The sequence below is a fragment of the Coptis chinensis genome, chromosome 7, assembly GCF_015680905.1.
Source record: "Coptis chinensis isolate HL-2020 chromosome 7, ASM1568090v1, whole genome shotgun sequence".
Lineage (NCBI taxonomy): Eukaryota > Viridiplantae > Streptophyta > Magnoliopsida > Ranunculales > Ranunculaceae > Coptis > Coptis chinensis.
Window position 1 is genome coordinate 89,744,199 of NC_141462.1, and position 55,878 is coordinate 89,800,076.

Consider the following 55,878-nt stretch of genomic DNA (forward strand, 5'->3'; position numbering starts at 1 on the left):
ATTCTTTTAGAGTGTCATCCTTTGCGACTAGATCTACTTTGGAGCAAATTTGCATCGAAAGTATACGCGATGATCTTGGAATCGGCCGAACAAAGCACGACATCCCGTGATCCAACCGATAAGCAAATAAATGTGATTACGGCTTATATCTGGTGGAACAAATCCTTTTAGAATATGGGAAGACATTGGAAAATTTCCCGCCCATGCCAAAGCAAAAAGAGGATTGGAGCAAAATTATTGGCAATAGGCTTATTTGGGAGCAACGCCAACTTTAGCATGAAGGCATAGGACAAGAGGCTGCAGTTGATGTGAGTCGCCTTAATGATTTAACAACTTCATGCTTACAACTGGCCGCGGATCGATTCAGTATTTGGTGACAAAGGCAAACTTTTCTTTTTGAATGGAACAACTGGTACAGTGAAAACTTTTTTGTATAATACAATTGCAAAGGCCTGCCGCAGCATGGGTCTTATTGTCATCATGGTGGCATCATCGGAAATTGCATTTTTGTTATTGTCTGGTGGACGCACCACTCATTCTACATTTAAGATTCCAATTGATGTGATGGATACCACTTTTTGCGGCTTCGCTAAACATTCGGACCTTGCTGACCTATTTAAAGAAACAAAACTAATTGTTTGGGATGAGGTGCCCATGCAACATAGATACTGTGTTGAGGCTGTGGATAGAACACTTCAAGATATTTTGCGGAAACAAGAAGATATTTGGTGGTATTACTACACGTTCTTGGTGGTGATTTTCGACAAACACTACCGCTATACCGTTAGCCGAGAGCAATTTGTTGGTGCATCACTACGGCGCTCTTTCCTTTGGAGTTATTTAGAAGTTTTGCACTTGGTACAGAACATGTGGCTTGAAATGGTGGAGTCCGAGAATGTCGAATTTGCCGATTTTTTGTTGGAGGTGTGCTATTAATGCCTTCTAATTATAATGTTTTTTCTTTATTAGTTCTATATATAAACGAACTATTTTAGAAACTAATGAATTTATTTTTTGCTTTGATTCATTTAGATTGGTTCGAATCCCAAAGAATGCGTACAATTGCCGAATGGAATACGCAAGTGTACCAATATCCAAGAACTCATCTTCTCTGTCTATCCCCAATTGGATGTTATGGACACACCGTCTCCAAATTTCTTAACTGATCGTACTATTCTTGCTGCCCGTAATGATGATGTGAGTGCAATTAATGAGATTGCACTGAATTTGTTCCTTGGTGAAGCGCTTGAGTATTTGGTTGCGAGATAAAATCATCGAAGATGATATTGATAATCCAAGTGGGGCTCACTATCCCACCGAAGTTTCTGAACTCCCTCAACCCTTCTAGCTTACCACCTTTCAATCTCAAGTTAAAACACGGATGCCCTATAATGTTGCTCGGGAACATAGCACCTAAAGATGGCCTTTGCAATGGGACACCGAATTTATGGTGCTTCAAATGCGCAGTAAAGTCCTTTAAGCCAAAATTTTGACCGAGAGAAAATTTTGGAAATCCGGTACTCATCCCAAGAATATCTCCGGCTCCCTCAAATTCAGAGTTGCCTTTCAAACTATCAAGACGACAATTCCCTGTTCAACTAGCTTATGCCATGACAATTAATAAGTCGCAAGGCCAGTCAGTGAAATATGTTGGCATTGATTTGAGGACACCGGTTTTTAGTCATGGGCAACTCTATGTGGCCATGTCCAGATGTACTTTTTCAAAAAGAATATCCGTTTTTCTTCCACCTAATGAGAGAAATTGTACTACAAATGTCGTATACCCATAAGTTCTTCTCTAAGGACATCGATACCAATGAGAAAAGGCAAGTGAGAAATTAAAGAATGTTACTTTTATTGGTTTAGAAATTAAATAATATGTTGTATCCATATATATGATATGTAAGTTTTTATGATAGTTTTTTTTTTTTATGATAGCGTGGATACTTAAAAATAAGAATAGAGATTATTTTATTTTGAGAACCATCACTTTTGTAAACAATATGCTAAATGTATCAAGTCTAAAAAAATCATATGTATGTGGTTTGTTTGCAGGTACCAAGTTAAATTGCCATAATTTTTCAGCGACATTACATGATTGTAGTCTTTGCTCCATGGCGATTTATCCATATGGTGCTTGAGAATGAATGGTGTGAACAAGTATGCATAAAGGGGAGAATGAGAGAAATTAGGAACTTCGATGGAGTGGGAGTGGAGTATTTATTTTATTTTATTTTTCCCTTTCGTTACTAGAATTAGCCTAGGTGTGAAAAATTATGTAAAGTCTTCTTTAATGTTTAATGAGTTGTCTTTTAGTTTTAGAAGTAATTTGTGTTATGTATAAATATGAAGTTATATATTTTGGTATGGTTGATCTATGAGAATTGTATTGTTTGATTTTCAAGTTATGGACGGGATTTAGGTTTTTGAAATGTTGAAAATACAAAGGAAACTCTATTTGGATTTTTTTTTTTTTTAAAAAAAAAAAAATGATGATGCTCTTAATTGAAGACTCTCTCCCTTTATTTTCATCATTCTCATTCTGATATGTATTGAATTAATGAATGTGTAAGGGTATGTGTAATGAGTTGGTTTGTGAGAAATGAAATGCATAGAATTGCAATAATTAAGCTCACTTGAGTATGTGTATGAAATGATTATGAAGTATAAAACTGTTGGAAATGGTTATATCATCGATCCAATGCTACTATAGAGATGGTCTCTCTTGGGGTGTTGTTCAAAAGCAATGTGTCTAGAGTGCCGACTGGCACAGGCATTCACTAGTCTATCTAATAAGATAGGGTTTTTTTTCTCACTAAAAGACAAAATAATACACAAAGGACGGTCCAGATCTGTTTGAGAGAAATCAAACGGCTGTTGAGTTTGAAGCCAAAAAACAAGTTTCAATTTTTTTTACCAGCAAAAAACTTCTCTCTTCATCGTCGCTGGGTTTACCCATCTTCTCACCTCATCGTCGAGCACTTGAACTCCCCTTATCTACTAGATTCCAAAATCCCCAAATCCCTAATTTCTACAAAGTTTATCAATTCTCACCATTGAGAGCAAATCAATTCTCACCATTTGAGCAAAAAAAATTATCATTAGTGGTAGAGGGTTTTGATTTTATCGGTCACATATTCTTAGGTCGAGCAAAAAAGGCAACAAAGAAGGCTTGAGCTGTCTTGATTCTCTCAGTATACAGGTAATTCTCTGTCCTATGATTTATAGTGTGAATTTTTTATTTGTAGATCTTTATTTGAGTGATGGGCTAATGTTTTTTTCCCGTGTTGTGTTAGTAAGTTTTCTTTGTTTGTATTTAGGCCTTAAAGAAACTTAGACAGAATTTGTAGATAGAAAAACTTTAGTAAATTGAATCCAAAATCTTATAAGATATTCATCTTATAAATGCATTAGGAATTAAACAAGCACTTATATATCGCTCTATGTTTAGTTAAGAATGTCTTGGGAACAAGCTTAATGTACTTCAAGTATCATGTGGGCTGGCTAACTCTACATGAGTCATCCAAAGCAAATGGAAATTTTATTAACTCCTTTGCATATGATAGATGTGTTGACCGTTCAAATTCTATGCTCCCTCACCCCTATCGAGGTTTCAAAACTTGAAAAGGAAAATCTAGGAAGTGTATGGAATTATGGATAGGGAATCTTGGTAGAAATTTGAGCATATGTCTACCTGTAATAGATATGTGAATATGTATTGGGTATTTGACAGCAAAAGTGTTACACCCATATTTTGCAAGCGTTTTGTGAAGTAATGCTTTTGGTCCAAGTTGTTTCCTCTATATCTAAATCTCTATTTTGTTTATACACTTTTAGTTTTCGTATTCCTGTTTCTTTTTTTTTTCCTTTGTTTTTCTCCCCTCATATAGGTTAAGGACCTGAAAGAGGAAAGGAGTCAACAGATTCTTTTGTGATTCCTCAAATAGTGAATTGTTGGCAAATTTTTTAGACTTTCTTTGTGTCTTTTTTCCTAGATCCAGTGTTTTTGGTGTTGGAGTCTGGGACTGCTACTGGCACCTAAAGGAGATTGCAGATTGTCCATGAACAAGTTTTCTCAGTTTTTATTTGTTTTTGTGTTGGTATCTTTTTGTGTTTAATGTTTTCTACATCTTTTTTTTTTGTTCCCATGTGTGTTTTATTTCACCTATAACCGATCGATCTATTTAAAAAAACAAAAAAAATTATTTGCTTTCTCTTTGTTTTCAGTCATGAGCTTGTTTTTGCTTTCTTCGCTATTTCATCATAGTTTAAGACGGGGTATAAAACAACTTGTCAAAATAAAACCTTTCCCTCTCACAATATATTTATCTGCTCTTTTGGATGAATTTGAACAACCCCATTAATCTTCAACTCCACCCCCATTATTCTCCAACCCAGATAACTAGCAACTCCACTTATTGTCATTATTATAAGCATTAAAAGAAATTTGCTTTTGACAAGCTTTACCCCTTGGCAATATCAGGCTCCAAAAGAAAACTGAAAAAGAAGAAAAGGAATTAAGAAATTCTTATTACTCTTTCAGCCATGGTATCACAGATTTTCCGTCAACCCCACGTCCAAGGCCCAAGATCTAAACAGTAATCTTCAAAGTGGGAACTTGAGATTTTTAGCTTTCTTGAAAAATAAGTTTCTCAGAAGTGTATTCTTGTATTATTGGATCTAGACCTTGAGCCCGAGTTAAATACTAATCGGTCTGGGCTTGAACACAGGCCCATTTTTTTTGAAGTTAGAGGGTTAAGCTGACCCAACCTGTATTAATTAAGTTCTTTTGTAAATACATCCACTTGAATCCTCATGAACAATTACAAAGAGTTTTTCCTCTAAAGGCCCTATACTACATAATGCACCTATATCACTCTCATTTGCATTTTTTACTACAAAGTCAGCAGCTCTATTCCCCACTTTATAGATATGTTCCACCAGGAAGGTAGTCATCTGTTGTCGATGAGCCTTTACAGCTTGAAGAAGATTCAAGTAGTGTCAAGGAGGTGTTTCAGTGCCATTCACAATGTTCACTGCCCTTACAGAATCAGAGTTGACCATCAGATGCTTGTACCCCATTTTAACTGCAATGCTCAGTCCAACCTCAATGCCTTGTAACTCTAGGAACAAAATGGATTTGCTCTTAGAGGCACCACAGTATAAGAGCAAGACTCTTCCATCTGCATCCCTGAACAGGCCTCCATACCCAGCTTTGTGCATTTGTAGCATGCCGTCAGTGTTAAGCATAATTATATTTGCAATTGCTTTCTTCCACTGCACTAGCTTTTGTTCTTTTTCATTGAATTGAGCCTGTATTCCAAGCCTCTCCAATATTTGTCTTGTTGCTCCTGTGTTTTCTACTTCTTTGATGGCCTGTTGCAAATATAGTTGCATCTTCTTCATAATATCGTTTAAAACTTGAGAAGAAGAGTGAACTTTATTCTTGAACCTTCGACTATATATTCCTTTCATTCCACACTGCATAAATCACAGCACAAGATGGCCATTGCCCTTATGATCTCAGATTCAGTGGTACTCTTCCTAGAAATCCTGAAGATACTATACCATTCATAGTTAGATTGCAGCACGTTGTTAGTCAATCCCATTCTACTCTTTACTCCCTTCCACACCACCTTTGTATATGGACAATCAAAGAACAGATGATATGAATTTTCCCTCGCATTCGTGCAGAATACACACTCAGAGTGGTTTAGAATTCTTTTTGATCAACCTATCTTTTGTTGATAAGGTGCCACTAAAGAGCTGCCCCGCAATAAAGAAATGTTTGGGCACACAGAGTTTTCCCCAAATTAGCTTGTACCAGCCTACCAGGTGAGAAACGAAGGAAACTTTGCGAAACTGCCTTATTTAATTTGAGTTATAATTTTCAGACTGCAACATTTTCCTCGATCTACACCGGCCGACTGATTTGGATTGTGTTCTTAATGATATCTTAATGATAGGATATGGAACAACAATATACTATATTAACGGTGCCGTTCCACTAGTTGAAGAAAAGTTTGTTAGTGCAGTCTATTTGGAAGGGACCTTTTATTTTGTACGCCTGCTAATTCAAGAATATTAGGGGATTACAGTATTGCTAAACAAAACTGGAGATTATTTGAGAGACTAGAACAAGTGGATATATAATTCCGGCATATGGCTCTTCACCAGAAAATAAAAATGGCTTAGTCATAGTCTCATAGTCTTGTGGTCGTTACCATGAGAACATGTCCTCGAGGTGCCGAGATATTGGTTTGGCAGAGGCAATTCATTAGCAATGCAAATCCTCTTGGCACCCCGAGAAGGTGATGCTCATCATGATCTCCAAACCAAGTCCTACAGTCCTACCTATGGTGGTTTGTTAGGTAGCTAAAGTCAAGTTTCATTTCCTTATGCCAATCTCTTAACTAACCAAGTCATCTAATTAAGAAAGTTGAGTGGCATACTGCTGAGGAAGAAGCCCTTCTTATAGTATGGGATGGTTGATGAAGTTGTGTATTTGTGTCCAAATTCTATAGCTCTTGTTTCTTGTTTGAGCTTTACATGATCTCTGACCTGAATCAAATAATCATCATACATGTTTTGTGAAAACAAACTAAAATGAGATCCCAAACTCTGGACTTAAGCCAAGGAAAGAACCATAATAAAAGTCAGAGCGAAAACCAATCAATAGTGGTTCAAACCTTTGGCGGCCATATGCGCAAATTAACGATTACTTTGTGAGTTTAATATTAATTTGTATTATAAAATTTTAACAATAACATAAGACAGATATAGGCTGGTAGAGTCCTACACACTTCAACTTCTTCTGTCGGATTGTTAATTATTTTTGTAATATCCATTTTGAGATACCAAAATTTCTCAGCCAAAGTACAATACAATTGCTTTGATTCATCAAATTCTTGCAAATAGATTGAATATTGACTGATTTTCACCTTCTATCACACAATGCCACAATTCTTGCAAACTCTGGTCATTTAATAAATCGTTTCTATTTTGTCCTAAGAAGTTAATATTGAGATAAGGTTTCTTTTTAATTTTTTTGATGATGTCCAATGATGATTATGAATCACGCATTTGAGTTCTTTTTAATCAAGGAATTGAAGCAGCTATTGCCAATAATTCATTTGTGTTTGCAGTGGCTTCCTTTCAAAATGATAAGTCAGTGTATTTTTTTTTATTATTGGGTAGTCTGTTTTAAATGAGAACTCTTGATGTGGCGGGGTTTGAGCCCAAGACCTCTGATATGATCAGACACCTAAAGGTTTTACCGATTTTGCTAGTCAGCACCTGTTTAAGTCAGTGTACTTGCTAGAGATGGAGCCCATTTTGGCTGCAATTTTGGTATAAGCAATGAGTGCTGTATTAGGCGCCACTGAAATTAGATTGGGCAGCCTCCAGCCCAAGTCCAAACAACAAAGCCCAACTAAAGGCCCAGTACACCCCCCACCAAATCGCCGAAACCGGAAAAACCTCTTCAACCGGTCATCTCTATCGTGCAAAATCCTTCGCGAAACCCTAACAAAAAATACCCAAAATCAATTTCGTGAAGCAATCTAATCCATAAACAATCGCGAAATTACAACCTTACAACATAAACAATCAAACAATCTATTGTTTATTATAAGAACTTGAGCAGGTTAGTTCGAAATTTGATGGATTTCAAAATTTGATGGATTGAAGAACTTGAGCAGGTTGGTTCTTCGCGATTGAACTGATTTAGTTCTTCTCACTGCCCAATCTCTCGAAATTTGATGGATTGAATCCCAGCAACAGGTTAGTTCTTCGCGAATGGTCTTCAAAAATCAGCTATTTCGAAATTGAAGCAAAACATAACACCCACGACTATTTGAAATCGGCTTCTTATCCACACTCCGACTATTTGAAAAAGTCACTCCAACTTCAACTTCAAAATCTTTGCCGATTGTTACTCTAACTTCAAACCGGCGTCGTCAGGACTCAGGCATCAATCAATTGAGACAAATTTAAAAGTCATCAATCACTGTGGAAAGATATAGGTAAGTTCCTTAACAGTACTTTAAGTTTCTAATGTCAGTCAAAGTTCTTGTTAAAATATCGCATTATAATTGGTACACCATTCTATATTTCCAAGTTCGCTCGCTCTCTCTCAACGAACGAGCGAACTCGGTCTATACGGAACATTCATTAAAGATGTCAAGCGTGTCGTCGTTAAGGTTCATTTTTGTCGTTGATTTTATTTTTAGGAAACTATAATTATTGAACTATAATCATTTTTGTCGTTGTAATTGAGATTGAACAGTTGTCTTTATTATTGTAACAATTCAACATTGTGTAGAGTAGATTGTTAGTTTTTTTTTCCAAGTAGTGACAAAGTTTGACAACCAATGCCAAAGTTTGATGATCAAATTTCTTGCTAAATTTGCCTTTTGACTGTTACCGGTGAGAACTCAAGTCAAGATCTCTTTATTGTTCTTATAAGATGTATTTTACTTGATTTGTTTTATATTTATATTTCAACTTTGTGGCTAAGTTTAGGTCGGTTATATGAAGAGACGATTACTAAGCTAGATTGGCTGAGTAGACAAATATTGTATGGGCTCTTCTTGTGCCATTGGCTCGACGGGAAGCTTCGAGGCACACTAACTAAAACTTATTGATTAACCGAGCTTGTTGTTGTACATATTGAAGTTCAGTTTGGCTCGAATCGAAGTCTTGACAGTTGATACTTGATACTAGCCTTAGTCTAGGTTGGGGCCAAAGGTTATTGCATCCGTTTGTTGGTGCAAGATGAAAGAATAAAGTAGCTCCAGTAGCTCCATTAGTTAAAAAAATCTCGGGACACATTATTCTTTATTTAATTATATATAAGATAAAGAAATCATATTGCCTTGAGTCATGATAAAAAGCACCCAGTTGAATTTTAATGACGAGGAAGAGTAATGCTATTCTAAGCTGTTAAGTTAGCAATTAAGTTATACAAGCTAGTTTTCGATTACCCTAGGTTTTGAGTAGTGTTATTTGTATAGTGGTTATTTAATTATAGTTTGTTTTTTTCGACCAATAGAAATGATATCAGTGTGTATATTATTATCTTTTTTATACATTTTGATGGTAATAAGTAATAACGATGATGGTATAGTAGAGTTTTTGTTTAGTTTAGCACCATTCACTGTTATGATGATAAATGGTATCATTAATTTCCCTTTAGTTGCATTTAATCGAAAATCATTTGTTTTACCAATTTAAAGAATTTCGTGTATTTGGGATTTGGTATAATGTATGAGGCGATTATGATAAGGATGACTATAGAGTAAATAAGGATTAGGAGGTATATCACCTTGTTTATCAATTGGTTTGAGTGTCTCCCTCACATTTTCAACAGTGTGAGTTTAAAAGGATTGAAGGAATTGTGAATATGTCGTAGTCTTGATTGCATTATTGAGTGGCGTTAGAATCCTTTAGAGTTGTAGCTGATAGCTCCTGTACTTGATTTGCATAGGAGTTTCACCAGATAGCCATCCAGCTTACATCTTCTCACAATCCAATCGTCTCACAATCCAGGTATGGCGCACTAGATATAACTGTTATTTTCCTCTCACATTGCACTCGAAGTATGTCTTCTACTCACATTTTCTGTAATGTTTCTATTCTTGTCTTTGGGTTCACCAATTTTTTTGGTGTAGAAACTGAGAATCTCTTATTAGCTTCTACAAGATATTTTATTTGCTTTGAAAGATTAGTTTTTTATGTGTGAGTGGTAACGTGAAATTAAGAAATGGGTTGTTCACCATTTTTTTTTTGTTTTTGTAGTTTTATAAGTGTGTGTTAGTAATTGAGTTTGTTTGAGAAGTAGAATATTTGTTCTGAAGCTCAAATGAATTTGCAGTTTATACAAGTGACCCAACCATGTACTATAAAGCATTACATTATACATTGCATATGCCAATTAAACTAAAGAAAGCTATTGTTTTGTTTTTTCGAATGTTGATGGAATAATGACAATTGCAATTTGGCACATGCCATTGTGTTCTAAATAGTATTGTTGTGGGTGAGCGGTTATATTTGAACTAGATGCTTAATCAGCCCACGCCCATTCCGTGTGGGTTATATTGAAACAAATTTACAAATGGTAGACCGGAGGAAGTAGGCTTAAAAGGAGTCCAACAAACCCACACCCACGTTCTCATGAGTTAGGACACAATGAGGTTTTCAAAGCTTTAAGACCTATAGACCATCCAACATGCTCGACCTTTAACCCTCTCAAAAAGCAATCGCTTTCCAAGCTTTGAAGCCTTAGTTAAGTAAAAGCTATATTCTCGTGATTTTTTTTAGAAGGTAACTACTAACTAAACTAATAATTGAAACTGAATGTTTTAAATTATGAGGCTCATTATTTGAATTCTGACCAATGGACTTCACTCACTTTGTATATTTATCTCTTTATTGTGTTTATGAATTCTTTAGCATGCGTTTTAAAATGTAATGGTTTGTGTTTCACATATAGGATTTAAAATGTACATATATTTAGCTAAGATTGATCTATACTTGGGTGTCTAAGAGTAGTTGGCTTCTCTTTAAGGAGAAGTTAAGTAGCAAAAGCCGAGCTTGAGATATTATAAACACTTACCTGTTTTACTACCTCTGCCGGAATGTAGAACCTAAAAGCACATATGACAAACATTAGGCTTTGATTCTATCCAAATTGATGTTAGCAATGCCATATAACTAGACCCAAAAGCCGAGTGTGTTATCCGGGGCATTGTGGTGTTTTTTTGATTTGTTTGCCCTTCCTTCAAACTTCTTGAATGTATGTTATCAAGGTGGTTTCCCTATGCTTGACGGGGGACGAGTCAAGTTCATTTTATTCTTGAGAGAGAGTCAGTTATTTTGTTGTAATACTTGATGTACATAAATGGCCGGTTCATACAAAAACAGTCTTGTATATATATACATTTTCTTTGTCGTGTAAAAGTTAGGTTATATGTACATATGGTTGTTGGAAGGATGTCATTATTGATTTCGAGGTTATGACAGGTTTAAGTATCTGAAACGTTGACCAAACAAAGGAAACTCCCAAAATTGATAGAATTTGGATAAGTAACGCCTCATTCTATTTCTTCATATATACTTGGAGTTATCATAGCAAGCTTATAAGTCTATTAGTTTTAATTTGGGATGATCTCTTTTTCTAGTGTTTTTCTTTGTACATTGTTTCTTTAAATATGGTTTACTAATACTTGTTTTATTTTTCTTTGTAGCGATGGGTCCTCGATCAAAGAATGTGAAGAATGTAGCGAAAACTACATTCAAAGGGTGTTAAGAAATTGTTTGGTGGCGGTTCCTCTAGCGGTGATGCAGTTGGAAAAAAAGACATAGGCACGGCTTAACGGCATCGGTAGCGTAGGGGACCATTTGGAAAAGAGGTTCACGAGGTTGATTCGTTTAGTGAAGATAGTGTAGATAGTGTAGATAGTGATACTAATGTAGGTTTAGATGTAGGTTTAGACAAAGGGAAGAGTATAGTAGAAGAGGAGAGTGAGGAGAGTGAGGAAGAGAGTGAGGAGGAGAGTGAGGAGGAGAGTGAGGAGGAGGATGAGCAGGATGATGATGTTGAAGAATATGTGGTAGAAGACGTACCACCAGTGGAAGAAGCACCTCCGGTATTGGATTTCGTAAGAAAATCCAATGATGATTTGGAGTTTCAAAGAGGTGTGTATGGGGGAGGCCCGTATGAGTCAGAGTTGTTGTATGACTATGCGGTGCATGTCGCTCGCGATGTTTGGGAGAGAAGGGTAATATTTTGTTTTTCTTGTGTACTTTGATTTTCTTTTTTACAAAATCTTTTGTTTCTGTTCATATATATCTAATGCGTGCTCGGTTGTTTCAGGAGGATCGGCGGGCGTTGAAGTGTGTTTCACACTTAGCGAAGTTATCCCAATGGAATTTCAAAATGAATGTGAAAGGTCTCCGAGAGATTTGCCGATGCGGTTGAGAAGGATTGGGTTGTTTGATCTCGTGGAAGGTTATCACGAGCATATGGATCCACCATTGATCTCTGCGTTTGTGGAGAGATGGCATCCGGAGACCAACACCTTCCATATGCGGTTAGGGGAGATGGCTGTGACTTTGGACGATGTTATCCAAATCTGTGGAGTCACAGTTAGAGGAAGAGCGGTGCAAGGGGGACATGAGCTGAATTTACAACAATCGATAAATCTCTTTACATCTTGGTGCGGGGCTCCCTATTGATTTGATTAGGCGGAGATGGAAGCTAGCAAGTTCACTTCAAAAGTAAGGCTAGAATTCATCGGAAGCATTTTTGCGAACAAGATTCATGATAGCCCTATATGTGGTATTTCTTGGGAATGTGGTAGAGAAGGCCTCGAGTTTCGGGATGTTCAACGGATTGTTAGAGCTTTTATTCTGTTTTTCTTTGGATGTGCGTTTTCTTGACAAGTCTGGGATTTGGAGTGCCTATATGTTATCGAGGCCGTTGTTAAAATTGATGAGATAGAAGAGTATGCATGGGGTGCGCAATTTTGGCGTTTTTATATAGAGGTCTCGGAACGCCACATGTGCGAAGGTGAAAGGGGTTCAGCTATATGACTCTTCTACGTGTAAAACTTGAGTATTTTAGAGTTTTTTTTTTAATGTTAATTTTATTACTCTATCAATATGTTAACTATTTGTGTATATCTAGGCATGGATCTATGAGTATTTTCGGTATTCATGGCAGTCCCAAACTTCAACTATATCTCGTCTGACCCGTGCTCCGCAGACACATCCGGTCGCTCCCACACTATTACGACACAACGTATGCATTGCGTTTTTATCGGCGATAATTGATGATTTGAATGAGTTCAATGTAAGTATTAAATTCAATGACAATTTGGTATTTAAGTTTCTTTATATTTATTTTTTAGTAATTGATCATTAGAGTTGTTAATGACACATTTGATTTTGTTTCAGGTTGTTTGGCATCCCTACAAAAATATCAGAGATACAAACCCGATCGATGACATTGCATTTTTTGAGGGATTGCTATTTTTTTCAATATTGTCGAGCTTTTTGTTGTCGCAAAGGGGTGCGTCGGTTGGGTCCGCGTGCAACTTGTACCTAAAGATCCTACAATGCCAAATTGGAGAACAAGAAGCGTGGCGGGGGCGGGTATGAGGTGATTTGGACCAATATTGGGCCACTTTCTTGGGAGTCGTGGCGAGAATCCATTGATTCAACTCTGCAACCGAGGACCTATTTCGTCTTATCCATGGGAGTGTCATCAAAACTACATGACTTGGTATGCGAGGAATTCTCATGTAGTTTTGGTGAACCCGAAGCTTCTCCCCTATTCATCCCTCCCCGGGAACCTTTGCCCTAAGCGTTCACCGATTGTAAGTATTGTGATTTTTAATTGAGTTTTCTCTAAGCGTGATTTTTGCATTCGATTGGTAACTTATCTTGATTTTTCTTTTTTAAATGAGCGGCGTCATCGATGAAACCCAGTCGTTTGCTAGAGAGAGGTCCGCAATTGGCGGGGAATGATATGCGGAGGAAGCAAGGTCCTCCTTCGAACAGCGCACAACTTGACTAGGTGCAAGTACATTGGTGGTATTTATAGTTGATTTGTTTCGGTTTAGGGTTTGTAACTTTGTAATTTAGTTTGATGGATGTAATTTGTTTTGGTTTAGGGTTTGTAATTTTGTTAACCGAATGAATTGATGGATATGATGTTTGCATGAATGTTTGAATGGAATTTAATGTTTAGGGTTTAGGGTTTAATGTTTGAATGTAATTTGTTTCAGTTTAGGGTTTAATGTTTGAATGGAATTTTATGTATGGATGAATTTGATGAATGAGAGTGTTTGATATTTGATGTTTGAATGAAAAAGTGGAATTTGATGAATGAGAGTGTTTGATATTTGATGTTTGAATGGAAAAGTGGAATTTGATGAATATGAAAGTGTTGTAAAAACAAAGCGAATTTGAAAAAAAATTCTTCCAAAGCGACCCGGCAAGATCGTTTGGTATAAAGGCCAAAGCGACCTCGGCGATCGTTTTTCCTTTATACCAAAGCGACCACGCGGCGGATCGTTAAGCTTTTAATCTCAAGCGACCCAGCCGGATCGTTTGGTCTAAAGGCCAAACGACATGGAATCGTTTGGTCTAAAGGCCAAACGACATGGCCACATCGTTTGGTCTAAAAGGACAAACGACATGACCGCATCGTTTGCCCTTTAGACCAAACGATCTGGTGGGGTCGATTTTGTATTAAAGCCAAACGACTTTTACCGTGTAGTTTTGGTCATTATTGACAACATCTTAACGTTATTTCAAATCACTTTCGATTGCGGTCGAATCAACTAGTCGATCTTTCGATTGCCATCCGAATCAACTTAGTCGATCATTCGATTTCAAAATCACTCGATTGACGTCCGAATCAACTTAGTCGATCGCTCTATTTCCAAATCACTCGATTGCCGTCCGAATCAACTTAATCGATCACTCGATTTCCAAATCAAATCAAATAAAAGCCCTAACATTATTTCCAAATAACAAAAAAATAAAATAAAATTACATTTGTTCCAAATTACATCAAAATATCAAATTACATCAATATATCACTTAGTCGATCGCTCGATTTCAAAATCACTCGATTGCCGTCCGAATCAACTTAGTCGATTACTCGATTTCCAAATCAAATCAAATAAAAGCCCTAACATTGATAACACAAAAATCAAATCAAATTACACTTGTTCCAAATTACATCAAAATACAAATTACATCAAAATATCATATCGACAACATACAAACAACTTAGTCGATAACATGTACTGTTGGGTCTTCAACGAGCTCATTTTCCCATATTAAATTGGGAATGTTCAATGCCATAAATTGCAATTGCCTTACTGTCAATGCCAAATTCCAACTTTCAGCAATATCATATCGAGCTCTAAGCCATTGGCGATTACTGGAGGAACCGGACAATCTTCAACAAGTTCAATATTGACAAAATGATTTCCACAAACATGTCGCTACCCCAACACTTGGGTCACTCTCAGGATTTGCTTGGGTTCTCGGTGGCATGAGAAGGAAGCAGCGGCGAGCTCCTAAATGCATAAGGACAACATTAAATCTTGAAGCAAATAAGTATCAACAAAAGGCATGCTCATCCACTTATTTAAGGGTCGCGTAACCTTCTTCATGTAGGATTTCCTTCATCGAATAAAAACCTCACTTTGATTGTACAATAAAGGGGAGGCGGTTGTCGATAAGCTCTTCTTCGCACAACTCTTCTTCTCATCGTGGCTATTCTTCTTGACTTCTTCCTAATGCAATGCAGAAAGCTCTATAACCATGAGTTGCCATCGCCATGTGGTCATAGACTCTAACAATGTATTTATGCATTTCTTGGGAATATCCAACCCGTAATCCTTAGGACCCTCGTCTTTCCAAAGTCTAAGCCATCTCTCACATTTCGTGGTGTGATTTGTTTTTAGAGAAGGCTTATTTAATTGGGTGTGGTTGTTTTGGTGTTTTGGGAGAATGTTTATTTCTTGGTGTGGTTGTTTTTGGTGTTTTTGGAGAAGGCTTATTTGTTGGTGTGGTGTGGATGTTTTGGGTTGGTAGTTTTGGAGAAGATTTCTTTTTTTGGTGTAGTGTGGGTGTTTTGGGTGGGCGAGTGTTTAGTTGTGGCGAGACCCACTCTTCATGGTCGCGTTGAGAATGTTCAAAATGAGATGGATCTCGCTTTGAAGAGTTATCATCTCGGTTTGAAGCTTTCTGCTGCAGCTACCTTCGGCCGACCTTTGGTTTTGCTTCCTCACAAGGCGGTACTAGCCATGTACTTTCCGATACGGCAATCTCCATAAGCTTCCTAATCATAACCTGCTCTTCTTGAAACCATTGCAAACCTATTCATGAACAAGTCCATGAAGGTGCAACATCGGGACCAACACCCACCTGACACATTGGGAGAAAGCGGACAATGTTTTCCAAAAGGGGTCGATAGCGATCAAAGGGATGGACCGCTCTTGCTCTTCAAACTCAATTAATTCATGAGCACATGGCGGTCCATGGCTCGTGGCGCAAATAGCACCAACACCTTATCTCTCCATCTTTAACACGCTTTTACGCGGGTATCTATTTCTTCAAATAACAAGTCTAAACACTTGCGTGAGACAAGGCCCTCCGAGTTCCGCGAAACAAAGGAATCCGGTGGTGGTGCGAGTTACAATCATACTTCTCTCGAAGGTAGCTCTAATCTCGGACATCCGGATCTCTAGAATCGGGTGGATTAAGCTAAACATACTCAAAAATCATGGCGGTTTGCATTTCCTAGTACGCGCTTCACGAGCATGAGACGGGGCCCTTCAACTCTATTGGTCGTTGTACTCCCCAAAGTGAATGTGTTGGTTAGTCCAACAACATACGAATCGATCCACAATGAGGAAACCAAGTCTCTCGCCAAATAACAAACAAAATTGGAGTACTCAACCACGTAATATTTTTCTAAATCATCCCATCTACGTTTGGAAAATAACCTCGTCTTCGATTTGACTCTGTTGTTCCACGAGAACTGGGCCTTCTCTACAAGTTACGTAGTTGGAAAAATATCGTAACATTTTGAAAGGACGCGCGTAGCGATATGCCATCTACATAGATGCTTGTGGCGCGTTAGGAAAAACTCTGTCGGCGGCACTCATCGGGGCTAAGTCCTGTCGGACCCGATCCGCGGATGGGCTTATGTCACCAAGCAAGCCACTAAAATGATGCAGGCCCACTCATAGTCGATTTGTTGTTTGGTGAAACAACACCGACACACGGTGAAAGATTTCCACGTTGAAGTCACCCCAACAAACTGTACGAAAGGCCACCGATACCTGTTAGTTTTGTAGGTAGCGTCTAACATGAAAACTATTGGAAAAGTCCTAGCCAACTTAACACCTTCTGGATGGGCCCATAACAATCCCGTTATCTCCTCGGTATTCTCATCCTGTCTCAACTCCTCAAAATAATGTTCTTTTGCTAACAACTCACGCAATTTCTGTAATTGTGTGAGACCGTTCATATCCAATTTCCTCACCTTCTGCCTTGTAGTGTAGACTTGGGATATACTAGAGATGTTATCATGATACCTATTCTTGATGGAATCAATATTTGTTTAGGTTTTATTCCACACTTACTCATCTCTCGACAAATACTTTCGAACTCGGAGCGGTTAGTCGAGTAGCAAATGCATGTGTCCTTCAAGGGTCTTCGCGATGGATGGTTGTGAACACCATTAAGAGCGACAATTTTCCAACTATCGGCGGTGCCGCGTTGGAAAACACCTTTTAACTTAAATGGACATCCGATTTCTTGGTTCCCGACCTTCTCTTATTAGCCTTCTCTTAGCCTTCCTTCTTGTGTGACCGATACACACCCGAGGCAAGCACTCAAAGCCAAATTCAATCTTGCTACTTTCGGTTTCCTTTGGCACACTCCGACTTTTCAATGACCACAACAACATTAACTTGTCTTCCTCTAGCGGTTGCCCAATCGATTGCCCTCGCTCGTGTGTATGAAAGACCTAAACACATAAAAAATAACAACTATTATTAATACACTAATAAAATTATATTTAGAAAATTTAAAAAAAAAAATGAAATCAATGCCTACTCAATCATACCTCTTCCGTAGTAAAATTTCATTTGTATCACTTAAAATCGGTTGACAATCCACATCATTCGAGTTTGCGAAGATCGGTTCCCGGATAGCGGCAAAGAATTCTACATATAGAAGAATAAAACAAGAGTCTCAAACAATTTGCATTTAGTTTCAAAGCGACCCAGCCATGTAGTTTCATCAAGAGTCCAAACGACCCGGTCATGTAGTTCTATAGTGTAATGAAACGACCGGCCATGTAGTTCTATAGTGTAATGAAGCGACCCCAGCCATGTCGATTCGTAGTGTTCTTAAACTACACCGCCATGTCGTTCAGTAGTGTTCTCAAACTACTGAGGGCCCATGTCGTTTGATAGTGTTCCCAAACGACCCGACCATGTCGTTTGGGCTCGGGTTTTGCATTCATTCATTTTGCATCCATTCATTCATTCATTCAATCAATCAAGTGTTTTGTATTCATTTTAATCAAGTGTTACCTCATTATTTAGGTTTGCATTTTGTAAATTCGGCGATTTCTCGAATTTCATTTGCTTTCGACTTGTCGATCTTCAAATTCTTCACCTTGACCTTCAACATTTTGTTCCACTTCTTCACTTTCAACATATCTTCTATTTTCTCCTTCTCTAATTTGTTGTTCTTCTCTAATTTGTTGTTGTACCTCAAACATTACCTCAAATACTTCTTCTTCATCTTCATGTTCCATTTAGAGAAACTTGAGTGTGTAGAAAAACTTGAGTATTCTATGTAAACCCTAAACTCTAAACTGAGTGAATGAGTATTCTATATATATTTGAAATTTTGATATATTTCGAATAATTGAGTGAAATATATTTGTAAACCCCCCAAACTAGTTTATTATTTACAATTGAATAAAAAAAATGGAAAATAACAAGTTTAGATATAAAACAAATTATTATTTTAGATTTGGATAATTTAGTGAAATATGTTTGAAATTAAATTTTTTTTTATGTCGGTACGAAATTTGTAAACCCTAAACCCAAACCCCAAACCCCCAAACTAGTTTATGATTCAAAATTTGAAAAAGAAAATAAAAAATAATAAGTTTATAAATAAAACAAATTATTATTTTGAATAATTAAGTAAAATTTGTTAGCACGAAATTTGTAAACAACTCTAAACCCTAAACCCTAAATCTCAACCTAGTTTATGATTCACAATTTTAAAAATAAAATAAAAAATAACAAGTTTAGATATAAAACAAATTATTATTTCAAATAATTAAGTGAAATATGTTGGTATGAAATTTCTAAACCTTGAACTCTGAACTCTAAACCCCAAACTAGTTTATGATTCACAATTGAAATAATAATAATAATAACAAGTTTAGATATAAAACAAATTATTATTTTAGATTTTATAGCATGTTTGATTACATGTTTTAACTTGGTTATAAAGATACTATGTCATAACAGATAAAGAGTGTAGAGTGCATGTAGTTTTATTGATGTAATTGTGTTGTTTCTAACCCAATTTTTTAAATCGGATTTCAATTTTTCTAATTCAATTGAAATCGTTTGAGTGCATTTGGAATCGTTTGAGTGCGTGTCCACGTCGTTTGAGTGTATACTCAAATTACATGTCCAAGTCGTTTGAGTGTATACTCAAAAACTACATGGACAAGTCGTTTGAGTGTTACTCACACTAACACACAAACTACGCGGCCATATCGTTCGCGGCCATGTCGTTTGAGTGTACACTCAAACTACGCGGCCATGTCGTTTGAGCGTACACTCAAACTACATGAACCCGTCGTTTGAGTGTTACTCACACTAACACTCAAACTACGCGGCCATGTAGTTTGAGTGTACACTCAAACTATGCGGCCATGTCGTTTGAGTGTATACTCAAACTACGTGGCCATGTCGTTTGAGTGTACCCGCGTAGTTTGAGTGTTAGTGTGAGTAACACTCAAACTACGCTGACGCCATGTCGTTTGAGTATACACTCAAACGACTTGGTGATGTAGTTTGAGTGCACACTCAAACGACATGGCCGCGTAGTTTGAGTGTACACTCAAACGACATGGACGCGTAGTTTGAGTGTAAACTCAAACGACATGGACACGTAGTTTCAGTGTTAGTGTGAGTAACACTCAAACGACTTGTCCATATCGTTTGAGTATACACTCAAACGACAATATGTAGTTTGAGTGTAACTCAAACTCAAAGTAACACTCAAACGACATGGTCATGTCGTCTGAGTATACACTCAAACGACTTGGCCAAGTCGTTTGTTTACACTCAAACGACATGGTCGTGTCGTTTGAGTGTAAACAGAAACGACCCGGAGGGTTCGTTTTGGCGATACCGGTTGAATTGGTTGCTGGGCTTGGGCTTTGATGGCAAACTTGTAATATGGCAAATTTGTAAAATTTCTTTTTTTTAGGGGTTGCCCAATCCAATTTGATGAGTGCCCAATGGAATCACCTAAGCAATTTGCTTCTGGTCACCACACAACCTATAATAAAGGTTTTCCAAAAACAAAAACAAAAACAAAAACCCAACCAAATAAAGTTACTAAACATACCACAAAACGATTTTCGATGAATTGGTGTCTGTCTTCTCCAAAACCACTCCCACCCCAGCTCATTTCTTTTGATGATTCTTTAATTGCATCCCCTTAAGTATACAATATTCCAATCCAAACGTGTTTGAAATATTAAAAGCTTATTATTATGATCAAAATAAAAATCAACTTTTATTATTAAGCAAAAATTGAAAATTTCAAATTGGAATTTCAGTTTGAGGTTTGAATAAACTTGAATAGTATTTGATTACAAACAGTTCGCCTGAATGTTAAGAAGAGAAAGAGAATATGGGTGGTGGTGGATTGGTGGGTTTTGACTTTTGGGGTGGATGTTGAAAGAGAGGGCAAAATAGGAAGAATAATAGTTGAGAATATAACCTATTTTTGTTAGTTTTTGTTTTGTTGGTTGACTTGGTTTTGTACATGTGCCATATACCGATTAGGCAATAAGCAAAATGAGCATTACAAAAATTGCAGCAAAAATGAACTTTGTGAACACACACGTGTTTTGGAATGCATTGATTAAAACATTTTCTAGTGCTCTAGTAGTATTAGTAGTCTCGTGTGTAAAATATAGTCATATTGTAAGGGCGACCCAACTAACAAATGGACCACCACTTAAGAAAACTATATTTAGAATTACTAAAGGCGACCCAAATTTAAACTAAAAAGAACATAAAAGTTAAAAACAACCACAAATCAAACTTTTTCTCCAAAATTATAACTAGTTCTTCTTTCAAATATATATATATTCCATTAACAACTTTTAGAATACTAGATTAAGTAACATAATTTCGAATTTTACAGTGTGCTCTCCATTTTCCTTTATATTCCAAAAAATATTAAAGAGGTGAACACAAGATTTTTTGTTGTTTAAATTTTTTGTTAAACTCTCTATCCGATTAAACAAATAAAATCTTTAAGTGATTAATATCCAAACTGCATGTAGATATTCAAATGCACGTTACCACTACTTTTACGGTCTTCCGTTTTATTATGTTTACATAAGAACTCATTAGGTTTTCATTTTTGTTGTTTTTTTTTTCTTGCAAAGACGAATTATTAAAAAACCTTGTTTTTTTTTTATAATTTGTTTTCTATATATGTGGTAGTTGGTCATTTGTATAACAACACATGTACAAGGTCAATAGGCAGAATACTATGATGCTCCAATTGTCTTTGCTCATAAATAGTGTAGGGAACATACTCAAACGGTATGCACATTTGGCCCGAGTCCGAATCATCAAACGTATGTCTCACCATCCTATAAATTCAAAAACAAACATTAATAATAGAATATGTAAAATAAAAATTGTATCAGAGAAAAAAAAATTACTTTACAATGTTCTTGTGAACAAGCTTTTGTAAGAGAGCCAAAACATTTACTTTACAATGTTCTTGTGAACAAGCTTTTGTAAGAGAGCCAATCCACTTCTGAATATCCTCCAGTCTCAATTAAGCTCGATCTCATGCTTGTACTAGTTAAGAAAAAAACAATTAGGATAAGATAGGAAAAAGAATAGAACATGATATTCCTAAGGCCTAATTTACTTCAGCATAGGGTTTTGACTTCTAATGACTAAGACGCCCCTAAACATACAACACTAAAAAGTAAATTTCTCTTAAGCATAACATATTAACATGACATTTTTAAACATGTTTCTTCAAATTTTCTTATAATTTCACTTTTGTATCAATCTTCTACTAATTCTCCAATAAGAACTTGCGTATTAAAGAGGATGAACTTTGGAAAATGAGAAAAAAAAACAAAAAACAAAAAAAACAAAATAAAATATTACCATGAATAAACTCTAACCCTATGTAATAAAATAAATATAATTTTTTAAACTGCTAGATACTCATTCAAACCTCAAAGACAAAAAAAAAAACACATTACCTCTTTGTATGTATTACCTAAGCTGAAAAGTTGAGAAGTTGTCTTTGATTTCTTTAACTCCAAAGGCAATACAAGTGCCAGTCTCATGAATTTGGACCCAATTTGTGTTATTGGATCTAGACTTTGAGCTCAAGTAAAATACTAATGAGTTTGGGCTTGGACATAGACCCAAAAAAGAAAGCATTACTTTGGTTTAGAAGCAGAATCAACCAATATATATGTTTATTTTCCAGCCGGTCTAGAAATATATGAATACTTTAACAAACTTTTAGTTTAAATCTTTTTGTTTGCAACGTCGATTTGATGAAAGGGGAGGACCAAAGAGAACGACAAAGAGGAAGGTATAATAGTATGATACACATGAAAAGAAGAATGACTGATAAAAAAAAATAAATAAATAAAAATGAGAGCCAATCTTCCCCTAGATATCGTAGCAAACACATCAACACGTCTAATCTATACTGATTATGTTGATCTACGTGTAGTTTGTAAGTCATGACATTCCATGTATCGCGTTTAACAAAGAAAGTTGTCTTTCTAATTAAGTTCGAGCTTATGGACAAATTTATAATTTTATATAATTCAATGAAGGATTTACAATAGCAAAAATTTAAGGGAGTATTTGTTTTTTGCTTAATTGTGAAACACTTATAAGTGTTTGCTACTTATAAGTTTTCCTACTAACACTTTTGGCACTTAGAAGTAGCAAAATATACCAAATAAAAAGCGTATCACTTATGTAGCTGAAAAACAAACACCCAAAAACAAAAAAAGTGGTCACCACTTATGCCACTTCCAGTAAGAATAAGTAGTAAACACTTAGAAGTTATAAGCTTCTAGCTCAATTGGTTGTGTACCCTCTCCTCATGGGAGAGGTTGTAAATTTGAAACCCACAAAGTGTTTATTGGGACTTATTTCTTGTGTAATTATGTGATGTGCTTTTAGGTGAGCCTTCGAGCTAGAGACATGCATGGTGCTGCTACCATGGGTGGGTCGAGGAGCGAAAACAAGTCTTCATGGACAAAGTGAAGGCGTTGGGTCTACTCAAAGTGGTGCATCGGCGAGAGCCTTCGGGGTTGATGAGCCTTCGAGCAATGTAAGCCTTCGAAGTAGGGTCCTTAATGTAACGTGTGTGGGTATGCCTTAACCCTCTAAAAAAAATGTAACAAACAACAAACACCTGCTAATAATAGGGAAAGAAATTGCAAATTTGAGATGTATATAAATATCCATGCATATTGCTTGTAAAGATGGTTGTTTTTTCTATCCCAACCAGTTAAACAAAGGTCAGATGGAGACGTCTTGCTTGTTTTTGTTTAGTTCATTCACCAATGAGAGAAACTTGTACTGCCTAGCTTATTTGAGTTCTAATTTTCAAACTGCAACATTTTCCTCTACACCGTGGAATTGTGTGTTCTTTGTCTTGAATTTAGGAAATAACTAACGTAAACACCATTAATTTATATGAAGACCTGTTATCTTAATGATACTATGATAGGATATGGAACAACCATACTATAATTAACTGTGACGTTCCACTCATTGAAGAAAAGTTTGTTAGTGCAGTCTATTTGGAAGGGACCTTCTAGTTAATTTGTACGATTAAATCAGGAATATTAGGGACTTACAGTATTGCTAAACAAAACTGAAGATTCTTTGAGAGACCAGAACCAGTGGATTCGACTGGCATACGGTTTTCACATGGCTTGCATTGTGTTTTTGTTGTATCTGGAAAATGTATCTTACATTCTTACATGCATTTTAAATAAGGTAGTCCAATGTATTCTTTCTACAAACTTCACCGTTCCAAGATGATTTGAAGTTCCAATCCTACATCTGATTGTCGAATCTTGTTTATGGGCGATTGGAATGTAGTGACATTGGTAGAGGAGTTATCACTAGAAGAACGTCTCAGTGGGATCTACATGTATGATACAATTGCCATTGAAAGCATGACGAACCATCCTTGTTACAGAATATATGAGTCACTCGAATAAAGTTCTGGAAGGCTATGGATTAAACTTCCTCAGACTGGAGACTGCTGTCTTTAGTTAAGTCCTATAGGTTTAAAACCCTACAGAGAATGAACAAGCAGGTATGTATGATCTGCAAGTGTCGTCTTTAAGTACTTGAATGTTTTAGTTCTATTCAAGTTATAAATGCTTCTCATGACATGAATTAGAACTTAGAAGTACTAGCTAGGTAGCTTACATATGGTGTGCTGGCTCCTGCAAGTAGACGCCTCATTATGAGCTAATCGGATTATAGTGTACACCTTGCAATAAGCAACACTGGAAACACCCCTTTGCCGTCTATTGGGATCAAAAGGATTGCCCACTAAGACGTTAGGTCCTACTTAGGTGCCCTTCTCAAATAATTCGATCTCCCCCGTGAACGTGTGTAAGATCTTGTATTTGGTAAGTGGAAAATGCCTTGTTATGTGCTGCATTCTTCTGTGCAGAAACGATATTCAAAACAGAACCAGAGATACCCATTATGAATTCTAAAATACCCGTTGCTTCATCAAAACCACTGAGTAAGCCTCTTAAGCAGTCCATGATATATGTCTTAACGTCTTGTGGTGATTGAGCTTTTCCATGATCGTTGTTAAACCGTATTCTAATTCATTCTTGGTTTATTTTCATTTTTTTTAATTATAAATATAGAGATCAATTGTTCATGTTCTAGAGGTATAGGTAAACAAGTTTGGCATGTGTCTTCACCAGAAAAGAAAAATGGCTTAGTTATGGACTCGTGGTCGTTACCATCAGAACATGTCCTCGAGGTGCCAAGATATTGGTTTGGCATAGGCAATTCATTAGAAATGTAAATCCTCTTGGCACCCCAAGAAGGTGTGATGCTCATGACCTCAAAAGCAAGTCCTACACTCCTACTCCTACAGTCCTACCTAGGGTGCTTTGCTAGGTAGCTAGAATCAAGTCATCTAAGAAAATCATCGAGTGGCATACTGCTGAGGAAGAAGCCCTTCTTATAATATGGGATGATGAATGAGGTTGTGTATTTGTGTCCAAATTCTATAGCTCGTCTCTTGTTTGAGCTTTACATGATCTTTGATCTGGATCAAATGATCATCATACCTGTTTTATGAAAACAAACTAAAATGAAATCCCAAACTCTGGACTTCAAGCCAAGGAAAGAACCATAATAAAAGTCAGAGCGAAAACCAATCAATCATCGTTCAAACCTTTGGGGGCCATATGCGCAAATTAACGTTAACTTTGTGAGTTTAATTTAGTATTATAAATTTCTAACAACAACATAAGACAGATATAGGCTGGTAGAGTCCTACACACTTCAACTTCTACCTGTCAGCATGTTATTTTTGTAATATCCATTCTGCGATTCCGAAATTTCTCACCCAAAGTACAATACAATTGCTTTTGATTCAGCAGGTTCTTGCAAATTAATTGGATAGTGACTGATTTCCACCTTCTATCGCACAATCCTTTGATTGGATAGTGACTGTTTCCACCTTCTATCGCACAATCCTTGCAAACTCTGGTCATTTATTAAAGGGAGGGTTTCACGGACATATATTTGAAAAACACATAAACAAACTCAAACTCGTTACAAGTTTTTTTAATTAGCCAAAATCGTTACAAATATAGTATCAAAAATGATGAAAATGATCTGTCCACAATTAGCCAATTTTTTTTAATTTGTTGATGACATTAGATGGGGTTACAAGTTTCGGATTTGAATAATTTTTTGTGATAATGTTTTAAGTAGTTGAAAGATCATATTTATAAAAAAAAAATTAGCCAAATCTAAAACTTAGAAATGTCTTAAAAATTATGAATTTATTTAGGTGTTTTTCTAATATATATCCCTATAACCCCTCCCTTTATTAAATTGTTTCTATTTTGTCTAACACTGTTGAAAAGTTAGTATCTAGACAATTTTGATGGTGTGCAATGATGATGCATATGACTCCCGCATTTGAGTTCTTTTTAATCAATTGTACCACAATTCATTCTAATGTTTTCCTCCCATATTTGCTGAACTGCTATATTTTTAGAACTTCCTGATTGGATACATCAATCTGTGACGTTCTTTGTAATATGGTTACTACATAAATACCTACTGTATAGAGGCAGAATGTTATTCATAAAACATAACCAAGTGATCAACTCAAAATCTGGCCTATAATATTTTGATTGGGTGTTTGTGTGTGTAGGGGGGGGGGGGATGATCCAGTACTCCAAACCTACTCAACTAAAATAACCAAACACAGATATTTGATATTTCACATTCTTGACAAAACGTTCAAAGAAAACCCATTCAAAGAATTTAGTTTCTAGCTGAAACACAATTCAGCGAACCAAACACAGCCGTAATGCTGACACAGCAAACTTCCATCTACTATATTTACACTGGATCTTTTCTTATTAATCTAATTGTTTGTGGCTGGTCACTTGGAAGCTACAAAACCCGACTCAAACATGCCATCATTCTGGTCATCAACAATGACCAGTTGAAAGTGAGCATTGACATTGCAAGCTTAATATTAAACCATGAAAATAGACTTTAAGTTAAAGATATAGTATATTCACAAAATGCTTGTTAACTTATATGCTTGCCTTTTCTCTGACCATTATGTTAGAACTTTTCTCTTTAATGTGTACCTACATAGATCATACACATTACACAATTGTTAATTGTCGAACTACGTCTGAGTGACATTGAGAAGACTCACTAAACTGTGATCTTAAAGTAACATGACTGAGTCATTTACATGTCTCAAACCACACATGTCAAGTCATGACACGTGTATAAAGTGAGTATGGGCTTAACGATATGTGCAGATACTTTTTGGGCTTAAAGTATTTTATTATCGTGATGGTATAATAGAATACACCCATAATATATAAGTTGAGGTCCCCACCCCAAACCCTATTCTCGATTCTCATAAGTTTTCCATCCACCGTGAGATAACATGAAGGGTTTTGGAGTGAAAAACAACAACGTTCATTTCTTTTTTATAGGACTTCTTGATCGATGTGTATGGCTTCGGGTATGTCCTATTATTATTTGGTTTTCTTTATTGATTGACATGTATTACGGGTATTGGAGAAATCCTCACAATTGGTATCAGTCGCCTAGATGTTAATCATGAAGAAAACATACAGTTTAATTTAATTACTGTGTAACATTGAGTAAAAATCGAATTTTTTTTCGGTTAAGTTTGCGAAATATATTTTTTTTCGTTTTTTATCGGATCACCGAATCTGTTCCGGTAAAAGGTTTTCATAGGGTCGCAACTTCGTTATCCAAGAATCATGTTCATAAGGTGGATGATGGATTTCGATTAATATACCTTTGATTCGTTGCCGCTAATCCGTTAAAAACTCGTTTTTTCTCGACTTTAAATCCATAGATCTTTGTAATCTATCTTTGGATTGTGCTGAAATTTGGTGGGTAGGGTCGTACTAAACTCTAGATTACATCTGTACGGTTGGATTTGTGTTTGCATCATCTGGTTGTGGCGTTCAGAGGTGGCAGTAAGGTTGCCGAAGCATCAAGGGTTTGTTTTACATTACTGCTTCAGACTCGAGGAAGGTGACGATGAGTTGTCCTTGAGTCAACTCGTCAATCCCAAATTTTGAGTTTTAAAACCGATCCAAAATTTTGAGTTTTAAAACTGATCCAAAATTTTGAGTTTTAAAACCGATCCAAACACAAATTTTTTTTTGGGCCTTTTTGTTTTATATTAAAGCCCACTAAAAGAGATTGTGTTTTATTAAAGTCTGCCCCATAGCCCAAAGTCCATCTCGACCCATAAACTATATTAGGCTTGGGTCTGACCCATGTATGCCAAGTCTGACTTTTGAAAACAAAGTTTGACTTGTGCTGACCGGGTCCTACTCATCTGCTGAATGGACTGGTTTGACCCGGTTTTGGGCCTATTTGGTATTTTTGGGCCCAATTACCTTATTTCAGTTGTATATAACTCAATTTAAGTCCGTTTTGGGCGGTTGAATAGTCAAATCGAAGAGTTTTTCGAGCCCAATAAAGTAGGCGAACTTAAATTTCAGTTTGATCATGTTTGGATTTCTTAAGTTTGCTATTGGAATTTTCTTTTCTACTATTATCATGTTAATTAATAGAATTGAATAATAGCATGTTCCAAACATTTGAAAATTAGCAATCTAAACCATGAAATTTGGGTAAGTTCAGCGTGATACGCTGCCTAAGTGGCCTCTTTCATGGAAAATTTATTTGGGTTTAATGGTAAAGTTGATTAGATTGTATATGGTTGCGTCTTAATCCATGCCGGTAATAATAATCGGCCCAAAGGAAGTTTATTACTTTGGCCTGATTAGTGACGGTATAAGGTAATTAATATATGTAAAATAATTTTAGGAGTTACTTATGCATTCAATAGTCGGCCCTAAGGAAGACTTATTGTTTGGCCAAGCCTAACTTTGTTTTACATATGTCGATTAGCCTTATGTGTTTAGGAAAACCACTTACACGTTAAATGCTTGTCCAAAGACTTGAATTATAACGTGTGTTAGGTTTCTCATTAAGGCCCCCTACTAAAGTTTTATAAATGTTTTTCTTTCTTGTCATTTGTCTATTTGATTATTATTTTTCATTTAGACTAATGAATGCATGATAATATTACAGACTTATTATTGTCTATGCATTAAAAAAAATGGCATATGTATTAATGTGAGTTATCTTTTGTATCATGTTCAGTGAATGCATCTTCTATATCCGCCAATTTAACTAGTATTCCAGTTCTTCTTGGTTCCAACTTTACAAAATGGAAAGAGCATGTTCTAATCGTTCTTGGATGTATGGATTTGGATTATGCATTACGTGTTGATGAGCCCGCTAACCTTAAGGTGATAGTGGAGTGATGAAAAGGCTACCTCTGAAAAGTGGGGAGCTCCAATCGCCTTTAGTCTTAGTATAATGAAGCACTCTATTTCTGAAACTTTTAGGTGGTGCAATGCCTAAGGAAGAAAATGCCAAGAAATTCCTAAGCCAAGTTTCGTGACCCGATTTGTTGCATCGGAAAAGGTGGAGGCAAGTACGCTTCTTAGCAAACTTGTCACCATGCGGTATACTGGCAAAGGAAATGTTAGAGAGTACATTATGGAAATATCTAATCTTGTTGCCAAAATGAGGGCACTAAAGTTGGAGTTCTCTGATGATCTCCTTGTGCACCTCATTCTTATTTCTCTTCTCAAGACAATTTGGTCCCTTTAAGATCAATTATAATACTCAAAGGGAGAAATGGACTCTTAATGAGCTCATTGCTCAGTGTGTGCAAGAAGAGGAAAGGCTGAAACAAGAGAAGACAGAAAGTGCTCACTTGGCCACTTCCTCTATTGGCAATTCAGGCACTAAGAAAAGAAAATGGAATAATAAGGGTAAAGGAACTGTAGATAATGTGACACCGGGGTGAATGCGAAAGATAAACGGTGTTCAGGGCTACTTTTACATTACTTTTGTAAGAAACCCGCAGTCACATTAAGAAAGAATGTCCAAAGTATATAAAGTGGAAAGCAAAAGCAAGCGGGTAATGAATTTAGTTTTGTTTGTTCGAATTAAATCTTGCGGAAGTACCTTCTAATTCTTGGTGGATAGATACGGAGCAACTATTCACATTAGTGTTTCCATCTTGAGGGGTTGTCTAAGGAGCCATAAGCCAGTGATACCGAAAGGTTCATTTACATGGGTGATGGCAATAAGGCATGTGTTGAGGCCATTGGAGTCTTTAGATTAAAATTAGAGTCTGGTTTTTATTTGGATTTAGATGAGACTTGTTTATGTACCGTCTTTTAGCGGGAATTTAATTTCTTTTTCTGTTTGGACAAATCCGGTTATACTTGTTCAGTTGGAAAAGGAATATTTAGTCTCTTTCAAAATTCAAATCTTATCGTATTGTGCTCTTTGATTGATAATCTATACAAGTTAGACTTGGATGCCTCTCACTTAAGGTTAAATGAAACTTTGCATGTTAATAACTATGGTACTAAGCGTAGATTAATTAATGAGAACTCCTCTACATTGTGGCACAAGCGTTTGGGTCATATCTCTAAACAGAGAATTGAAAGGCTTGTGTCAAATGGAGTTCTTGGTGCCCTTGATTTTTCAGACTTTAAAGTTTGTATTGAATGTATAAAGGGTAAACAAACAAATATAAGGAAGTTTGGTGCCGTGAGGAGTTCAAGTGTCTTAGACTTGATATATACCGATATTTGTGGTCCATTTCCACGGCTTCTTGGAATGGTCAACGGTATTTTATCACGTTCTGGATGACTATTCTCGTTATGGGTATCTATACTTAATTCATGAAAAATCACAGTCCTTTGGATGTATTTAAGGCCTATAAAGTGAAGTTGAAAATCAACATTCTAAGAAAATTAAAGCTATCGATCGGACCGTGGTGGTGAATACTATGGTAGGTATGATGGAAAAGGCCAACATCCGGGACCATTTGCAAGATACTTGGAGGAATGTGGCATCGTTCCTCAATACACCATGCCGGGGACTCCACGCCAAAATGGTGTATCCGAGACTTAAATCGGACTCTAAAGGACATGGTTAGGAGTATGATTTGTCATTCTACCTTACCAGAGTCTCTTTGGGGTGAAGCCTTAAAGACTGCAGTATATATCCTTAACCGAGTACCTAGTAAAGCAGTAACTAAAACCCCATATGAATTATGGACTGGAAAGAAACCCAGTATAAGGCATTTACATATTTGGGGTTGTCGGTGAGGCTAGCCATATAGGCCTAATGAAAGAAAAACGGACTCAAGAACGGTTAGTTGCTACTTTATTGGTTATTCGGAAAGGTCAAGGGGTTTCAAGTTTTATTGCCCCTCTTCCAATACCCTAATTGAGACGGATAATGCCAAATTTATTGAGGATGTTGAGGATAGTGGGAGCACACAACAACGGAATATTGCTTTTGAAGAAGAGCGTGTTGATATTCCTTTAATGGATATCCACGAGAGATGAGTTGATCACACCTGTCATTAGGCAGAGGATGCGGTTGTAGATCAACTAAATATTCCGAGTTGGCCCCCTCGCTATTATAGAAGAACCTCAACAAATTCAATTGGAAGTGCCAATAAGGAGATCAACTAGGGAGCCGGAGAGCGACTATTAATTGAGATGAATATATAGTCTATCTCCAAGAGCATGAGTTTGATATAGGAATGGAAAATGATCCTACTACTTTCATTCAAGCCAAACAAAGTGCTCACTTCTTAGATTGGATGAATGCCATGATAGAGGAGTTAAAGTCTATGAAAGACAATGACGTTTGGGATCTTGTCGAGTTGCCTAATGGAGTCAAACCCATTGCTAACAAATGGATTTTCAAAACCAAAAGAGACTCAAAAGGTAGCATTGACAGATATAAAGCACGTTTTGTTGCAAAAGGCTTTACTCAAAAGGCAGGCATTGACTATAAAGAGACTTTCTCTCCAGTTTCATCGAAAGACTCTTTTAGACTTATTATGGCACTTGTAGCTCATTATGATTTAGAGTTACACCAGATGGATGTTAAGGCGCCTTTTCCTCAATGTGACATTCAGGAGACTATCTATATGAGGCAACCTCATGGTTTTGAGTCCAAAGGCTCTGAACATTTGGTTTGTAAATTAAAGAAATCCATCTATGGCTTAAAGCAGGCATCTCGTCAGTGGTATTTAAAGTTTGATCACATCATTTCCTCTTTTGGTTTTAAGGAAAATGATGTGGATCAATGTGTTTATCACAAGATCAGTGGGAGTAAATTTATTTTTCTAGTGCTATATGTTGATGACATCCTATTAGCGAGCAGTGACATAGGCCTTTTGCATGAAACCAAGCGATTTCTTTCAAGGAATTTTGAGATGAAAGATCTTGGTGAAGCATCTTTTGTGCTAGGCATTGAAATTCATCGTGATAGATCACATTGGCATTCTAGCCTTATCACAAAAGGCTTATGTTGAAAGGGTGCTAAGTAGGTTTGGCATGCAAAACTGTGCACTAGGTGATGCCCCATTGCTAAGGGTGATAAATTGAGTTTGCTTCAATGTCCAAAGAACGATTTAGAGAAAGAACAAATGCAAGATATTCCTTATGCATCAATAGTAGGGAGTCTTATGTATGCTCAAGTTTGTACGCGTCCAGATATTGCGTACGTAGTTGGAATGCTAGGCAGATACTTAAGTAATCCAGGAATGGATCATTGGAAAGCGGCTAAAAAGGTGATGCGGTATTTGCAAAGGACAAAAGATTTTATGCTCACATACCGAAAAACCGATCATTTTGAGTTGATTGGGTATTCGGATTCAGATTTTGCTGGTTGCTTGGATAGTAGAAAATCCACGTCTGGTTATGTTTTCATGTTAATTTGGAGGTGTCTTTGTATCATGGAAAAGTGTCAAACAAACACTAATAGCCTCCTCCACTATGGAAGCAGAATTTATTGCTTGTTTTGAAGCATCAAATCAAGTAAAGTGGTATAGAAATTTCACTTCTGGGCTTCATGCAATGGGTTTCATTGAGAAACCATTAACGGTTTATTATGATAATAAAGCCCATGAACTTTATTCCAAAACAACAAGAGTTCGTCAAAGTCTAGGCACATTGACATCAAGTTTCTTGTCGCGGAAAGAGAGGGTTAAAGATCATCATATGACAATTGAGTATGTTAATACAAATCTCCAGATAGCTGATCCGCTAACTAAGGGCTTACCACCTAAGGCATTTAAGGAGCATGTAGCTCGTATGGGGGTGGTTAGTCCTTCTGATGTTTCCTTTTAGTGGGAGTTTGTATTAATTTTTTGTTTACTATTGATGATTATTTTTTGAAATAAAGTTATCTACTTATTCATTTATGGTTGCGCATATAAAGTTTGATTAAATAGAATAAAGAAATCATTATAAATCATAAGGTTGGACCGGTTGAAAATGAACATGTTAGGGATCACATTACATGTTATTTTCATGCTACACATCCATACTTAATCTATGTCGTTGGAGATATTAGTATTGTGACCACGGATGGGTCTAGTCATGCTAAATGTGGCAAAGGTCATTTGTGATCCTATATTTTTATTTTCAATGGACCGATTGTGTTTTTGAGGCGCCACTCATTATTTCGACAATAAAATTTAGAGCTCTTAAGGTCAACATTGTTTAATATCGGGTTATGACCTATGTGGTACAAGTGGGAGATTGTTAGAACTTTTCTCTTTAAGGTGTACCTACATAGATCATACACATTACACAATTGTTAATTGTCTAACTACGCCCGAAAGTGACATTGAGAAGACTCACTAAACCGTGATCTTAAAGTAACATGACCGAAGTCATTTACATGTCTCAAAACCACACGCGTGTCAAGTCATGACACGCGTGTATAAAGTGAGTATGGACTTAACGATATGTGCAGGATACTTTTTGGGCTTAAAAGCGTATTTTATTATCGTGATGGGCTATAATGAAATACACCCATAATATATAAGTTGAGGTCCCCACCCCAAACCCTATTCTCGATTCTCATAAGTTTTCCATCCATGTGCATTGAGAACACAAGAAGGGTTTTGGAGTGGAAGACAACAACGTTCCACTGCTGCTTATAGGACTTGCTTGATCAACGCTATGGCTTCAGGTATGTCCTATTATTATTTGGTTTTCTTTATTGATTGACATGTATTCTGGGTATTGGAGAAATCCTCACACATTAGACATGCAAATAATTTGTTGTTAATGTCGTCGTTTAAGGGTAAGTTTCCCAAGAGAAGGATGGTAAATCACTTTGAAAGAGACATATATAGTTATCTAAAGAAAAAAAGAAGGGAAGAAAGAAAGAAACTTAAGATTTCAGAACCTATGAAGAAACTGCCAAGGAGGAATGACGCTTCAGGTTGTAACTGTACGATGAAAACTATATGGAGAAAGTCTATTGGAAATTTGGAATAAATGGGCAGCAATTACGCGGTAAAAACAGTATGGAGAATATCCATTGGAAGAAACAAGCAGTAATTATCTTCTTTACGTCGTTTTCCCTGTAAACTCCTGGCCTTGTCTCCTGAATGCACATCTTGACTTGTATAAATCTCCACTACCCTGTTACCAAACCTCCAAAATAAGTCTTCTTCTTATTCTTCTCCGAAACAAAGCATGCAATCTCAAATGCACCTTCTTCATCACTCATGGACATGCTACAACATCATAAACCCATCTGCTGATGAATCTTTTCTAAACGGCCATCTAGACATGGATTTCAACATGGGTGAATGTGATTTCTCTTCTTCAGTTCCAGTCACTGAGGAATCATACGACATATCTCCTGTCTCTCCCTTATTGACCATATGCCCTGCTAGCTTTCTTGATTTTCCAACTTATGGCGACTATTTACATGCCATCTCCCTAATTGAAAATTCAGCAGAGTTGAAAGAGTTGGGTTTGTCCAGTGATACCTTACTGAGTGGTGAGGTTGATGATTTTTCTCCACGTGTCGAATGTTGTGAGAGTGACTTTCTTTCAGCAGATAATTCTACTAAAGAAAAAGGTGAAGATTGTCTTATCCCATCAAGTGACGTGAAGTCAACTGATATGTCTGTGGGGTCATCATTAATCCAACGGTCACTTATCTTGCCAAGGGAAGACATGGAAATTGATAACCAATTGGTTCTTCCTCATCTTCTGAAGGCATATGGAGATGCAATGGAAAATGAACAGGCAGAGCTGGTAGAAATGATATTGAAATGCATAAAAGGAAAAGTTAGTCCAGCAGGGGAAACAGTAGATGAACGTCTTGCATATTACTTGTTCCAGTCCCGGGACAATCAAGATGATTTTTTACTTCAAGAATCAACAAAAAACTATGAGGTAGCATTCAGGGCCTTCTACCAAATTTTTCCATACGGAAAATTTGCCCATCTCACTGCAAATTTGGCAATACTTGAAGCCATGCCTCCAGATGCAGAGACTATTCACATTGTCAATTTTGACATGTCTGAAGGTGTTCAGTGGCCTCCCTTAATTGAGGCTATGGGACAGCGAAGAACACTACGGTTGACATCAATTAAATGGAAGGATGAGGACTTCGATTGTGTACTTCCCAATTGGAGGTTTGAGGATACAAAGAAGAGGCTCTATGATTATGCAAAATCTTTTGGCGTGATGTTGCAGGTTGATGAAATGAGCATAGAAGAGCTAGTTACTGACCATATGAACAGAATGAGAAGAGATGACGGAAGAGAATGGATGGCCTTTAACTGCATGTTGGGGCTCCCACACATGAGAATAGGCAGAAATAGAAGAAACGTAATGGAGTTCATCGATATAGCTAAAGTGTTAATCAGAAGATCGACTAAAAGAGGTATTATAACTTTTGGTGATGGAGATCATCTAGAGGAGAAAAAGATAAATTGCAGCAGATTCGGATCATTCTTCAATAACCACATAATTCACTTCCATGCTTTGTTTGAATCTATGGACTGGCATTTTCCTTCGCAACTTCGAGAAGCAAGGATAGCACTGGATTGTCTCTTTGTAGCACCATGTGTCTCTTCTCATGCTTGCCTTCAGAAGTGGAGTAACAGTAGGGAAAGTTTTGCTCTTCCCTCTGGATGTGGAGTAGAGGGTTGGAGATTGAGTAGACAAAATCTAGCTCAGGCTAAAGAACTAGTGAAAGAAGGGCAAGGTTCGTACAAGGTATGTCTTGAAGGACAGAATGGTAATGAGATGGCCTTGGAATGGAATGGGACTCCGTTAGTGAGAGTTTCTACATGGAGATAAGGAACACAGGGGCCTCTAGAAATTAAAAATTTTATCGATAACACAATACTTGTGAATACATTTATTATAAGCTGGATTAATTGAAAGTGTTAACTTGTAGTTCTGGAATGCAAATGCTAGATCCAAATAGCAAAGTTTTTTTTTTAGAGATGGACCTAGTAAATCAATCATGTGTATGTGTCAATGCACAGAACCCTGTTATCCAATTAAAAAAAAAAGGGTTAACTAGTATTACCCACCCCACCCCACCCACCCCCCAAGATGAGCCAATTAGGATTTCCACATCCCCACCAGATGGGATATTAGGGTCTCCCCCAATAGACTTTTTTTTTGTGTATTTGGGGGGGAGACCCTACAACCACCAAGAAGTAAAAAAGAAAATGAAAAAGAGAACTTCACGCAGAGAAACCATTATACGAAGTCACGCACCTTCCATACACATCTTCATTAGGGACAATGGGACATGACTCTGCACCAATGATGTATTTTTAACGAGTTAAACCTTCATCCGCTATGTTTTCAGTACAAAATCACTGCATACACTTCGGATCGTAAGGGGCCTATATATGGTTTTTATGAAGTTTGAATAGACCAGAAACTCAACTGCAAAGCTTCAAATCCTTAAGAGGACAATGCACTCTACCTTGATGTAAGATTTAGGGGTTAATTGTGCCTCTGTTTCTTCCATTTGTTTGATATAAACTTGATTCCCTCTTTCAGTGTTGCCCTTCTTCCCTCTTCAAAGTTCCATAGCTCCGGTATTGCATACCTTCCACTGGGATTGTACTCATTCATCTCCAATAAGGCTGTTGCAACCGCATTGTACACCTTGCTGCCTAATTCATTCTTAAGGTCTTTCAAATTTGATTCCTTGTCATCTACTATATCCTGCATCACATATAAACTTCGTACATTAATATTATTATGCTTAGTCATACAGACGAAGATTAAAGCAACTTTAAGAGTAGTTTAAACTTGCCAGTTGCCACAGAGACCATAAAGAAGCAAAAACTTCTAGTTAAAGAGCAAACATACGCCCTTTGTGTAGATAAAGAAGAGGAAAGGGAGGGGATAGTTGCAAACACTGGAAGTTCTATCAGTAACATATATAACAGAGAGGTTCAAAAGAACTGTGGAATATTAAACTTAACCATGCCACTAGCTCTTTTAAAAGGATGCCACTCTGGATTCTTTAGGTAATCATTCCACAATGACCAAAACTCATATGCTTTCACATCTGCTTCTTCAGAACAATATTTACGCTGGCATGCATCTTGGAATGGTTTGATGTCAAGCTCTCCCATTCTTTTTACTCCGAAAAAAGCTTGACGAGAAGTGTCATTCAAGGCCTGCAGGAAAAGAAATATTGTAGGTTGAATTCAATGCAACAAGATGATACAGAATCTTAAAAAAAAAATAATGGGGATAAAGCTATCCTAATCTGCAGAACTGTCAAGAGTGGTCTCAGGAAAATGGTGTTGACACATGGACACATGGAAAAAATTTGTTTTTCGATAACTTCCATAGGATTAGGAAGAAATATTTGGTATGGCAAGTCACAGGATAGTGTTGACAAACATGATATCTTCAATAAGTGGGTATAGTCCAGCAGGGAAAAATTATTATAAGAACTCACTTACATCCATCAATTCCTTGCGAGCCTCCTGCAGCTCATCATTGCTCCTTCTCTCCTTGACTATAAGCATTCTATTCAAGGAGTCTAGGTCTTCCATGTCACTTTCCTTCTCTTTCGACATTTCAGTCATTTCCATCATCCGCTTATTCATATCCAGTTCCAACACTTTCTTTTCATCTAAATTTTTTTCTAATAGAATTATTCTCTTATGAAGAATCTCCTTCTCCCACTGGTATGAAAAACCATGAAAGAGTGACGATATCAGATATCGACTCAGAAAAGAACAAGCATATTCAAATGATGTTTGGTATAGGCTAAATTAACACGTAAATTACCACTTGAACTTCAAGAAGCTTCATTACATGTTCGTTGGTTCTTGCTTGTTCCATCGTTGGCATTTGAAGCAGATCATTGTTCTAAAAGAATCACGAAAGTAGAATAATCAAACATCTGTCCAAAACAAGTCTGTTATCACAAAAGAACTTTTCTCGACCTCAATAATCTCAAACTCTCAATATTGGAGTCAAGTGAGACCTATTGTTGTATGGTGGGTGTGCCCGACCCCTTGTGCTTGTGAATATAAACTCAAATGTTAAGTATCTGCCAAAAGAACAGTTGTAAACTTGCAACAATTTTAGACTTTTAGTGATTGTGGATAAGTAATATAGATATTTCAAGTGCTCTAAAAAAAAGTTCACTCCATAAATTTTAAGGTAAGTAATCAATAATCACTAACCATTATGATATGAACATGTATATAGAAGTAATAATACCTCATTCCTGTCATCTAAAACTTTCCTTCTCTTGCCGCCACTTTGCGACTCACACTTCTCCAGCATAATCTCTTTTTTATAAGATTCCAAATTCAACATACATTTTTCAAGCTCATGAAAATTCTTCTGGATATGATCCTTTGCCATCAAATGCATCTTCCTCATCTCTGGTAAATGAAAACAAACAAATCGCACAAGGCTTCCATTTCAAATACCAACACATAAATAAATAAAAGGGTACTCGCATTACCTTCATTACAAGCAAGAGTGAGCTTTTCTTTCTCTTCTAACAAACTTTGCAAATTCAAAGAATTCTCTTCAAATTTATGCTTCATTTCTTCCAAGCGCTTTTCCATTGGCTCCATATTCGATCAGGTTTCCTGGGCATTTCCAGCCTCAGTATCATTTAATATGGTTTTTAAAAAGACCTACACTGTAATTGAATAAGTTTTCAAGACTCCTATATACACACGGTGTGACCAATTGAATAAATTGGATATGAAATATTGATTTGTATGTAATATTATTTTATATAATACAATGAAAGAAATATAGTTAACTGATAATTTGGGGAAATCAATCTACCTTAGAAATGAGAGCCAGATCAGTTCATCTTTTTCAAGAGATAAAATAGTGACGAGAGCTGCAAATCAAGGTCTGAATCGCCAACAAAATTGTAACTGAGGTTACGCGCCTTTTGAATGATGAGCGCCTTTAAATAGACTTTCTGCGTACAAATATCGCGACATATGCCGACATATGAGAAATCGGCATATATATTTAAATTGTTTTTTTTTTTGGAAAAGATGCCGGGATTTTATAGGTCTCCATATGTATTATAACCTTTCATAAGTTAACATTACATCATCCTCTACTATAGAATTCAACTTGATACATAAAGGAGGAATAAAAACAACAGGTTCCATATTTTCGCCTAACGAGAGTTTTGCAAGGTGATCTGCAGCTCTATTTTCTTCTCTAAATACATGGATCAAAAGGACACCAACCAAGGAAAGCATAAGTCTTCTAATGGTAGCCACCAGATTTCAGCACTGCCATGGTGAAGTCTCGATATCTTTAAAAATTTGGATAGCTCTTAGTGAGTCAGATGCCACTATGATCCTCCTATAGCCAAGATCAATACATAGACTAATCCCAGTCTGAATAGTCTTTAATTCTTGAAATAGGATTGAGTGAACATCTCCTCCTCCAGAAAACGCAAAAATGACATGACCTTGTTCATTTCGAGCCATACCACCATATCCTACATCCTCCATATTCATTGAACCATCACAATTCAACTTAATATAACCTGTAGGTGGGAGTAGCCATCTAACCTGTTTGGTTGTTGCCTTTTTATATTTGAAAGAGAGTCCTATTTGATTAGCAAAAACTCGTAAGCTTTTGATATCCTTAAGCTCCTCCACTTGTACCTCAAAGTAATGCTTCATATCCCTCAATAACATGTTACTGATGACTGTCGGGTTCGAAAACATTCCATTAAACCTTCTGTTATTACGTTCAGTCCAGATGTAACCTATGGTAGCACATATATACACTTTGATCAATTCCGCCTTTTGTGATTTTCCTCGTACCATATTGATAAGATTGCACCACTCCTTATTTGAATGATCAACTTGTCTCCCCAAGCCTATAGCATGCTTTACATTAGACCAAATCTCTTTAGTAAAGGAGCAATTGAAGTACAAATGTTTAGAATTTTCTCTGCTATTGTTGCAAACACAGCATGAAGAAGTTTGCATAACCTTCTTATACACTAGTCTATCCTGTGTAGGCATACTTCCAGAGAATAATTGCCAAGCATTGAAAGAATATTTAGGAATCACCAACCTCCCCCAAACAAGATTTGACCATTTAACTTTGTTTCGTTTCCTGATGTATGATGTATATTTAAATGTTTAAATGTTCGTTCCCCCAAACAATATATATTTAAATGTTTGTTTACTGATGTATGAACATTTTCTCACAACGTACGTATAATTGCGTTGAACTGTTGACGACCCCAGCGTGCAAGTTTGATGCTGAGTTTTTTTGGGTTTTTAGCAATTGATATTGCACACTGCGCCTGTTTTTTAAAGGGCCTAAAACTTTGAGTAGCTTAGAGCATTTTTAGGAGAGCTACCAAAAAAACACCAAATTTTTGAACCAAAAAAACACCAAGCAATTTTAGGAGCAACATCAAAATTTCACCAAGCAACTACGCGGTTTTGCCAAAACCGCGCTATATAGCCCACGTGGTTTTGCCAAAACCGCGTCACTAAAGCCCAACTGACAAGCCCAAGCCTACGCGGTTTTCAGAACACCGCGTGCTACTTCTATATAAATAGCTCCAAAGTTCTAATTTTCATAAAAAGCGCACGCGGTTCTGCCAACACCGCGCCCATAGAAGCCCAAGCCCACGCGGTTTTGCCAAAACAGCGCCATAGAAGCCCAAAAACCGCATGAGTGATTTCATACAGCATCAAACCTTGAACAAAATATTGGCCGATTTGATGTTTGGTTTGGTATTTTTTTAGTGTTTTCATCAACATATAGCTCTTTTGAAGTTTAAAAAACACCAAATTATTGGAAATTTGGTGTTTGGTGCTAAATTGATATCACTCCTAAAGATGCTCTTATGCAGTTATGCAAACTACGCAAGATACCTAGAAGACGTTTTCTATGATTTTTGGCACGAAGTTCAATGGTTTTTTGTGCAATTGCATACTCTGTATGTATCATTTTAGCCTTTTAGGTGTAGTATCGATGTCAATTTAAGACCCACTGTTCCCCAAAATATTTGTACACCATGTATGATCCACATTCCACTGAATATCCATCCATTGTGAGAGTCTGAGAGAAGGTCAGGTGCGATTGCATACTAAACTACTAAGTACTAACTACATGAAGCCGACAACCCGGAAGTCTAAGGGTGTGTTTGTTAACTGGCAAATGGGGGTGGCTAATTGTATTTTCCCACTAGAAGTACCATTTGCCAGTGTTTGGGTGTATTTAAGGGCCCTGGCAAACACTATTTAGAATTAACCGGCAAATCAAATTATCCCACTAGAAGTGGGAAAATAGAAAACACCTCCCCCCAAAGTTGAATTAGTCACCCGTATTTTCCCACTATGGTAGGAAAATAGAAACAACTCTCCCTCTCGATCTCTCTTCTCTCTTTCTCACTGCCAATAGAAACAACTTTCCCACTCGATCTCTCTTCTCTCTTTCTCACTGCCGCCTCTCATCAACTCGCTCTCTTTTCAGGTATACTCTCTCGCTCTCATCTCTTATCTCTCTTCTCTCAATCTCTTTTTTCACTATTAATTGATTAGTGGGTGTTGTTTTTTGTTCTTGTTTGATTTTTGGATTTTTTTTTTTATCAGTGATTTTTGGACTTCGTTTAGTCATTTCTTCAAATATATATGTAGTCGAGTCATTTCGTTTAGTCGATGCTACTGGTGATTGTTTCTTTAAGACAGAATATATGCACATGAAATATACTTATCAATTTGTATGCACATATTTGAGTGTATTGAAAGTTTTATACTTGACATATGATAAAACCTTTAAGTGGCCCTTAGTCAATCGATAAGTTTTTATCCATTATAGAACTTTGATAACTTGTTCCAAATTTACTGCTTTTTAGTGTTGGAATTGGATGCTACAATAATGAAGCTCCTTAACATCGACAATGAATCCGGATAAGGTTGAAAATATCTTGTCCAACTCAAAATAGAATAGTGTTCCCTAATCTGGATCATTTTATTGCATGACTTCAACAATGGCCACATCCGTCGGGTTCATTGTGATGGTAAAAGTGATGTACTGACGGGATTATTTGGTGATATGTTGCTCCTATGTGTTTCAATTATTATCAACGTAATCAGATTCGATTTGAAGTTTAATTCCTTTGCTTCCATGATATTATCCTTGAGTAGACCTCAAGTCCAAATCATCCAGTCAGCAGAGACATTCCCTAAAGTCCTTGTTTGTAGTATAAGCTCTCTTCTCGCCCCTACTTTTTGGTGGCATTTTATACACACCCAAGCCATTTAGGAGTAGGTTGTGCTTCATGATCAAACAATCCAATGAAATCGTATCTCTTTGAATCAATCAAATATCTCTGAATCGTATTAGATTTGTTAATGAATAGAATAACTAGATAAAAATAAGTAAACAAGTAGAAGAACAACGAAAGAAAAACTCGTCTCATCATATTAAACTAATAGATCAACAATCGGTGAAGTATTAATTAGTCGGCGTTATACTAACATGACTAAATGAAGGTGAGAAGCAAACTCCATTTCGTTATTTCTCCGTACTCTTTAGTTCAATTTGTATGTATGTTTGTATGTTTGTATCAATTTGTTTGTTTCGTTAATTGAGTACATGAATTTGTATACTTTATTAATTTTTTTTCTTTTTGAGATATTGTAGAATGATTACCTAACGCCGTCAGTAGGTTAGTGGCATTTCTACTTATAGTTATAAGTGCATATATAATGATGACATGGTGGTATAGGAGAATGTATATTGGGAGGTATAGGCCTAGGGCGTAGGGCTCCCCGCTCTTATTAGAGGTCCTCGTAGGAATTGGGATCAAGTCGCGGAGAATCGTATTGGGTAGGATGTATACAAGCACTGACAGATTTTGCCACGAGCAATTAAGGATGAGGCGATCAATGTTTCGTCGCTTGTGCACTCGTTTGTATGGTCATGGTCTACGTGAAAGCAGACATAAGAGCAAGTTGCCATATTTCTCAACACTGTTGGGCATGACATGCGTAATCGGAATGAAACATTTCAATTCTTCCATTCAGGAGAAACAGTTCACCGTTATTTCCATCTTGTGTTGGATGCAATTCTTTGTTTATTCAGAGAGTTAGTAACAAATGCTACCGCTGATAACTCCCCTCGCGAGTGTACCAACACACATCATTGGCATTGTTATTTCAAGGTCAGTCAACTTTTTGGAAAATGGATAGGATCATTCTGATTTCAATGTTTAATAGTTCAATAAATATTTATGAAGTTTTTATGTTAGGATCTTTGTGGGTGCGGTTGATGGTACACACTTTCCAATCAATTTACCACTAGCTTAACAGGCTAGGTATCGTAACGAGGAAAGGTGTCGTGACCCAAAATGTGTTAGTAGCTTGCACATTTGACATGAGGTTCACATCACGTGCTAGCGAGGGTGGGAGGGATCGGCACCACGATGGGCCGGTTGTTGAGGAGTCTTCGTGGCTCGTCCCGGGCATAAGCTTATGTTCCAAATGGCAAGTACTATCTTGCGGATGCTGGATTTGCTTTAGTGCCAGGGTTCCTCACGCCTTAGCGTGGTGTACGGTACCATCTTAGAGAGATCGGTGAAGTTCAACCTCAAAATCATAAAGAACAATATAATTTTCGCCATTCATCTTTGCGTACTGTTGTTGAAAGGACAATCGGTCTCTTGAAGAAGCGATTTGCCTATCTAAGGCATGCAGTTTTCCACGATGTCAAAAACACACAAAGGTTATCCTTGCATGTTGTGCATTGCACAACTTCTTCGAAGAAGAAGATCCCGATAATACATTGAGTGATGAGGAGCTCACTGATGATGAGGAAGAGGCTGACAACTCTCTGAATGCTCCAAATATGAATATTGATATGCAGCCAAGCATTGGGTGGACTAATTTTAGGGATGAGTTGTCAATTGCAATGTGGGCAGATAACGAGTGATGTAATAGATATTATGATTTTATGAGTGATGTTTTGTAGTAGACTTATGATTTTATTAGATTGTTTTGTAATAGACACTATTATGTTTCAACTACTTATAATGTTTTATTCACATGCAATCTTTCTTATTTGTTACCTTGATATGTTACTATGCTATGTTCTTTGTTGGTCATTGCTTCAAACTAGGTATGGCTGGAAAACGAGAAAAAAAGTTGTGAAAACAAGATCGCCCCAAATTAGATGGTATCCCAACATGGAAGCCATCTTGGTAGAGGTGTTGTTAGAGGAGTTAGCTCTTGGGGGCAAGAGGCAGATAATGGGTGGAGGAAAGAAAGCTTGAAGCCGCATCACTGATGAGATCAATAGTGACTTGGAATGAATTGTGTTTGCACAATGTCGGTCGAGGTTGAAAACAATGAGACTTGCTTGGCAAGATTCGCGAAACATGCGATTGATGCTAGTGGGTTTGGTTTGTCTTTCAACAAAGAGACCAAGAGAATTGATGCAGATGAGAATGCATGGGAGAGTTATGTAAAGGTAATAAAATAATCTCATTTTTTTTTTATAGGATTTGGTTTTAGATGCCATATTAATTGGTATATTGTGGGATTTAGGCTCATCCGTTGGCAAACACTCGTGCGAAATCATTTCCTTACTATGACGAATGTTGTCTCATTTTTGGGAATGATTATGCAACTGGAGAAGGGGGCAATAGTGGGTTCGATGATGACATGGTGGATGGAGGTAAGTTAATTAGATGTAAATAGAGTTGAATTTTGTGTGTCTAACTAGTTTTGAAATTAACTTTTTGTTTCAACTTCTTGTTTAGATGATTCTAGGCAAACCCAAGGAGATGGGGGTGACGATTCTGATGCTAGTGAGTCCTCAGCTTTTGGTGCTCCCTCAGATACTGGTGGGGATACTTCTCAAACTGAGAGTGGTCCTAGAAGCACTACACCTACTTCTAAGAAGACTAGGAAGTCTCGATTCTTTGAGGATATACGAACCCCTTCGTTTAAGGTGTTAAGCTGAAGCGGTGGCAAAATTGCCGAGGCCCTCAAACCGAGAACCACAAGAAGAAGAAGTAGACCAAATAGATTTGTTGAAGGATGCTTTGCAGTCTCTTCCCCGATATGAATCCCGCTTTTCTTTAAGGTCGCTTGACTTGGTCGGGTCGAGAATGATAGGCTTATTAAGGTCTTCTTGGGCCTTAAAAGAGGATATCAAGGCTTCATGGTTGTTTAGGAGGCTAGAACAAAATTTGGACGTTGATTCAACCTTGTTTTTTGGTTTATTTCTATGTTTGAACTATATGTTTTTGTGGGATTGTTGTTAAGTGGTGGACCGATATATTATTTTTAAGTGACATTGATGTTACTTTTGGATATTTTATTGTGTGTTCTTGTTGAGTCTTTGTGTGCGTGTAGTGGGTTGGTGTGTGTAGTAGTGTGTGTAGTGTGTGCAATTAGGTGGTGTGGTGGGTGTGGTGGAGTGGTGGTGGTGTGCTGCTGCTACTGCTATGCTGCGATGGTTGTTTAAGAAGACATCCTATGGATACTATTAAAGTTGAGTTGTATTTTATTTTATTTTATTTTATTTGTATTTTATTTAATTTTTTGTTATACTTCATTGAGTTTGAAAACCAAAAAAAATATCTCCAAAAAATTGAAATATCATTTGCCACTGGAGAAAAACCATGTAAACAAACACTGGCAAAACTGACAAATCTTATATTTTCCCACTATAAATTTTTGCAAACAAACAGCGGCAAACTAAAATTTTCCCACTATAGATTTGTCCAAGCAAATTTTAGTAGGAAAACACTGGCAAATCTTATATTTTCCCACTAGAAGTTTGCCAGTTAACAAACACACCCTAAAAATGATGAGGGCAGTTTATCGGGAAAAAATATATATTATGAGGGCCTTGAGGGGTCAAAAGGATTTAAAGGCCCGACACTACGATATGTATCACCATTTGGACCTGGATAGGAGGCCCAGTCACAGCCCTATTAATAAGCGTTAAATTTCTAACCGAATATTAATCTGTCCCGCAACCAGTGAGCAATCCTGTCAAAACCTATTCCAGTTGTTCACTTGTTCCTAGGAAGCACCTTGGAAACTTGGAAGTAATCCTGCAGATGGGCTTTCCCGTCCAATGCTGCCCTCGTTGTCAGCGAGGAAAGCTCCTACTAGGGTGCCTTAATCGAAGAAATCTTATCCTTAAACGTGGATAAAATGGCTTCTTTAGTTGATGGACAAAAGCCTGTAGCAATTATGCAGAAAACAATCTTACTGAGAGGGCATTTCTCTGGGCAAAACCAAAATTTTGAACAGAAGAGGGGCATCAAAAAACAACTGAAAGCTAAACAGAATTCTCTAATGTCAGTTGCTTCAGAAAAGCATCAGGTTAAGCCCTCTATGAAGTTACAACCGGAGGATGGCGTCTATGAAAGTGGATCGCAAAAAGAGAATGCAAGCTTGGTCGCACGTACTTGGATGAAGCTGACGATGATTGCCATAATCTGTAAAAAATTTCCATATGATCCTAGTGAGTACGATGGCAGTGATGAGGACAACAAAAATATGGAATCAAATTTTAATGATATCCAAAAGGAGGAAAGGAGAAGTGCAAAACTCAGCTGAGAGGAGGATGAATGAGAGCGTCGCCTCGAAGAAGAAGCGGAGAGGCAAGAGAAGTTAAGAAGACACGCAAAGAAGTGCAAGTTAAGCCAACAGTGACTCGAGAGCATTCCTTGTATGTTGTTTTAAGATGATCTTTCAGGAATGTACAGTGATGATATGTATTGAGCTTATGCTGATCATTGTTATAAAGGGGAGCTAAACGTGTTTGGCTTGTTTTACTTTACTCAGTTATCCTTCTTTTTTACCCAGATGCCTTGATCACAATACTCAATAATTACATAATATTGCTGAAGCCAAGAATTTTCAACGACATGAAATTTAAATTACACAGAAACAAAACAAAATTCAACAGTCAGTGCATAAGCATTCTTTACTGAGAAGTTGCAGATCACTAATAAGAATTCTAAGAATTGCAGCAGAGCCACTCCAAAGTAACTTGTTGAAGTAATGTAAACTTAGGTCCCACTTTTTTCATTTTTATATCTAATTTTTTGGGCAAGAACCTAGCCAAAAAAAAATGTCAATACAGGAAAGGGTTCCTAATAGATGAGCCAATTAGGATTCCTCCAATTTCTATTTCCTATTTTATTTTATTACTCGTTTTACTCTTTTTTCATATTAATCGTAATTAAACAACACCAAATTGGCCAAATAACAACACGAGGAACCCATTAAACACGTCAGTCTTCCCTCTTTCTGTTACTTTTTATTCAGTCCAACCTTCAATTCGCAGCTCCCTCAAATAATTAAAAAAAAACGAGATGGAGAGATCAGTAGCGTTTGTGATATTACTATTTATTTGTGTATCCTCAATATCAATATCAACATCGAGATTCGTGGTAGAAAAGAACAGTTTAACAGTAACATCACCAGATAGTATTAAAGGAACACATGATAGTGCAATTGGAAACTTTGGTATTCCTCAATATGGTGGAAGCATGGCTGGTACTGTTCTCTTTCCCAAAGAGAATCAAAAGGGTTGTAAAAAATTCGAAGATTTCGGTGTTTCGTTCAAAACTAAATCTGGTGGGCTTCCTAATTTCGTCTTGGTTGATCGTGGAGGTACCCAAAGTTTCAAACTTTTGATTCATTATTGTTATTTGGCTAATTCTTTTTATTGAGCTAAGATTATGGTAGATATATTAGTTTATTTACATAAATTAATTGACCATTTATAGTTTTGTACACTTATATTAGAAGTAGAACATTTTATGGATTTGAGTGGTGTATACTTGTTGTTATTATAGATGTTCCATTGATTGCTCATTTTGATACATTACATTGATTGCTTGAAGAGAAATTGGTACTTGCTTAGGAAGAGCAGAAGGAGAATGATGCGAGAAATGTTCGTTTGATTATGGCGAAAATTAAGTATCTTTAGAAGAATGTTGATGAGGCGTTGAGTAGAGTTATAAAAAGCTTGCGAAAGAGGATCCCAACGACTACCGGCCTTATTTTTATCAGTTTGTGATTTATAGCTTGCTTGATCGGAATGAAGAGGCGAAGGCGCAGTTTGCAAAGTGTCGTGAAGTTTGTCCAAAGGATTTTAAGGTGGAAGGATTTGTGCAAACCCCCATTATCAAGAGCGAAGCTCTTTGGGTCAGGCTTGGATAATTGATTTTAGAGCATTGTTTCGGTATTGATAATAATTAGAGGTGAGTACTACGAGGCTTATTCGGACTTAAAACGAGAAAATGTAACCAATGCTATCTCTTTTTACTGTTGATGAAGAGACGAAAAGAGAAATTAAGAATGGATGACCGATACTTTAGATGTAGTGAATCGGAAAAAAAATTCTCGTAACTTACATGTTCCCGACGCCAGTGTGAACATTGATGAAGGCTCTAGTAGTCAGGATGTGGTCAAGGAACCTGAAGTGCTGGAAATTAAGGATAAACAAAAGAAAAAAGAGTCTCCATTAATTGGGGAATTGCGCGATTCTGGTTTAAATAGGAACCCTGAAATTCTACCTACTATAGAACCTGTTCAAGCTCGTCTTTCTCGTCGTCCGGCTGGCCTTGGTGGCACTGCTCCATTGATTGTTCATTTTGATGTTATATAGACACATTTTGTAAAACTATATTTACAATCACTGAATTTTTATAAACGTTTTTTTGACATTTTAGTTCTAACCAGGTGACGTGGGTTATGAAAATATGAATTTACATATACAAATATGAAGTTACATATGTGCATACAAATTTACATATGCAAATATGAAATTTCATAGACATTTTTTCTGACAACTGACATGTGATACAGATTATGTAAATATGAATTTTCATATGTAAATATAAATTTAAATTTTCTTATGAAAAAAAATTTTATATGAAAATTTAAATTTAAATAGGTTAAGAAGACTGTGTAATTTTATATTGTCATATGTAAATACAAATTTACATAAGATGACGTCAGCCCGGTTTGTCCTTAAGCCAAAATTATAAGTAAAGATTGATGACGTCAGCCCGGTTTTTATAGGGATATTTTGGTCTGTTTGGGTATTTTAAAACAATAGGGAGTTTTTATGGGTTAGTACGTAATGAGGGGGTTTTTATGCTGGTTATATATCAACCAGGGAGATTAAACCCAAAATCTGTCTCCCCCCCCCCCCCCAAACTAGATGGGAGATTAGGGTCTCACCCCAAAACCAAAATATACACACACAAAAAAAATGGTCAACCCATAAGGAAAGAAGTGTCCCAAAACATGCTCACGGTCATTAAACTTCTAAAGTAACATAAACCTTCATCTAATATTTCCATTCAACAAGAAACAACTATCGCTGCATCCAAAAAGTAGCCAAAGGTACCATCTACATAAAGTCTGAACCCAAAACGGCAAAATAAAAACTCCCAACCTGTAACTTAATGCAAGATTTAGTGCTTATATGATAGATTCCCTCTTTCAACGCGCTTTTGTTTCTTCAAGTTATTTGACATGGACTGGATTCCCTCTTTCAGTGTTGCCCTTTTTCCCTCTTCGAAGTTCCACAGTTCCCTTACTATGTGCCTTCCACTGGGATTGTATTCGTTCAACTCCAGCAAGGCTGATTTAACCGCATTGTGCACTTCATTGCCTAATTCATACTTTAGTTCTTTCAGTTTTGAATCCTCTTCATCTATTATTTCCTACAACACACATAACAATCCCACATGAACTCTAAAAGCTACATTGAGAGTGGTTTAAATTTCTCAAGACATCATATGCCAGCAAAATCATCTAATTAACCATAATTATGATATTCAAAAGAAATTTGAGACGAACCATAGCTAAGCCACCAACGTTGACCACTTCAAAAGGATGCCACTCGGGATTTCTAAGGTAATCATCCCACAGTGAACAAAGCTGAGTAGCTTTTTCATCTGCTTCTTCAGGACAGTATTTGCGCTTCCATGCATCTTTGAATGGTTCAACTTGAAGCTCTCCCATTCTTTTGACTCCTACACCAGCTTCAAGAAAAGTTTCTTCGAAAATCTGCAAAAAGGGAATTAGTACTTCCATTGTTGATCTTGAAGTCACTGCAATGGAAGATGAGACAAAAGCTAAACAAATTAATTGGTTTATTACTTTCAATCGTGTAAAACGGTATCAAGATTCAGGAGTTATGTAACAATGCAAAATTAAATTTGGGATATTACTTGCAATCGCACACTGCAGAACTGTTATGATACCAAGGAAATGGTGAGGATGCAGACAATTATTTATAAATTACAGTATAACTGTCATAGGACCATGCACTTCTCCGAAAAATCACAGAACATGAAAATCCATTTAATATGGCATCTAGGCATCTAGCATATCTGACCAACTTGATGGTTTCATTAAGCGGGTATAGCTGAAGAGAAGAAAATAACATAAAAAGAGACAAGTAATTTACTTACATCTATTAGTTCCTTTCGAGCATCCTGCAGCTCATCATTGCTCCTTCTCTCCTTCACAATAAGTACTTGGTTTATGGATTCTAGGTCTTCAATTTCACCTTCCTTGTCTTCCAACCTTTCAACTATCCTCTCTTCAACATCCAATTCCAATGCTTTCTTTTCATCCAATTGTTTCTCTAATTGAGCTATCCTCTTATAAAGAATCTCTTTTTCCCACTGGTAGTCAAAACCGAGAAGATTAGGAAATAAGAAACCATTTAATTAAAAAATATAATTTACTGGATAGATAAAACATGTAACAAACCATTTGAACTTGAAGCATCTTCAGCATGTGTTCATCTGGTTTTGTTTGCTCCATCGTTGACATTCAAGTGGATCACTTTCCTAAAAGACAACAAAAATACTAGTGTCAAACAAATCTAACATTCACATAATAACTTTTTATCCCTTCCCCTTGTTCTGAACTGTAACCTTAAGTCCTTAAGTAGTGTAAATTGTGATGAGGAACAGGTGTGGACATGTGGTTCCTGTCTAACTCATTACCACCTCACTACCAAAAAAATGGAAGGGGAAAATAACTACTCGATGCTCCATAATCTGGAAAACACAGGTAATCATGGGAATTACTAATCATCAATTCCTCGTGCTTGTTAAGTATGTAGACTTGGGAGGTTATTCACAAAAAACAACAGGTTATTCAAGGACTTGGGGAAATGCAGATCCAGTAAAACTTTGCTGCCATTTCAAAAATGAATAACGTAAGGTTTGATTACAATTTTCATTTTTTTTTTGCAGTGAGTTTGGTGGTGGAACCACATCCTAAGACCTTGAATCACCCCTTGTTTCAGTAAAACTTGTGTTGAAATTTTTCCCAAATTCGCATATTAAAATAGGCACTGCCAATAATGCAAACATGCTTACATGCTACAAATATCACTCACACACCATTCGAGTCACACTAATCCAGTGTGCTTGTGAAACAACATAAGCTTGTTGACTTGTTGTATAAGATATAAATGAGTTAAACACAACACTTACTAAACTATGTAACATTTTCTAGTCAAATTTCGCAAATATTTTAGTGTCCACTTCATAGTAAATCATAATCAATCACAAAAAGAGGAAATATTACAACGTATATATAAAACATTAAAACCCTAGGTAACAAAATATATATAAATTTTTAAACACCTAGACACTCATTCAAACTATTAAAGACAACAAGGAACTGATTCAGACAAAACAAAAGGACGTATATAGTTTACGTACCTCCTTTTAGGATGGAAAAGTTGTCTTTGATTTCGTTCACTGGACCACTCTTGTCCTCACTCCTCACTCACTCCCTTCAAAGCAAATACAAATACAAATCCCACTGTTTCCCACCCAACTCAAACAAACGGGTGTGTGGATTTGGGCCCAAGTAAAATACTAATAATCACTTTGGACTTGGACATAAGTCCGAGAAAGAAAAAATTATACTCGGCTTCGAACTAGCACGAATTGAATTTGGACAACTTCCAAGTTCCATGTTGTATTTTAAGAGCATCTTTAGGAGAGCTATCAAAAAAACACCAAAATTTTGAACAAAAAAAACACCAAACCAAAAAAACACCAATCAACTTTAGGAGCAATATCAAATTTTCGACATCAAACTACGCGGTTTTGGATAAACCGCGCCATATAGCCCACACGATTTTCCCAAAACCGTGCCATAGAAACCCATCTGACAAGCCCAAGCCCACGCGATTTTTCCAAAACCGCACGGTTTTTTAGAAATCGCGTGCTATAACCATTTAACCCTCTTGGTCATGCGAGGTTCTTTTCATTTTTCATGTTCCCTCTCATCTAAACTAATCTCCTTGAGCAAAAAAAAAAAAAAAAAAAAAAACACTACCAAAACTCTTGACGATTTTTCAATGGATCATTCATCTTCTTCTGATTCATCTTCTTCTGATTTTTCATCGAGCTCGAGCTCAAGCTTTTCAAATGATAACATTGTAGTTAAAACTCATAAATTAGTGGCTATTGCTCTACCTTTAGTTCGACATCGTCTGAATTTATTGCGTCACCAAGAAGCGGAGTCTTCTTATAGACCACATGGTGGCTCGAAGAAAAGAAGAAAATGTAAGAATCGTCAGTATGAGGCAACACTGGCTCGTGTAAATACTAACTACTTCGGCGAAAATCCTATATTTCGTGACCACGACTTCCGACGCCGATTTCGTATGGGTCAGTCATTATTTAATCGTATTTTCAATCATCTTAATCATAATGTACCATATTTTCAACAAAAAGTTAATAGTGCGGGTAAGTTTGGGATAAACCCAAAAATAAAAATAATTGCTGCTATACGAATGCTTGCTTATGGGACTGCAGCTGATCTAGTAGATGATATGTTACATGTTGTTGAGCCAATTGTTCATGAATGTATGCGCTATTTCTGTGATGGAATTATTAGAATTTTTGGAGGTGAATACTTGTACAAACCAAATGCTGCAGATATTCAACGTTTGCTTAAAGAGTCTGAGGAACGTGGATGGCCTGGAATGCTAGGAAGCATTGATTGCATGCACTGGCAATGGAAGTAGGGCTGGTCATCGAGTCGAGCTATTCGTGAGTAACTCGAGCTCGGCTCGACTCAAACTCGTTCGCACAAAAGTATGAGTCGAGCTTGAGCTTAATTTAAAGCTCATTCTAGATAGCGAGTAGTTTGAGTTTGAGTTCGAGTTCGAGTTCGAGTAGCTCGCGAGTTACTCGTGAGCTACTCGAGTCGAGCTCGAGCTTGAGTAGCTCGCGAGCTACTTGTTTTATAAGCTCATACGTAGTATATAATTTATAATTTATACGACATTTTATACTTTATACCCAACTATAATTTACAATTTATACTAGTTTTAATGTTTTATATACATTTTTTTTTCGAGTTTGAGCTCGAAGTTCGAAGTTCAAACGAGCATAACCGAACTTCGAAGTTGAACCGAGCTCGAGCTCGAAGTGTAAAATGAGTCGAGCCGAGTCAAGCTCGAGCTATTAGTATAACTAGGCGAGTCGAGCTTGAGCTTCAATATTAAGCTCGAATGCGAGTTCGAGTCGAGCTTCTGCATGTGCGAGTCAAGCTCGAGTATAGCAAAACTCGACTCAGGTAGCTCGATGACCAAATAGCGGGTTCTCACAATGATCTTAATGTGCTTGACCGCTCACCAATATTTGATGATATAGTCAATGATGAAGCTATTCCTTGTAACTACACTGTGAATGGCCATCATTATGATATGGGCTATTACCTGGCTGACGGTATTTATCCTAATTATGCCACCTTGATTCAAACGATTGCTAAACTGACTATTGCACAAGACAAATATTTTGCAAAGAAGCAAGAAGCTGCTAGAAAAGATATAGAGCGGGCGTTTGGTATATTATAGTCGCGTTGGGCTATTTTAGCGAATCCGTGCAGATTATGGTATTTGGAGAACATGGCTACTGTTATGAGGGCTTGCATCATTTTACACAATATGATTGTGGAAAATGAAGCAAACGGATATCCCCATGATATATCCTCGATTTGGAAATACCAAGTAGAGAAGGTGCATCTGAAGATCAACGCCAATTTGTTCTATCTCGTTGGGCATCTGGCGTCGAGAGGGTTCGTTTAAAAGTTGTTCATGATATATTGAAGAATGACTTGGTCGAGCATTTGTGGAGTAGGCGTAGGCGGCGTGGTCAGACTTGATTTCTATTTCTATTTGCACTTCGTTTGGACTTTGTGTTTATTTATCATTTCAATTTCTATGTATTTGTGTTCCAAGTTTATTTCTATGTATTTGTGGTTTTATGAAAGGATTTGTGTATATGAGAATTTTGAAAATACAAAGTAGACTCTGCCGAATTTTTTTTAGAATGATAAAAAGTATCAACTTTAAATTAAGGTAACTTAACTCAAATTAAAAGAAAATATTCAATTAAAGTACATTCTAATTAAAATCAAAATACAAACTCAAATTAAAGTACGTCATTAATTAAAAGACATAAATTAAAAGACAAATTAAAATACTCAAATTAAAAGACATACAAACTCAAATTTAGACTATGCACTACTTTGACTACTACCAGTGATATTGTCAAGTCGATTCTTCATTTTTTGTAAAATTTATGCCCTTTTGAGTTGCCAAATTTCGCGCTCATTTTCGTAATCCTTCTAATTTCATTCCTAGTATTTTCGCATCATTTTCATCTTCTCGAACTTCGGAGCGATCTTTCTTCAATTGAAGTTTTTTTTTGGATTTGGAGCTTCCAATCCATCTAACTTTTCTTCAATTGAAGTTTTTCAAATTCCATCTCATCTTTCTTCAATTGTCTTTGAGCTTCCAATTCATAGCCTTCTTTGGTGGTTTTAGAAAGTTTCATCAGAAAATCATCAAGTTTCTTAGCAGATTCCTCCAATTTAGAATTACCTTCTTCTTTCTCTTTTTGCCTTCTTTTCTTGTCTTCTTTCTTTCCAAGAGGCCTATCCTCAAGCCCATGAAGTTGGTGTGGATCATAATCCATTGGTTGAGTTGTCGCAGTTGATATTGGAACTGATGAACCTCCTTCCCCACTGTTTGACTTCAACTTTTTGGTGGGATGCAAATCATTTCTCAACTGTAGCCTCTTCCATTTGGGTGAGTCTTTCACCATATTATAGCATTGCATCCACTTCCAAACCCCATTATGCATCACATATGCACTTATTGCTTACTCAACCTACCAATTAAGCAAAAACTAAATTAGAATTGAAAGATGTATTTGTGAATCAAAATAACAAATAAAAAGTAAATACTTACCATCATATTGTCATTATAGCCACTTTGAGGAGATGCTTGAATCTTAGAAAGAATAGCATGAAACTTGTTGATATTAGCTTGAATGAGAGTCCAACGGTGTTTCATGCCCGTCAAATTGCGTTCGGTCATTCTTCCTAGATTTGCATGAAATGCATTTAGAATTCTAGCCCAAAAATCGTTCGACTTTTGCTCATTTCCTACTATACCATCTTGACTAACTTGTAGCCAACTATTGGTGAGAGCAACATCTTCTTCTTGTATCCATGAAGCCCCTCTAGATTTTGATTTTGGTTCTTGACTAGTCATTGTTGTTTTAAGAGTAGAGAATAGAGAGTAGAGAAAAGAAGTGAGTGTAAAACTATGGTGTGAGTGTTTCAATTTATAGGGTAGAAAGATATAGCCGTTTTTTGCCTGTTGTTGTCATTGAGAGCACGCGGTTTTAGAAAAACCACGTGGTTTTGCCAAAACCGCGCCATAGAAGCCCATTTAGCAGCCCAAGCCCACGCGGTGTTGGCAAA

The 55,878-nt window shown here is 36.7% G+C and overlaps 4 protein-coding genes and 2 long non-coding RNA genes across 11 annotated transcripts; 4 read left to right on the forward strand and 2 right to left on the reverse strand.

Annotated features, from left to right (window-relative positions):
• Positions 1–462: 462 nt before the first annotated feature.
• Positions 463–1,269, forward strand: LOC147489828 (uncharacterized). The gene is made up of 2 exons (XM_086574743.1): positions 463–924; positions 1,033–1,269. Exons 1-2 carry the CDS (start codon positions 463–465, stop codon positions 1,267–1,269), a joined length of 699 nt encoding a protein of 232 aa, XP_086430869.1.
• Positions 1,270–2,913: 1,644 nt separating this feature from the next.
• LOC147489829 (uncharacterized) lies at positions 2,914–23,408 on the forward strand. Of its 2 annotated transcripts, none has more exons than XR_015202709.1 (3): positions 2,914–3,202; positions 3,996–5,835; positions 23,043–23,408. It is a non-coding gene; the product is annotated as an uncharacterized LOC147489829 (long non-coding RNA). The 2 variants fall into 2 exon arrangements; XR_015202708.1 differs by lacking the exon at positions 23,043–23,408 and adding an exon at positions 5,967–6,575.
• A 570-nt stretch (positions 23,409–23,978) lies between these two features.
• LOC147489830 (factor of DNA methylation 1-like) lies at positions 23,979–39,011 on the reverse strand. Of its 3 annotated transcripts, XM_086573474.1 has the most exons (8): positions 38,873–39,011; positions 38,538–38,667; positions 38,288–38,454; positions 37,850–37,930; positions 37,519–37,743; positions 37,030–37,227; positions 36,522–36,766; positions 23,979–25,616 (listed from the first exon to the last, which is right to left on the reverse strand). In XM_086573474.1, exons 2-7 carry the CDS (start codon positions 38,650–38,652, stop codon positions 36,542–36,544), a joined length of 1,011 nt encoding a protein of 336 aa, XP_086429600.1. In that variant the 5' UTR covers positions 38,653–38,667; positions 38,873–39,011; the 3' UTR covers positions 23,979–25,616; positions 36,522–36,541. The 3 variants fall into 3 exon arrangements, 2 of the variants coding, with proteins under 2 accessions (XP_086429600.1, XP_086429599.1); XR_015202707.1 differs by lacking the exon at positions 23,979–25,616 and having other exon boundaries at positions 36,262–36,766; positions 36,858–37,227; XM_086573473.1 differs by lacking the exon at positions 23,979–25,616 and having other exon boundaries at positions 36,262–36,766.
• Positions 25,651–36,026, forward strand: LOC147489831 (protein NODULATION SIGNALING PATHWAY 2-like). Its single transcript, XM_086571790.1, has 2 exons — positions 25,651–26,716; positions 33,820–36,026. Exon 2 carries the CDS (start codon positions 34,256–34,258, stop codon positions 35,876–35,878), a length of 1,623 nt encoding a protein of 540 aa, XP_086427916.1. The 5' UTR covers positions 25,651–26,716; positions 33,820–34,255; the 3' UTR covers positions 35,879–36,026.
• An 8,173-nt stretch (positions 39,012–47,184) lies between the features above and the next one.
• LOC147489832 (uncharacterized) lies at positions 47,185–48,777 on the forward strand. 2 transcript variants are annotated; one of them, XR_015202768.1, is made up of 2 exons: positions 47,185–47,721; positions 47,955–48,777. It is a non-coding gene; the product is annotated as an uncharacterized LOC147489832 (long non-coding RNA). The 2 variants fall into 2 exon arrangements; XR_015202767.1 differs by having other exon boundaries at positions 47,907–48,341.
• A 598-nt stretch (positions 48,778–49,375) lies between these two features.
• On the reverse strand, positions 49,376–51,949 carry LOC147489833 (protein INVOLVED IN DE NOVO 2-like). Of its 2 annotated transcripts, none has more exons than XM_086573772.1 (5): positions 51,810–51,949; positions 50,845–50,924; positions 50,541–50,756; positions 49,924–50,133; positions 49,376–49,787 (listed from the first exon to the last, which is right to left on the reverse strand). In XM_086573772.1, the coding sequence occupies exons 2-5, from the start codon at positions 50,905–50,907 to the stop codon at positions 49,536–49,538; spliced, it is 741 nt and encodes a 246-aa protein (XP_086429898.1). In that variant the 5' UTR covers positions 50,908–50,924; positions 51,810–51,949; the 3' UTR covers positions 49,376–49,535. The 2 variants fall into 2 exon arrangements, with proteins under 2 accessions (XP_086429898.1, XP_086429899.1); XM_086573773.1 differs by lacking the exon at positions 51,810–51,949 and adding an exon at positions 51,012–51,351.
• Positions 51,950–55,878: the final 3,929 nt, after the last annotated feature.

Excerpts from the sequence above, each read along its gene's own strand:
- LOC147489828 (XM_086574743.1), top strand. The coding sequence starts at position 463 with ATGGGTCTTATTGTCATCATGGTGGCATCATCGGAAATTGCATTTTTG. Across the intron at positions 925-1,032 it reads TTGCCGATTTTTTGTTGGAG|ATTGGTTCGAATCCCAAAGA; the intron begins GTGTGCTATTAA and ends TGATTCATTTAG.
- LOC147489831 (XM_086571790.1), top strand. The coding sequence starts at position 34,256 with ATGCAATCTCAAATGCACCTTCTTCATCACTCATGGACATGCTACAAC.
- LOC147489830 (XM_086573474.1), bottom strand. The coding sequence starts at position 38,652 with ATGGAGCCAATGGAAAAGCGCTTGGAAGAAATGAAGCATAAATTTGAA. Across the intron at positions 37,228-37,518 it reads CTCGCAAGGAATTGATGGAT|GCCTTGAATGACACTTCTCG; the intron begins GTAAGTGAGTTC and ends CTTTTCCTGCAG. Across the intron at positions 36,767-37,029 it reads TTAAAAGAGCTAGTGGCATG|GATATAGTAGATGACAAGGA; the intron begins GTTAAGTTTAAT and ends TATGTGATGCAG.
- LOC147489833 (XM_086573772.1), bottom strand. The coding sequence starts at position 50,907 with ATGTCAACGATGGAGCAAACAAAACCAGATGAACACATGCTGAAGATG. Across the intron at positions 50,757-50,844 it reads AGATGCTTCAAGTTCAAATG|TGGGAAAAAGAGATTCTTTA; the intron begins GTTTGTTACATG and ends TTTGACTACCAG. Across the intron at positions 50,134-50,540 it reads CTCGAAAGGAACTAATAGAT|ATTTTCGAAGAAACTTTTCT; the intron begins GTAAGTAAATTA and ends CCCTTTTTGCAG.